The sequence below is a fragment of the Hyla sarda genome, chromosome 1 (genome assembly GCF_029499605.1).
Source record: "Hyla sarda isolate aHylSar1 chromosome 1, aHylSar1.hap1, whole genome shotgun sequence".
Classification (NCBI taxonomy): Eukaryota; Metazoa; Chordata; class Amphibia; order Anura; family Hylidae; genus Hyla; species Hyla sarda.
The window spans coordinates 459,282,397-459,343,344 of NC_079189.1; the positions used below are offsets into that span (position 1 = coordinate 459,282,397).

Sequence of the window (60,948 nt, forward strand, 5' to 3'; positions counted from 1 at the left end):
TGTACCCAGAGTTCACTGGGTTCATAACTTACAGGTTTGCTGACCCCTGAGCTTAGTCCAGCCCCTGATTATATAAAGGGCTGTAGTCAATCAATTCACTCTCTTGTTCCTGCACTGCAAAGCAAGCACATCTCATCATCTCATCAGCATCAAGCTAGACCCAAAGCCTAAGAACCTGCAGCCACTAAAATTTGAGTTATTGTTACGCCGAGCGCTCCGAGCCCCGCTCCTCCCCGGAGCGCTCGCAGCATCCTCTCATTCGCAGCGCCCCGGTCAGACCTGCTGACCGGGTGTGCTGCAATATGACTCCCAGCCGGGATGCGATTTGCAACGCGGGAGGCGCCTGCTCGCGATGCGCGTCCCGGCTCCCGTACCTGACCCGTTCCCCGTCTGTCTTGTCCCGGCGCGCAGGCCTAATCAGTGTTATCACCTGTGCACTCCCTACTTATACCTCACTTCCCCTGCACTCCCTCGCCGGATCTTGTTGCCATTGTGCCAGTGAAAGCGTTCCCTTGTGTGTTCCTAGCCTGTGTTCCAGACCTCCTGCCGTTGCCCCTGACTACGATCCTTGCTGCCTGCCCTGACCTTCTGCTACGTCCGACCTTGCTCTTGTCTACTCCCTTGTACCGCGCCTATCTTCAGCAGTCAGAGAGGTTGAGCCATTGCTGGTGGATACGACCTGGTTGCTACCGCCGCTGCAAGACCATCCCGCTTTGCGGCGGGCTCTGGTGAATACCAGTAGCAACTTAGAACCGGTCCACCAACATGGTCCACGCCAATCCCTCTCTGGCACAGAGGATCCACCTCCAGCCAGCCGAATCGTGACAGTAGGTCCGGCCATGGATCCCGCTGAAGTCCCGCTGCCAGTTGTCGCCGACCTCACCACGGTGGTCGCCCAGCAGTCGCAACAGATAGCGCAACAAGGCCACCAGCTATCTCAACTGACCGTGATGCTACAGCAGATATTACCACAGCTCCAGCAATCTTCTCCTCCGCCAGCTCCTGCACCTCCTCCACAGCGAGTGGCCGCTTCCAGCCTTCGATTATCCTTGCCGGATAAATTTGATGGGGACTCTAAGTTTTGCCGTGGTTTCCTTTCGCAATGTTCCCTGCACTTGGAGATGATGTCGGACCAGTTTCCTACTGAAAGGTCTAAGGTGGCTTTCGTAGTCAGCCTTCTGTCTGGGAAAGCTCTGTCATGGGCCACACCGCTCTGGGACCGCAATGACCCTGTCACTGCCTCTGTACACTCCTTCTTCACAGAGATTCGAAGTGTCTTTGAGGAACCTGCCCGAGCCTCTTCTGCTGAGTCTGCCTTGCTGAACCTGGTCCAGGGTAATTCTTCTGTTGGCGAGTACGCCATCCAATTCCGTACTCTTGCCTCCGAGTTATCCTGGAATAACGAGGCCCTCTGCGCGACCTTTAAAAAAGGCCTATCCAGTAACATTAAAGATGTGCTGGCCGCACAAGAAATTCCTGCTAACCTGCATGAACTTATTCATCTTGCCACCCGCATTGACATGCGTTTTTCCGAAAGGCGTCAGGAGCTCGGCCAGGATATGGACTTTGTTCGCACGAGGCGGTTTCTCTCCCCGGCTCCTCTCTCCTCTGGTCCTCTGCAATCCGTTCCTGTGCCTCCCGCCGTGGAGGCTATGCAAGTTGACCGGTCTCGCTTGACACCTCAAGAGAGGACACAACGCCGCATGGAGAATCTTTGCCTGTACTGTGCCGGTACCGAACATTTCTTGAAGGATTGTCCCATCTGTCCTCCCCGCCAGGAAAGACGTACGCTGACTCCGCACGAAGTTGAGACAGCTCTTGATGTGAACTCTGCTTCTCCACGCCTTACTGTGCCTGTGCGGTTATCTTCTTCTACCTTCTCCTTCTCTGCTATGGCCTTCTTGGATTCCGGATCTGCAGGAAATTTTATTTTGGCCTCTCTCATCAACAGGTTCAACATCCCGGTGACCAGTCTCGCCAGACCCCTCTACATCAATTCTGTTAACAATGAAAGATTGGACTGTACCGTGCGTTACCGCACGGAACCTCTCCTAATGTGCATCGGACCGCATCACGAAAAAATTTAATTTTTGGTCCTCTCTAACTGCACTTCAGAAATTCTTCTTGGATTACCGTGGCTTCATCGCCATTCCCCAACCCTTGATTGGTCCACAGGAGAAATCAAGAACTGGGGTACTTCTTGTCACAAGGACTGTCTTAAACCGGTTCCCAGTACTCACAGTCGTGACCCTGTGGTTCCCCCGGTATCTGGTCTTCCTAAGGCCTATCTGGATTATGCTGATGTTTTTTGCAAAAAACAAGCAGAGACTTTGCCTCCTCACAGGCCTTATGACTGTCCTATTGACCTCCTCCCGGGTACTACTCCACCCCGGGGCAGAATCTATCCTCTGTCTGCTCCAGAAACCCAAGCCATGTCGGAGTACATCCAGGAGAATTTAAAAAAGGGGTTTATCCGCAAGTCCTCCTCTCCTGCCGGAGCTGGATTTTTTTTTTTGTGTCCAAAAAAGATGGCTCCCTACGCCCTTGCATTGATTACCGCGGACTTAATAAAATCACGGTAAAAAACCGCTACCCCTTACCTCTTATCTCGGAACTCTTTGATCGCCTACAAGGCGCCCACATCTTTACCAAGCTGGACTTAAGAGGTGCTTATAATCTCATCCGCATCAGGGAGGGGGACGAATGGAAGACTGCATTTAACACCAGAGATGGACACTTTGAGTATCTGGTCATGCCCTGTGGCCTGTGCAACGCCCCTGCCGTCTTCCAAGACTTTGTTAATGAAATTTTTCGTGATCTCCTATATACCTGTGTTGTGGTTTACCTGGACGATATTCAGATTTTTTCTGCCAATTTAGAAGAACACCGCCAGCATGTCCGCATGGCTCTTCAGAGACTTCGGGACAATCAACTTTATGCCAAAATGGAAAAATGTCTCTTTGAATGTCAATCGCTTCCTTTCCTAGGATACTTGGTCTCTGGCCAGGGACTACAAATGGACCCAGATAAACTATCTGCCGTGTTAGATTGGCCAGGCCCCTCCGGACTTCGTGCTATCCAACGTTTTTTGGGGTTCGCCAATTATTACAGACAATTCATTCCACACTTCTCAACTATTGTGGCCCCTATCGTGGCTCTAACCAAGAAAAATGCCAATCCTAAGTCCTCCTGGTCTCCCCATGCGGAAGACGCATTTAAACATCTCAAGTCTGCCTTTTCTTCTGCTCCCGTGCTCTCCAGACCTGACCCATCTAAACCCTTCCTATTGGAGGTAGATGCCTCCTCAGTGGGAGCTGGAGCAGTTCTTCTACAAAAAAATTCTTCCGGGCATGCTGTTACTTGTGGGGGTTTTTCTAGGACCTTCTCTCCGGCGGAGAAAAACTATTCCATTGGTGATCGAGAACTACTGGCCATTAAATTGGCGCTTGAGGAATGGAGGCACCTGTTGTAGGGATCAAAATATCCAGTTATTATATACACTGATCACAAGAATCTCTCCTATCTCCAGTCTGCCCAACGACTGAACCCTCGCCAGGCTAGGTGGTCGTTGTTCTTTGCCCGTTTTAACTTTGAAATCCATTTTCACCCTGCTGACAAGAACATTAGGGCCGATGCCCTCTCTCGTTCTTCTGATGCCTCTGAAGTAGAGGCCTCTCCGCAACACATCATTCCTCCGGACTGTCTGATCTCCACTTCTCCAGCTTCCATCAGGCAAACTCCTCCAGGGAAGACCTTCGTTTCTCCACGCCAGCGTCTCGGGATTCTCAAGTGGGGACACTCCTCCCACCTTGCAGGCCATGCGGGCATCAAAAAATCCTTTCAACTCATCTCTCGATTTTATTGGTGGCCGACTCTGGAGACTGATGTTGTTGATTTCGTGCGGGCCTGTACTGTCTGTGCCCGGGATAAGACTCCTCGCCAGAAGCCTGCTGGTCTCCTTCATCCTCTGCCTGTTCCTGAACAGCCTTGGTCACAGATTGGTATGGACTTTATTACGGACTTGCCCTCATCCCGTGGCAACACAGTTGTTTGGGTGGTTGTTGATCGATTTTCCAAGATGGCACATTTTATCCCTCTTCCTAGCCTTCCTTCAGCGCCTCAGTTGGCAAAGCAATTTTTTATTCACATTTTTCGCCTTCACGGTTTGCCCACGCATATCGTCTCGGATAGAGGCGTCCAATTCGTGTCTAAATTCTGGATGGCCCTCTGTAAACAGCTCAAGATCAAATTAAACTTCTCTTCTTCTTATCATCCCCAATCCAATGGGCAAGTAGAAAGAATTAATCAGGTCCTGGGTGACTATTTACGGCATTTTGTTTCCTCCCGCCAGGATGACTGGGCAGATCTTCTACCATGGGCTGAATTCTCATACAACTTCAGAGTCTCCGAATCTTCTGCTAAATCCCCATTTTTCGTGGTGTACGGCCGTCACCCTCTTCCTCCCCTCCCTACTCCCTTGCCCTCTGGTTTGCCCGCTGTGGATGAAGTGACTTGTGATCTTTCCACCATATGGAAAGAGACCCAAAATTCTCTTTTACAGGCTTCATCCCGGATGAAAAAATTTGCTGATAAAAAAAGAAGAACTCCCCCCATTTTTGCTCCCGGAGACAAGGTATGGCTCTCCGCTAAGTATGTCCGCTTTCGTGTCCCCAGTTACAAACTGGGACCACGCTATCTAGGTCCTTTCAAAATCTTGTGCCAGATTAACCCTGTCTCTTACAAACTCCTTCTTCCTCCTTCTCTCCATATTCCCAATGCCTTCCATGTCTCTCTCCTTAAACCACTCATCCTTAACCGCTTCTCTCCCAAAGTTGTTTCTCCTACTCCTGTTTCCGGTTCGTCTGACGTCTTCTCTGTGAAGGAGATTCTAGCCTCCAAGATTGTCAGAGGTAAAAAAAAAAATTTGGGTGGATTGGGAGAACTGTGGCCCAGAGGAGAGATCTTGGGAACCTGAGGACAACATCCTAGACAAAAGTCTTATCCTCAGGTTCTCAGGCTCTAAGAAGAGGGGGAGACCCAAGGGGGGGGGGGTACTGTTACGCCGAGCGCTCCGGGTCCCCGCTCCTCCCCGGAGCGCTCGCAACATCCTCTCATTCGCAGCGCCCCGGTCAGACCTGCTGACCGGGTGCGCTGCAATATCACTCCCAGCCAGGATGCGATTCGCGACGCGGGAGGCGCCCGCTCGCGATGCGCGTCCCGGCTCCCGTACCTGACCCGTTCCCCGTCTGTCTTGTCCCGGCGCGCGCGGCCCCGCTCCATAGGGCGCGCGCGCGCCGGGTCTCTGCCATTTAAAGGGCCACTGCGCCACTGATTGGCGCAGCAGGCCTAATCAGTGTTATCACCTGTGCACTCCCTACTTATACCTCACTTCCCCTGCACTCCCTCGCCGGATCTTGTTGCCATTGTGCCAGTGAAAGCGTTCCCTTGTGTGTTCCTAGCCTGTGTTCCAGACCTCCTGCCGTTGCCCCAGACTACGATCCTTGCTGCCTGCCCTGACCTTCTGCTACGTCCGACCTTGCTCTTGTCTACTCCCTTGTACCGCGCCTATCTTCAGCAGTCAGAGAGGTTGAGCCGTTGCTGGTGGATACGACCTGGTTGCTACCGCCGCTGCAAGACCATCCCGCTTTGCGGCGGGCTCTGGTGAATACCAGTAGCAACTTAGAACCGGTCCACCAACACGGTCCACGCCAATCCCTCTCTGGCACAGAGGATCCACCTCCAGCCAGCCGAATCGTGACAGTTATTCAAAGCTCAAACTACTGAATCCTGTGTGAATGCTATCAGCTCATATACTCTAAAATAGTAGCACAGTGGCTAGCATCAAAAGCTCATTGCTTCCAAGTCCCAGCAAACCTGTGAGGAACCTGTATCCCGGTTCATTCTTGAAAAGACTGTTATGTTCAATACCGTTGCATAAAAGCTGCAAGTAAAGTTTCTTCAGTTTACTTCATAAAATCTGCTGTGGACATTCCGTTATTTCTCCCTGCCGTTTGTGGGACGGTTGGCGGTAGGAACATTACTATTGAGGAAACCTCACCCTGGCGTCACGACATTCAAAGGTTAATACCACCAGACCCTACACTATTACCGCAACACCCTAGACACAATCACCCTCCCGGCACCACAATTCTGTTATAGATTGTCTACAATATATGTCTGGCATCCCCACTTGTGGCTTAGTATCTGAAAGACTTCATACCTTCTGCATGTGTTCACAGGTTCTCCTTTTTTTCAGCTACTATAGCTACTGACATCTTACTCCCTGACATAGTTACAATGTATTGTGTGACCGGCCATACCTGTACTGCAGGTCTTACATAACACTGAGAATGCTGTGTATAGGACCAACACTGAACACAAAGGTGACATTGAAACTGGCTAACAATACCAATAGAATATTTCCTGGTCTGCACAATCATGCTTTAAAGAGGTACTTTGCTCAGTAGAGCGCTGTGTTTCCCAAACTATTTGCTGCAGCCACCAGTACACCAGGGCCAGATGGCTGGCTCGGCTGTGCCTAAGGGCCCTATATTAGCAGTGCTGCCTGCCCAAAGTAAAAACATAGGTTTCAACCTTATAAATTATGGAACTATGGCTAAAGCAGCTCACCTTATTCACATAAGCACCAACATTCAGAGGCCTCTACCCCAGAGGAAGTGGATGCCATACAGATAGGGCAACGCTGCAATGATGTTCCAACGACATACATTCCTTGTCAGTTGCCGGCGGGCTGAAGCTACTGAGCCAGGAGGTAATGTCATCTGTACTAGTACTACCCCATTATACTAAACTAGTGCTGTGTCTTACTACTACTACCAATCCCATCATACTACACCAGTGCTATGTGTGTTATACTACTACTACCACCCCAATTTTACTATACCAGTGCTATGTTTGTCATACTACTACTACTCCCATTATATTATATCAGTGCTATGTGTATCATACTACTACTATCACTCCCATTATACTATATGGTGCTATATGTGTCATTGGTGAGCTGTGCTGGTGGATTCGGGATGCTAATCGAGTCATAACCTGAAAAAGTTTAGGAAACACTTGAGGGTAAAGTAAGCCATACTCATAAGATTGGGCTAGAATGCGACCAATCAATCATATATAGAATTGTTCACATGAATGATGTGAACATCAAGATTGCAGACTAAACTGGCAGATCAAGGACATATATAAAACAAACAAAAAAAAGCATAACGTGCTTGTACAAACCAGTGAACGATCATCAGCAATCGGTCAGACTGTGACACATCCCTCCCACCCCCCACCCCGACACCGATACCTGACTGCGATAACTGACATCTTACTTTGTTGTCTGACTGTCACCCAACTTCGACATTTGACTCTGATTAGGCAGGAGGGTGACCAAGATATTTAAGGGTATAACAGGATTACTGTACCAAGTGATAAGATAAAGACAACGTGAAACAGCTGGACCAAATTAAAAAGAAATTATTATTAATTAATTAGGCAAGATTACAATGAAACATGCATATACATAGCATCTCCCACATATCCTACCGACATATGCAATTTGATCAGATAACAGCACTGTCTTTTATAGTGTAAATTGTCCATTGTCTACGTAGTCTGGTCTTCTTATCTTCATTCCATATGGTTCTGGCAAGGCAATATGACATGGGCGTATTACACTCATAAGCAAAACTTAGAAGGAGTACATTTTGTAAGAAAAACTAAAATCCTCATGACAAAGCAAAGTGTAATTGTTTCATTGTCTTTTAAGAATCAATTTGATATTAAACTCAGGAAAGGTGGTAGAAATTAATTGATTTCTTTAACACAAGACATGACTAGGGGATATCCTACTGCTATGCCTTTTACTTACCAACAACCTCCCCCTTACAAATAATGACACACACACTGTTGCTGGTACAAAGGCCACAGCAGTCCACTTTTATTAACAAAAAACTATTGAAAACATTGTTAGAATAAACCCCCTTTCAGTATGATCAGTATGATCATACACCATAACTTAACATGTGCTTTAACCTTTTAAACATGGCAGGAGAAGGACTTGAAGGCACCGCAACTACTTAGGCCTCCTATTTTACCCCTAGCCGTCTGTCTCCAGGCCCAGGAGCACCAATTTCGGAGAGCCCCATCCCCCCTTAGGGCCCCCATGCCCACAGGGAATTCACCACCTGGCTGGGTACCATCCCCAGCCTACCTCACCAACACCTTCTCCACAGTTATAAATGTGCCCTTGTGCCTCCAAATCCCTCCCCTGCTACCTCCACAACGGAGGCGTGTGACCCCCCTTACACACCCCGTTCCACCACAACAACAGAGCCCTTCCAACTGCCTCCTTAAGATTCAAAATCCAAAGGTCCATCCCCATCTCATTTAAGTGAATCCCATCATCCGCCATAAAGGCCAGATCCCCAGCCTCCAGCTCCTGATGCCTCACTGCCAAACCCCCAATACGAGCCACAAAGCTCATCACCACCTTAATCACCTTCGCGCGAGCCCTATTTAGACCGGCCACCGATCTCCCATGCCTCCAAGTTCGCCGAGCCACCATGTCCGACCAAACCAGAACAATGCCCAGGAACGGCGACTGCAACCGTAAAAAATCAATCTTAATATCCCTCATTAAGTCACGGGACCTCCTCACTCCCAAGTCGTTCCCCCCAGCATGTATGACTAGAATATCAGGAGCCCTGTCAACCCGCACATACTTCTGCTGATGTCCTAACAACTCCGGCCAAGTCAAACCCCCTTTTCCCAACCACCTAACCACTACCTCTGACCTGTCAAACCCCAGTTGCCGACCAGCCGGCCGCACACCTGCCCGGACCCTCCCCCGAGCCACGTAGGAATGTCCAGCAATCCACACCAGACATGGACCCGTACCTGCAAGAAAAGAAAGAAAAAACTGAAAAACATACAAGCAAAGCAACCCAGTAATATACACATCACAACATCTGAGGCCTAACATAAATCCTATACCTGACTGATTCCCACCTGCCAATGCGTCGGATCACCTCCGCCTGCAACCCCCACCGAGCCGCCTCCGTGGCGGCACCTATACGAAAAGAGTGCGAGCTATACAGCCACGCCTCAACCCCAGCCTCAGCAAGGCATTTACGAAAAAACCCCGTAAATTGAAATCGAGACAGAAAGCTCCCATCCATGTGAACAAGCAGAGGACCCCCCACCCCGGCCTCATACCCAAAAATTCTGTATAACACGAAACTGGACACATGCCCGAACCATCCAACCGCGTGAGGCGAACCAACACACCCTTGCCCAATTGATCCGTCTTGGACCTCCGAACCCAACATTCTAACATCCCCTCCCGCAGCCGCACATCAGCCACCATCAGACCCCCCCAAAACCGTTCTACTGGGAGCAATCAACTCCGAAATCCGAAAAGCCCCAAAAAACGCAAGGGAAAACGCCAGGCAAAATAAAGTAATCTCATAACCGGAAAAACAGACCCCCCCCCCCCCCCCCAGCAGCTCACTCAACCGCCCCAACAACTGAAAAGAGACCGGCCGCCTACCATCGCGCACTTTAGCCCCTTTCCGAAACCCCCGCACCGCCTGACGAACCAAAAAGGATTTTGTGACATCCACCAAACCCTTAGCTTTGAACCAGAATGCCAAAGCCGCCAGACGCCGACTAATACATATATACGGACACAGAAACTCCCTCCCCAAAAGCCCTGCCCACATAATACAAGAGCGCCGCCTCCCAATCCCCCACCGTGAAAAGTCCCCCCAAACGGCCAGTCAAAACCTCCCAGTCAGCCCACCAGCGACTGTAGGCCATCCACGTAGCCGCACACACAGACCGGCGCACTAAACCCAGGGCCATTCTCATAACAGACTCCACAAGCTCACCGGACAAGGGATCACCCGTGCCTCTGCCTCCGGCGCCAGTTCGGGAATCGCGCCCACTGGAAACGAGAAATTGCGTCAGCAATAGTATTCTCAACCCCAGGCACATGAGCCGCTACAAAATATGCATTAAGTTCCAATCCTTTCAAAACCAAATGGCTCAACAACTTAACCACCAGCGGTGAATGGGCCGTCTGGTTATTGATGGCCTGTACCACACCCCAAAACCGCACCCGCCAGCAGCGTCCGTGTACAAATCCAACGCCGCACTCGACACCTGCGTGACCGGCACCAGCGAGCGCCCATTGTACCTAACCAAAAATGACCGCCACAAGTCCTTCCGCAAATCCGCCGACAAGCGGACAAAATGATGAGGCCGTCGGGCACCGGCCGTTGCAGCCGCCAGGCGCCGACAAAAAACACGCCCCATAGGCATAATGCGACATGCAAAATTAAGATGGCCCAACAACGATTGAACCTCCCGTAGTCGCATCTTCCCAGACCTACACGCCCGCTCCACCGCTCCACGCAACTCCTCGAGCTTTTCATCGGGCAGGCGACACTCCATCGCCACAGTATCAATGATGATACCCAAGAACTTCACCGAGGTGGCCGGCCCCTCCGTTTTGTCCGGCGCCAAAGGAACCCCGAACCACTCCGCCACCCTCTGCATTACCTGTAACAAAATTGCGCAAACATAAGCACCCGCCGGGCCCACGAACAAAAAATCGTCCAGGTAATGCAGCACCGAATCAACCTGAGATTCCTGCCGCACTACCCACTCCAAAAACGTGCTGAAACTTTCAAAGTAAGCGCAGCTGATGGAGCAACCCATCGGCAAGCAGAGGTCAACGAAAAACTTCCCCCCAACACAACACCCTGACAAGCGAAAACTATCTGGATGGACGGGCAGCAAGCGAAACGCCGCTTCAATGTCCGTTTTTGCCAGTAACGCCCCGGGCCCATACTTCCGAACCCACTCCAATGCCGCGTCAAAAGACATATACGACACTGCACACAGAGACGGATCAATACTGTCATTCACCGAATCCCCCTCAGGATGAGAGAGATGGTGAATCAGGTGGAAATTGTTGGGCTCCTTCTTCGGCAACCCCAAGGGGGGCACGCGCAATCCCTCCAACGGCGGAAAATCAAATGGCCCCGCCATCCTACCTAGTGCCACCTCCTTTATCAGCTTTTCCTCCACTAGACCCGGCCGCGCCAAGGCCAACACCAAATTGCGCACAACCCCACCCCTGACCCCGCCGCCGTACTCCTAAAACCGTCCGCAAAACCGTCCTGCAACAAACACGCCGCCTCCCGTGCCACTGACCTGGTGTGTCCTCACTTCCCCCTTTTATGCCCTCCTGACCCCTCCCCTTGATTTCCCTCCGTGACCCACACTTGACCCCTTGGCCTGCATGTATCCCCCTGTCATGTGCCCCTCCACTCCAATTCTTTCCATTCCAGGGCTTCCTGGTTATCAAGCTTGGGGTCATTTAGTTTGGAGAAGAGACGTCTTAGGGGCCATTTGATAACAATGTACAAATATATGAGTGGACAGTACAGAGATCTTTCTAGTGAACCAAGACAAGGGGGAATCATCAACATCAAGAGGATAGAAGACTCTTAGGCTATGATCACACGTCAGAATGTCCGCAGAAAGTGGTGTCCGCAGAAAGAATGAACGTGTTAATTCTTTCTGCAGACACGGAAATCGGAATTTCTGTGCCAGAAACATCAGGCATGGAAATTCTGCCATGTACACAGTGCAGCAGAATCCTGTTGAATTAAATGAGACTCTGCTGCAGTGGAATCTATTACAAGTTATGGATACGTTGGAGCGTTGACCCAGGGACTTATTCTGATTGCCATATTGGAGTCGGGAAGGCATTTCCTTCTGTCATGGGGCGATTGGCATCAACCTCAAGGGGGGTTTCCCTTCCTCTGGATCAACACAGCAGAGTTATCGCTTGAACTTGATGGACTCTTGTTTTTTATTCAACCTTACAAAATATGTCACTACGAGCAGAGTACCCGACGTTGCACGGTTTTACCAACCTAATCCTTGTGGGAGAGGAAAAGCAATATAGGAGGAAGCACTTGTCCTCGTATCCAGTCCTCATATCCCAACCTTATATTCTGTTCTCATATCCCGTCCTCATACCTAGTCCCCAGGTGGGGCTAAGTTGTGATGAAGTAGGGAGTGGCTTTGTGGGAGTGGGCATGACTTGCAAGTTGGACCAACGCACAAAAAGGGTCAAAAATAAAAAGGGTATGGCTTTGTAGAAGGGGGCATGGCTTTGTGAGAGGTGCCTGACTTGCAAGCGGCACTTACCCAGAGATGCAGAGTGCAGCTTGTGGAATTAGGTACCGGAAGGCCTGTGGACTTGCATGGGTGCTTTAGACACAAAAAAAAACACCCTCATGTAAGTGAGTGGGTGAGGATTAATTTAAAGGAAATCTGTCATCAGTGTCACCTGCACTAACCTGTCAGTACAGACAGGTAGTGCAGGGGACACTGATGACAACGACACTTACCTGGTCCTGTTCTGTGCTGTGGTTCTCCCGCTATCTGGTGTCTTCCACTCCGGGCTTGACTTGGAGCTAGGGCGGAGCTTAATGATGTCACCGATGCTGATCTCTGCTGGTATCCCGCTGCTTGCAAACAGCGGTGACGCCACTAAGCTCCTCCAATGCTCCAGGTCGGGCTTGGAGGTAAAGATACGGTGGAAGATTGTGGAAGAGCCACAGCATGGAACTACCTTTCTGTACTGACAGGTTATTGCAGGTGACACTGAGGACAGATTTTCTTTAACTATCCTGTAATTTTATTTTACATAGAAGTTACGTGTACCAAGTATTCTCAAAATATCTCCAGCCATTTGGAAGTTATGCTGGAACATACATTTCCCATAGACTTGCATGGAACTTTAACCTCTTAAGGAGGCAGGGCGTACCTGTTTGCCCTACGCCCGGTCCCGGTATATACCGGGTCGGTCCCGGCGGCTAATGAAAGCCGGGACCCTGGGCTGATAGCGTGCGGCACCGATCATTGTGCCGTGCACTATTAACCCTTTAGACGCGGCGATCAAAGTTGATCGCCGCATCTAAAATTAAACTGAAAGCTTCCCGGCAGCTCAGTCAGGCTGATCGGGACCATCGCGGTGAAATCGCGGGGGCTATAACACTGGAAAAAAAAAGATGTGGAAAAAAAGTTAATAAAGATAATTTAACCCCTTCCCTAATAAAAGTTAGAATCACCCCCCCTTTCCCATCTCCCAGAAATGTCCGAACTATAAAAATATATTGTTAATTAAACCGCTCGGTCAATGGCGTACGCGCAAAAAAATTCCAAAATCCAAAATAGTGTATTGTTGGTCACTTTTTATATCATGAAAATATGAATAAAAAGGTTCTATCAATATAAAAATGGTACTGATAAAAAGTTCAGATCACGGCACAAAAAATGAGCCCTCATACCGCCCCGTACGCGGAAAAATAAAATAGTTATATGGGTCAGAAGATGACAATTTTAAACATAAACATTTTCCTGCACGTAGTTATGATTTTTTTTTAGAAGTAATACAAAATCAAACCTATATAAGTAGGGTATCATTTTAATCGTATGGACCTACAGAATAAAGATAAGATGTCATTTTAACCGAAAAATGCACTGTGTAGAAACGGAAGCCCCCAAAAGTTACAAAATTTAATTTTTTCTTAAATTTTGTCGCACAATGAATTTTTTTCCACTTCGCCGTGGATATTTTGGTAAAATTACTAATGTTAATGCAAAGTAGAATTGGTGGTGAAAAAATAAGCCAAAATATGGAATTTTAGGTGCAAAATTGAAAGTGTTATGATTTTTAGAAGGTGATGAGGAAAAAATGAAAATGCAAAAACGGAAAAACCCTGCGTCCTTATTTTTAGTTGACATCTAAATATATATATACGGTTTGTTTTTATTTTTTTGTCCGAAAGTAGCCCACGCAGTTCTAGCTGTGGGCATGAAAAAATCCTGATATTTGTGGAATCATCCTTAGGCTAAGTTTTTTTCTGGCAGTTTTTGGATATCTGCCAGTGCAGTTTTTGAGCCAAAGTCCGTAGTGGATCCATAAGGGAGGAAAAGTGTAAGTTCTTCCTCTATACAGTAACCCCCCGACCTGCGATGGCCCCGACATATGATAAAATCGACATACGATGCTTTTATATGTCGGGGCCATCGCATTAACTGCTATCCGACAGTGCAAAATGCTTAAGCTTCTGTCGGATAGCAGTTTTAGCATCCCGGGCAGGTTCACTTACCTATTCCCGCTGCTCTGGGTCCACTTCGCGATCCTCCGGCGTCTTCTGCATCTTCTCCAGGGTCCGGGCCTCGCTTTCTGGCGTCGTTATGACGTCACTACGCACGCCGTGCCGGCGCAGCAGCGTAATAACGTCACCAGAAAGCGAGGCCCGGACCCTGCAGAAGATGCGGAAGAAGCCGGAGGATCCCGAAGACGACACCGGAGCAGCGGGACAGCATCGGGAGCCCCTGGGACAGCATCGGGAGCGGTGAGGACCTGGTCCGGAGCGACGGGGACAGGTGAGTACAGCTTCCTATACTTTACATTACACGGATCCCTCAACATACTATGGATTCGACAAACGATGGGTCGTTTGGAACAAATTACCATCGTATGTTGAGGGACCACTGTATGTCCTATTCCTTTTGAATCCACTTCTGGCTTTGGCTTAAAAACTGCAGTGGCAGTATTCCAAAAACTGTCAGAAACAAAACCAAGTGGAAACCTAGCCTTATGGGGTGCAGCATGAGCCGGGTGCACAGCACAACACTCTGGTGCTACACTTTACTATTAGTACAGTATTTCCTAACCAGGGTGCCTCCAGCTGTTGCAAAACTACAACTCCCAGCATGCTCGGACAGACAAAGTGTGTCCGGGTTTGCTGGGAGTTGTAGTTTGCAACAACTGGAGGCACCCTGGTTGGAAACACTGCTATAGTACGTTGTCCTGACTAGACAGCCCCAAGCGGCCATAGGCGTTACTGCAGCGCTCGGCCTCTTCCTGTGTGACCTCGTTTCTATGGTGACCGCTCTGCACCTGATCCGCAGCCACCGCCGCAGCGACTCCGCAAATTGAGGATACACCAAAGCGACCACACTGCACGTCACCGGGGCGGCCTGGGCGGCTGAATAGCTACGGACGAGTGTGTGGGGCTTCTCCGGGACGCCTCCCGTCATGCACTGCTTTATTGTGGCCGGTAGCTCAGGGAGATAGGAGGGAGAAGGCGGCTGGACAGAGGAGCAGGCCGGTGGACATGAGCCAGTAATCGCCTCAGCCGGTATGTATACATCTGCACGGTGCATGTATGATGCCCCATGTCATGTATACCGTGTTATGTCTGATGATGACGATTAGAGATTGTCTTGGCTGTTATGACGTCATAGTGAAGTCTGATCATTTGGTGTATTGGGGTCTGCCATCTGGCATTGTAGTGGGCACCTCTTGTGTGTGACACTGCTGGTGCCATCCTGTCAGCCCCAGTGATGGGTGAGGAGAGGGGTATTGTCTGCATTTAGTGCTGGGCGCTTTGACCAAAAGTGTATATCGCTGTATTTTCCCAAATTATGGCTGTTTCACGGAATTTAACTGTTTTTTTTTATGGGAATTTTTTAATTCCTTTTTATTTATTTATTTGACTTTTATTGGAGGAAGGGTTAAATGATCTTCATTAGCTTATTTTTTTTCACTCTTATATATTTTTTGCAGTGTTATAGCTCCCATAGGGGCCTATATAACACTGCACACACTGATCTTTTACATTGATCATTGTTATCCCATAGGATAACATTGATCAATGATTCTGCCGCTTGACTTCTCATCCCTGGATCTCAGACACTGAGCAGTCATTCGGCAATTGGACACACAGGAGGAAGGTAGGGGGACCCTCCTCGTGTCCTCCAGCTGTTCGGGATGCCGCGATGTCGCCGTGGCGGTCCCAAAGAGCCCACTGAGCTAATGGGCACTGATACTGACACGGCGGTCAAAAGTATATGAAAAATTCATATCATAAAAAAAAAAAAAAAAAAAATCGGTATTTGGTATGAACTGGTATACCGCCTAGCACTATCTGCATTGTTTAGGCAAAGCTGGGAGTGGAGCTACAAGGTGTATAGGGCTGCAATCACACAGGCAGGTTTTTGTCAGAGCCACAAGTGGATCTGAGAAGATTGAATGTTCCTATCTAAGGGTATTGTGAAAAAAAAAATCCTCATCAAAGTAGTGCTGGGCGATATGACCAAAAATGAGTATCAGGGTATTTTTCTAAAGTATCACGGTATTTTTCTAAAGTATCACGGTATTTCACGGTATTTTTTCTTTTTTACATTGAGACTTGCATTGAGGTGGCGTAGCGGAACTAAATGATCTGAACACTGGGGCAGTGGAGTACCCTTTTAAATAGATGTAACAAACAACCCTACAGCCTCCAGCTGTTGCAAAACTACTACTCCCAGCATGTTGGACTATATAGTAGTATATAGTATAGGTCACTGTTTCCCAACCAGGGTGCCTCCAGCTGTTGCAAAACTACAACTCCCAGCATGTTGGACTATATAGTAGTGTATAGAATAGGTCAGTGTTTCCCAACTAGGGGTGCCTCCAGCTGTTGCAAAACTACTACTCCCAGCATGCCCGGACAGCCGTTGACTGTCCGGGCATGCTGAAAGTTGTAGTTTTGCAACAGCTGGAGGGCCTACTGTAGGTGTAGTATATTATACAGACCCCTGTCCATCCCAGAACCCTGACTCACCTTCCCAGTTGCTGCAGGGACCGTCCGGGGAGAGTGGTTCGGGCCATCCATCCATTCTTCCTGTAGTGTCCGGCGGCATTCCGGGTGGAGGGTGAACCGGTCCGGGCTGTCCTCCTTCTCCGGGGGTCCTCTTCTCCACTCCGGGCAGGCTCCGGCCTAGTACGCTGCATAGACCCGCTGCGCAGTGACGCACCTGACATCACGGACGTAGCGGCGTCTATGCAGCGTACTAGGCCGGAGCCTGCCCGGAGTGGAGAAGAGGACCCCCGGAGAAGGACAGCCCGGACCGATTCACCCTCCACCCAGAATGCCGCCGGACACTACAGGAAGGATGGATGGCCCGGACCACCCCCATTACGGGTAAGTTGAATTTTTTTTTTATTGACTCGGAGGGTAGGGGAGGGGCCCGACCGACCGGTATAGCGGTATGGGCAAAAATCCATACCGTGGGAGAAAAAAAGACGGTATCCGGTTCATACCGGTATACTGCCCAGCACTACATCAAAGATCAGAGATAAACTATAATGTGCGGCCGGTGACACAAATCCACACTGAATCATCATAAGTGTGCTTGCCCGTCGTCAACACGTCACACTGCCGCTCAGCCTATCGCCGGCCAAGGTGGAACATCGATGAAGCTGGTGATTTTCTGATCAGCAGTGTTACGTGTCGATCACAGGCAAGCAGGAAGAAAGCGCAAGTGGATGACTGGAGTGACGATACCGGGGCACCGAAGGGTGAACCTAGTTTGTTGTTTTAGGTGCTGGCAGCCTGGGCACAATGGTACAAAAACTTCTGGATGGGACTTCTCCTTTAATGTATTAGGTAAATATATCCATATGTTATATATCCAATATATGAGGCAAAGAGAGTGTCAAATTGGCCTCCATTAGGCTAAGTTTTCACTTGTTTTTTTATTTATTTTTTTTATACCTAGAAAAACGCCAGCAAAAACGTTTAAAAAAAACTGTCACAGCTTTTCCTGCATTTTGGCAGTTTTTCCTGGTGTGTGGAAACAGCCAAATTTGTCCCCTGTGGCAGTTTTCTCACTGTCTTCAGGGTACCACTCTGTGGGTCGGATGCTGAGCGCCCGGTCCACAGGCCGTATAGTACACAGGAGTGCATAGTGTACCCATGTATACTATACAGGAGCCGGGAATCACCTCATCAGACTGACAGGACTCCCTTCTCCTATAGCCCCTTTGGGCGATATACAGTATATACAGCTATCTCCACCCCTAGTGATGATGTTATTAGGGGGCGGAGCTACAGACAGGAGGCAGAGTGGTAAGTATGAGGCTCTGTTCACATTGTACATTTTGTATAATGTGAACAGACCCTTCTGGCAGTGTCCTCCCAGACAGGGAGACTCCAGCTGTTGCTAAACTACAACTCCCAGCATTCCTAGACAGCCAAATTCTGTCTGGGCATGGTGGGAGTTGTAGTTTTGCAACAATTGGAGGCTCTCTGTTTGGGAAAACATTGCACTGTGGGTGCTCTCCCTAGCGGAGAGTGCCAAAAATGTTCTAACCCATTTTTTTGTGTTACTTCTAATTGCTGCTTGGTTGGTATCTGTCTGACAATAAAATACGAGGAACCCTATGCATTTTGTTTTAATTAATTTATTTATAAAAAAAAAAAAAAAAAACCTAGGGTTCTCCATATTTTTAGTCTCAGCCAGATACACACCAAGCAGCAACAGCATGACCTTACCAGGGTGGGCGAGGACCATTGTTACTGGCCCTCCCCAGCCTAAATAACGCCAGCCTATTACCACCTAGGCCCAGGAGCACCATTTTTGATGCTCCAGGCCTGTTGGTACTGGTTCTTCCCGGCACCCCCATGGCGGGTACTGGGGTAATAATTGGGGGTTAGTGCTAGCTGTTTTTGGGGCTAATGCTAAGCCCTGGCTTAGTAATGGATTCCGTCTATTAGACAGCCTCTACTACTAATGCTGGGAGTTGTAGTTTAGCAACAGCTGGAGTCTCCTTGTCTGGGAAGACACTGGCAGAAGGGTCTGTTCACATTATAAAAAACGGACAATGTGAAAAGAGCCTCGCACTTACCACTCTGCCTCCTGTCTGTAGCTCCGCCCCTAATGACATCATCACTAGGGGCGGGGCTACACAGACTCGGCGGTGAAAGGAGCATAGGAGGTAATTAGACCTTGTGTTCTGTATACACTATACACAGCTATCTATAGATAGCTGTATATTCTGTATACCGCCCAAAGGGTTAACCTATACTGTCCAGCAGTGTAAGTTAACTCTTTCCTTGCTGGGCTGGCACATAGCGCACAGCTCAGCAAAGGGTTAAGTGAGCCAGCAATGAGTATACTGTATACACATTGCAGGCTCACTGTAAGTTCTTGCTGAGCGGTAGATATACGATGTATATCTACTGCTTAGCATTAGCTGTTCTCCCGGCTCTGTAGCGGCACAGCTGAAGTCCCGATCTATGCAGGGACATTTTCCAGCGCAGCATGCTGCACTGGGAAATGTTGTATGGCTGTGGAGGGAAGTAGGGATGCTATGCATCACTCCTTCTCTCCGAGGATTATGAAACTATGGTGTTTTTTCTTAAAAACGCCAGAGTCTCAGCATTGTTGCAATTTGGAAAAACTGCCAGATCGCAGAAAAACATCAGGGTCGGGAAAAAACGCCGAACCCAATAATGCAAAGTGGAAACTTAGCCTTAGAGTGCTATGTCAGGGCGTGCTGTATGCAATAGCGCACATGTTTTCATTGTTCCATTAAGCTGGATCCTGTAAAAAAATAAAATATATACGGTCAGGACATCAACACGATTTCTCACATTTTTGGCTTTATACACCACCACAATAGATTTGAAATGAAACAAACAAGATGTTCTTTAACTCCAGACTGTCAGCTTTAATTTGAGGGTATTTACATCCAAATCAGATGAACAGTGTAGTAATTACAACAGTTTACATATGTGCCTCCCACTTGTTAAGGGACCGAAAGTAATGGGACAGAATAATAATCATAAATCAAACTTTCACTTTTTAATACTTGGTTGCAAATCCTTTGCAGTTAATTACAGCCTGAAGTCTGGAACGCATAGACATCACCAGACATTGCTGGGTTTCATCCCTGGTGATGCTTTTCCAGGCCTCTACTGCAATTGTCTTCAGTTCCTGCTTGTTCTTGGGGCATTTTACCCTCAGTTTTGTCTTCAGAAAATGAAATGCATGCTCAATCGGATTCAGGTCAGGTCAGGTAAGGACTCAGCCCATTTTCACCTTTAGGGTATGTTCACACTGATGAATTGGAGAGGAATTTCCACGAGTAATCTGCTCGCTTTTTCCTCTCCAATTCATTCAGCAGTGAAAATCCCCATAGAGCTGTGCAGAATTTCTGCCCCTCAGTTCACACTGAGGAATTTCCTCAAGCAGAATTCTGACGGGGAAGTCTGTACCGCTTGGAGAAAGAACATGTTCTTTCTTTCAGGTGGAATCAGCGTCGTTCTCCCATAGAGATCAATGTTATATATATATTTTTTTTTTCAGTCAGAAGCATTTCCATGCGGAATTCGTGCGGAATTTCCGCATGAAAAAAAAAGAGTATTTATGAATAAAAAATTACATATATTACGCCCACTCTCCACCCACTTTTTATTCAGCAGCCATTTTGAGATTCTCATTTCTGATTCTGTGACTGTATTCAGCGTCTGTGAATAATCTCTCTCTGAGAAAACACAAAATTTTCACCAAAAATGAGTGGAAACGCCCCTGAAAATCAGCCTGTAGAAATGGCCGCTGGAACTCCTCCCACTCTTCCTCCCACTCTTGATACTCCTCCTCTTCTCCTCCTCCGCATGAAACCTGCATTTCCGCACGGAATTCCGCACGATTTCCGCGCAAATTCTGCGCAAAATCGCTGCTAATTCTGAGCTGAAAAGAAACTGTATTTTGGGGTGGAAATCTTCAGCGTGATTTCCGCCCAGATTCCTCAGTGTAAACATACCCTAAGGACGCAGGCCTTTTTTGCAAATCTGACCACTGTCATTTTAAGCATTAATAACTCTGGAATGCTTTTAATTTTCATTCTGATTCCGAGATAGTTTTTTCATGACATATTCTACTTTATGTTAGTGGTAAAATTTTGTCGATACTTGCATCATTTCTTGGTGAAAAATTCCCAAATTTTATGAAAAATTTTGAAATTTAGCATTTTTTATTTTATTTGAAGCTCTCTGCTTATAAGGAAAATGGACATTCCAAATAAATTATATATTGATTCACACATACAATATGTCTACTTTATATTCATAAAGTTGACACGTTTTTACTTTTGGAAGACATCAGAGGGCTTCAAAGTTCAGCAGCAATTTTCCAATTTTTCACAACATTTTTAAAATCTGAATTTTTCAGGGACCAGTTCAGTTTTGAAGTGGATTTGAAGGGCTTTCATATTAGAAATACCCCACAAATTACTCCATTATAAAAACTGCACCCCTCAAAGTTTTCAAAATGACATTCAGTGTGTTAACCCTCAAGGTGTTTCACAGGAATAGCAGCAAAGTGAAGGAGAAAATTCAAAATCTTCATATTTTACACTCACATGTTCTTGTAGACCCAGTTTTTGAATTTTTACAAGGGGTAAAAGGAGAAAAATCTTCCTAAAATTTGTAACCCGATTCCTCTTGAATAAGAAAATACCTCATATGTGAATGTAAAGTATTCGGTGGGCGCAGTAGAGGGCACAGAAGGGAGGGAGTGACAATGGGATTTTGGAGAGTGAGTTTTTCTGAAATGTTTTTTGGGGGGCATGTCACATTTAGGAAGCCCCTATGGTGTCAGAACAGCAAGAAAAAACCCACATGGCATACTATTTTGGAAACTACACCCCTCAGGGAACATAACAAGGGGTCCAGTGAGCTTTAACACCCCACAGGTGTTTGACGACTTTTTGTTAAAGTTGGACATGTAAATGAATAGTTTTTTCACTAAGGGTGCATTCACACCACGTATTTGCAATACAGTTCCCGTATACGTTTTCTATGTGAAAACCATATGGAACAGTATTGGAAAACGTATGCATTGACTCTCCATTGAAAACCATATGCCAAAAGATGCATCAGGTTGTGTCCGTTTTGCATCCTGTACGGTTTTGTCAGGTTTTTTTCCTGTACCCAAAACCGTAGTCTACCACGGTTTTAGGTCCGGTTGAAAAACTGTATTAAACTTTTTTTTTTAACATGGGAGTCAATGGGAACCGTACAGAACTATATGTGCATACAGTTCCATCCGGTTTTCACCATACGGTTTTTGACTTTGCACAGTTTTCTTGGAATTTCAATCAAACAAGTAAAACTTTATTCAAAATGGAGTGAAAAGTTAAAAACGTATACGTTTTTTTCTTAAAGAACGGATGCAACCGGATGTCATTTTTCAAACCGTATACGGTTTTTAACTGTATACGGGTGAAAATTTGTACACACGTTTTGATACAGTTTAGACAGGTTTTAAGGAATCCGTTTTTACTCAAAAACCTAATACAGGAACTGTATTGCAAAAACGGGGTGTGAATGTACCCTTAAATGCAGTTTTTTCCCACCAAATTTAACATTTTTACGAGGAGTAATAGGAGAAAATGTCCCCAAAATTTGTAACCCCATTTCTTCTGAGTATGGAAATACCCCATGTATGGAAGTCAAGTGCTCTGCTGACGCACTACAATGCTCAGAAGAGAAGGAGCGCCATTGAGCTTATGGAGTGAGAATTTGGTTGGAATAGAAGTTGGGGGCCTTGTGCATTTACAAAGCCCCCCGTGGTGCTAGAACAGTGGACCCCCCCCCCCCCCACATGTGACCCCATTTTGGAAACTACGCCCCCCCCCCCCCCCACAGAATGTAATAAGGGGTGCAGTGAGTATTTACACCCCACTGGCGTTTGACAGATCTTTGGAACAGTGGTCTGAGCAAATGAAAAATTAAATTTTTCATTTTCCCATCCAACTTTAACCAAAATTCGTCAAACACCGGTGGGTTGTTCAGGCTCACTATACCCCTTGTTACGTTCCGTGAGGGGTGCAGTTTCCAAAATGGGGTCATATGTGGGTATTTATTTTTTTGCATTTATGTCAGAACCGCTTTAAAATCAGCCACCCCTGTGCAAATCACCAATTTAGGCCTCAAATGTACATTGTGTGCACTCACTCCTGAGCCTTGTTGTGCGCCCGCAGAACATTTTACGTCCACATATGGGGTATTTCCGTACTCAGGAGAAATTTACAAATTTTGGGGGTCTTTTTTTCCTTTTACCTCATGTTAAAATAAAAAGTATGGGCAACACCAGCATGTTAGTGTAAAAAATAATTTTTATTTTTTTTTACACTAACCGGCTGATGTAGACCCCAACTTTTCCTGTTCATAAGGGGTAAAAGGAGAAAAAGCCCCCTGAAATTTGTAACTCAATTTCTCCCAAGTACGGAAATATTCCATATGTGGCCCTAAACTGTTTCCTTGAAATACGACAGGGCTCCGAAGTGAGAGAGCGGCATGCACATTTGAGGACTAAATTAGGGATTACATAGGGGTGGACATAGGGGTATTCTACGCCAGTGATTCCCGAACAGGGTGCCTCCAGCTGTTGATAAACTCCTAGCATGCCTGGACAGTCAGTGGCTGTCCAGAAACGCTGGGAGTTGTTGTTTTGCAACAGCTGGAGTCTCTGTTTTGAAAACACTGCCGTACGATATGTCTTTTATATTTATTGGGGTGGACAGTGTAAGGGGGTGTATATGTAGTGTTTTACCCTTTATTATGTGTTAGTGTAGTGTTTTTAGGGTACATTTGCACTGATGGGTTTATATTGAGTTTCCCGCTAGGAGTTTGCGCCGCGGCTGAAAATTTTCCGCAGCTCAAATTTGAAGCAGGAAACTTACTGTAAACCTGCCCGTGTGAATGTACCCTTACATTCACATGGGGGGGCAAACCTCCAGCTGTTGCAAAGCTAATTTTGCAACAGCTGGAGGCACACTGGTTGGAAAACCTTCAGTTAGGTTTTGTTACCTAACTCAGTATTTTCCAACCAGGGTGCCTCCAGTTGTTGCAAAACTACAACTCCCAGCATGTACTGATCGCCAAAGGGCATGCTGGGAGATGCAGTTATGCAACAGCTGGAGGTACGCAACTACAACTCCCAGCATGCCGAGACAGCTGTTTGGGCATGCTGGGATTTGCAGTTTTGCAACATCTGGAGGGCTACAGTTTAGAGACCACTGCACTGTGATCTCCAAACTGTGGCCCTCCAGATGTTGCAAAACTACAAATCCCAGCATGCCCAGACAGCAAACTGCTGTCTGGGCATGCTAGGAGTTGTAGTTTTGCAAGATCTGGAGGGCCACAGTTTAGAGACCACTGCACAGTGATATCCAAACTGTAGCCCTCTAAATCTTGCAAAACTACAAATCCCAGCATGCCCAAACGGCTGTCTGGGCATGCTGGGAGTTGTAGTTTTGCAACACCTGGAGGGCTACAGTTTAGAGACCAGTGTATAGCAGTCTCCAAACTTTAGCCCCCCAGATGTTGCTAGGCAACTACTCACCGGCTTCCGTAGTCTTCACCAGGGAGCCGCACGAGGGAGCCGCACGTCATCGCCGCCACTGGTCAGGTAAGGGTCCCCCGTTGGTCACGTTACAGTTCCCCCGTTCTGCCCGAATTACCGTCGGGCAGAACGGGGGAACCGAAGTTTAACACCCCCCCCCCCCCCCCGCCCCCGATCTGCTATTGGTCGTCGCTTCTTGATGACCAATAGCAGGGATAGGAGGGGTGGCACCCCTGCCACTTAACTGTGGTCTTAGACACCCCCCGATCCCCCTGATTTTCCGGGTCACCTGACACCAGTATGACCCGGATCCGCCGAAAATCGCCGGTCTGAATTGACCGGCGATTTCCAGCGATCGCCGCATTGGGGGAGGGGTTGGTCTCAGGAACCCCCTGGGCATATGCTGATAGATATCAGCAGTCATCCCGGTCCGGTCCCCAACCAGCTAGTGGCGGGGACCGGAATTCCCACGGGCGTATCCATACGTCCTTAAAGACTCAGGATGCAGGGCGTATGCATACGCCCTGCGTCCTGAAGAGGTTAATAGACTCTTTGGTTGCTTTTGCAGTTTGCTTTGGGTCATTGTCCATCTGCACTGTGAAGCGCTGTCCAATGAGTTCTGAAGCATTTTGCAGAATATGAGCAGATAATATTGCCCGAAACACTTCAGAATTCATCCTGCTGCTTTTGTCAGCAGTCACATCATGAATAAATACAAGAGAAGCAGTTCCATTGGCAGCCAAACATGCCCACTATGCCATGACACTACCACCACCACACTTCACTGATGAGGTTGTATGCTTATGATCATGTTCCTTTCCTTCTCCATACTCTTCTCTTCCCATCACTCTGGTACAAGTTGATCTTGGTCTCATCTGTCCATAGGATGTTGTTCCAGAACTGTGAAGACTTTTTTAGTTGTCGTTTGGCAAACTCTAATCTGGCCTTCCAGTTTTTGAGGCTCACCAATGGTTTACATCTTGTGGTGAACCCTCTGTATTCTCTCTGGTGAAGTCTTCTCTTGATTATTGATTTTGACACACATACACCTACCTCCTGGAGAGCGTTCTTGATCTAGCCAACTGTTGTGAAGGGGTTTTCTTCACCAGGGAAAGAATTCTTCCCTCATCCACCACAGTTGTTTTCTTGTTCCTTGTTTTTTTGGTGTTACCGAGCTCACCGGTGCATTCCTTCTTTTTAAGAATGTTCCAAACAGTTGTTTTGGCCTCCCCTAATGTTTTGGCTCTCCCTCTGATGGGTTTGTTTAGTTTTTTCAGCCTAATGATGGCTTGCTTCACTGATAGTGACAGCTCTTTGGATCTCATCTTGAGAGTTGACAGCAACAGATTCCAAATACAAATAGCACACTTTAAATGAACTCTGGACCTTTTATCTGCTCATTGTAATTGGGATAATGAGGGAATAACACACACCTGGCCATGGAACGGCAGAGAAGCCAATTGTTCCATTACTTTTGGTCCCTTAACAAGTGGGAGGCACACATGCAAACTGTTGTAATTCCTACACCGTTCACCTGATTTGGATGTAAATACCAGTTAAAGCACATCTTGTTTTTCTTTCATTTCAAATCCATTGTGGTGGTGTATAGAGCCAAACATGTTAGAATTGTGTCGATGTCCCAATATTTATGGACCTTACTGTATAGAGAGAGATTGCATTACATGCATAGTCATAAATATGCTCCAAGTTTTCCCCCTAAAAACCATTGATGAACACTGCAAGGGGTTGTCTTATAAAGATAACTTCTAGGACAATATTAAAGTGGTAGATGAGACCCCCTCTTTGGACCACCCTCTAAGCTCCAATGAAGAGCCACTCTGGTAGACTCAGCCCATCTGTACATTACATGGCCAGGCTTTCATGTGAATTGCCTCCTTGTAATGCTATATGCCCTCTAAAGCAGCTACTGCCCAGCAGACATTAGGCCACCTGATCCCTGGGGGTTACTGAAACTAGACTAGACCTCTTCAACAAGGGGTTTTTCCTCGTAAGTCAGCTAACATTCTGTGTGACTTTTCAGGATAAGCTGCACTGTATGTGTACATAAATTCTGGCTTATATAGCTTGTACATGGTATTTTTCACCAGATTTCTGCTGTAAGTTCCAGCTGTTACTTATCTAGTGGGTGGAGCTAAACGTCTATGATGACTCCAATACACTGCACACAGCAGAGGGGATCCTGCTCTGCTATAACTTTATGGCACACCCTAAGAAGCAGAAGCAGCATGGGGAACATTATACAGCAGTACAGAATAGTGTAAGGCTCCACTTAAATCTATAAAGTAGCTTAGGATATAAATCGGCTTACTGGCAGAATGGTATGCCAGCATGTACTGCAGCATTGCTGTGTCAGGTCCATAGATTTCAATGAACCAAACATAATTTAGTAGCCAGTACATTTGGCCGATTTTTATGCTTATGCAAGTTTTTTGGTTTTTATTCCAAAGCACAGATGGCTATGCTTTTGAGTCCTACAAAAAGAAACTTTAGCTAGGACTGCACATGCTGCATTACCATGCCACATATTTTCCCAGGCTTAATATTGCAGTCGTCATAAACTGGTTGTTTCCTGAAGAAACAAACCCCTAATAGGGCATATGGACATAATAGAGGTAAGTGCCCTGCTTGGCATTCCCCTCTGAATGGAGAGTGACTCCTGTTGTGGTAATCATTGTACTACAAGAATACCTAATATGAATGGCTGCCATGTAATACTGCATTTCCCCTGCAGCAAAAAGTGGTTGTTGGAATGCCGAAACAAGACCCAAAGGCTCAGCTGATCTTTCAGGGGGCTAATAGGGAAGCCCCTGTAAGGGGGAGGCCACACGTGGTATATACGCTGTAGATCCAACGTGTTTATAGTAGCAGCAATGTGAATAAAGGATGTATGTAGTCTGCATGGCAATTGACCTTGCAACCCATTTTTATTTTTATTGTTTTTGTTTTTGTTTTGTTTAAGAAATATTTTTAGTATTTTTTGGATATTTCTGTATGGAAATGTGAGTGTGGCAGAAGAACCAGGGGACCTTCTCTTTAGGATCATGCTTTGACCTTTGGGTGCAGATTTGCAGTGACCCGTAGTGATCACTCATGCATTTTATATTTGTATAGGAGACGCTGACAGGTTTCTATGGCCCCAGCCAGACTTTCACAATTTTTGCTCAGTCCTTCCATTCTTGACAATCTGTCCCAACCACTAGTATATAATAACAAGCAAACTGGGAACAATGTATTATTATAATGTACAAAACCTCTACCACACCATTGACTCCCCATTAGACTGTGTTTCCCTGCTTAAGCCAGTACATGTCCAGGCCCATTTGAAGTTTGCTAGAGAGCATTTGGATGATCCAGAAGAAGATTGGAAGAATGTCATATGGTCAGATAAAACCAAAGTCGAACTTTTTGGTAAAAACTCAACTCGTCGTGTTTGGAGGAGAAAGAATGCTGAGTTGCATCCAAAGAACGCCATACCTACTGTGAAGCATGGGAGTGGAAACATCATTCTTTGGGGCTGTTTTTCTGCAAAGGGACCAGGACGACTGATCAGTGTAAAGGAAAGAATGAATGGGGCCATGTATCGTGAGATTTTGAGTGAAAACCTCCTTCCATCAGCAAGGGCATTGAAGATGAAACATGGCTGGGACTTTCAGCATGACAATGATCCAAAATGCACCACCCGAAGGAGTGGCTTCGTAAGAAGCATTTCAAGGTCTTGGAGTGGCCTAGCCAGTCTCCAGATCTCAACCCCATAGAAAACCTTTGGAGGGAGTTGAAAATCTGTGTTGCCCAGCAACAGCCCCAAAACATCACTGCTCTAGAGGAGATCTGCATGGAGGTATCAGCCTAAATACCAGCAACAGTGTGTGAAAACCTAAAGACTTACAGAAAACGTTTGACCTCTCTCATTGCCAACAAAGGGTATATAACAAAGTATTGAGATGAACTTTTGTTATTGACAAATACTTATTTTCCACCATAATTTGCAAATAAATTCTTTAAAAATCAGACAATATGATTGTATGTATTTTTTTTCTCATTATGTCTCTCCATAGTTGAGGTATACCTATGATGAATATTACAGGCCTCTCTCATCTTTTTAAGTGGGAGAGCTTGCACAATTAGTGGCTGACTAAATACTTTTTTGCCCCACTGTATAGTTCACTGAACACTTGTTATAGATGTGTGGATAGGGCTGGGCGGTATGAGCAAATGTGGGTATCTTGGCATTTTTGTAACTTTAGGCGGTTGCACGGTATATAACGGTATTTCCTCCTCTCCCCCCCCCCCCCCCCCAAATTAATTATCAGCCCAGCGCTGCCCCCATCGGGGTAAATACACACGTCACCCACTGCCCTCCTCGTGCTGTTTGTTTTGGCCGCTGGCGCTGACACAAGGTAAACAAAATAAACTAACAGCATGTTCCGACATCGGCCATACGCTGGGGAAGGGAACGTCGGACAGCCGTCAACCTATCACCGGCCGCAGCGATGTTCCGCCTCGGCCGCTGATAGGCTGAGCCCACTGTCATGTAAGGAGCTCTGGCCGGCGGCCGAGGCGGAAGATCGCTGTGGCCGGTGATAGGCTGACGGCTGTCCGACATTCCATTCACTAGGAAGCAGATGGGGCCGGTGCCTGACCAACGGGAGGTAAGATAAAGTTTATTTTGTTTGTTTTTTGTTTATTTTTTGCAGCCGGGGCATAGGGATACCGCACAGTATAGAGCAGTGGTCTTCAACCTGCCGACCTCCAGATGTTGCAAAACTACAAGTTTTGCAACATCTGGAGGTCCGCAGGTTGAAGACCACTGGTATAGAGTGTCAGCGCCGGCGGCCGCAACAAACAGGACGAGGAGGGCAGCGCTTGCTTGTGACATGTGAGTATTTACCCCGATGGGGACAGCCCTGGGCTGATAATTCATTGGGGGGCAGAACAGCGCTCGCGGGTCACATAAGATTAGTTCCCCGATGTGGGGACAGCGCAGCGCTGGGCTAATTCATTCATTCTTTCCCGAGGGGGAGGGGCCAAACCGGTATTGCGGTATGGGTTAAAATTCATATCGTGCAGCACAAAAATGTTGGTATTCGGTATGAACCAGTATATCGCCCAGCCCTATGTGTGGATACCTAATATGTTGGATTTTTTTAATTCTATGGTCTGTATTATTATTATTTTTTAAACTGTTGTAAAGAGAGTCCTATTTTACCTTTTTATACCTGATCCTACTTGCTAAGACATGATGATCTGCACACACTTAGTGCGCCCTACCAGCAGGCTTCCTGAACAGACAGCCCTTGGTCTTCTCACACTCCCCAGGACTGGTGGAGGGGTTCCCCAATCTTTGGTTGGGTGAATGGTAGTACTGGTTTCACAGTTAAACAGTTGGGGTTGGAGCTTTCTCCCCTATTGGCCATAGTTAGGAGACAGAAGCTTATAGTAAGATCTGGTTGTTGGAAAAAATGGGGGGAGTGTGCATAAAATATAACTTTTAATAACCACCTCTAAAATATTATATTAATAGTGATGAATAATAATCAGCCATTTGACCCGGATAGGGGCCTCTTAGCAATAGTACGCCAAAGCTATGCTGCTAAAATATAGACCAGGGGATAAAATCCCAAGTATATATAACAAGATATCACATCCAGGATACAATCTGCCCAGAGGGACTAGATGTATCCCATGACACAACGGGCCGTTGTGTCATGGGATACATCTAGTCCCTCTGGGCAGATTGTATCCTGGATGTGATATCTTGTTATATATACTTGGGATTTTATCCCCTGGTCTATATTTTAGCTGCATAGCTTTGGCGTACTATTGCTAAGAGGCCCCTATCCGGGTCAAATGGCTGATTATTATTCATCACTATTAATATAATATTTTAGAGGTGGTTATTAAAAGTTATATTTTATGCACACTCCCCCCATTTTTTCCAATTTAATTTTTGGGAGCTGATTAATTACACTGGTCCGTAGATACCACATCATCTACCTGTATATCAAGATCTGGTTGTTGGAGCAGATGTGGACAGTGAGATGCTCACTCCCCTCTGCTGCAGGATGGCAAAGGACATGACTGCAGACTTAGGACCTGCACTGCCTGCTGTCAGAACACAGTGGGCAGTGGTGTAGGGGTTAATGAACATCACCCATAAATTACCTTCCATAGGACCTAGCTCTATAATGGAATGTGGCATACCTTTATTTATACTTATTATAATTTATTATTTTTAATTGTTAGAAGGCCCATTGGGCATCATCTGGCACAGCACCATGCTGTTAATGTAATGTAATTTCTAGAAAACCAGTTGTCCCGTGCAACATCATCCCTGCATTAACTCAGAGTTGTGCTGTACATGGTCTGGACTGCACTGTCTGTAGATGCAGTCTTGAGGCAGGTTGTATTTTTAGCTTTGGGTAGCAATACATTTGATCTACTTCTCATGTGAGGGAGGGGCGCAGCTCTTCTTCCCAGCCTCCCACCTCTCGTCATCAGTATGCGGGCATAACCTGGGAATAAACCATCCATATTATGCCCCCGGGATGTGAAGGGCGTTTTCCTCCCCTGATCACTAGAGGACAAGGGGCTTGGAGCATCCTCTGGCTGTTCTCTCTGTATGACAGGGTGGGGACACGTTGCAGTCTGTATCTGCATACATACAGTGCCTTTCATCATTCCTTGGTGTGTGAACAGCAGCGCTGCACTTCCTCATGAGCTGACCCTTCTACACGTGGTGCTGAAATCTACAGGAGGCCAGGATATTCCCCACAGAGGTAATGGCATGGATTTCTGATAATGGAATGTACATTTCCTTGTTCCAGGTTACAGAAGGAATGTCAGTGGAGATCAGATGTTCCGCATTGCAGATGGAAAACTATGTGTCCAGGCTGGTACCAGTGAGATTTATTTATTTTGATGTTAGCTGATACCCTCAGTCACTTTCTGTAACATAATGGTGTTTTCTACATCCCTGCTGCACCACCAGTGTACAAAAATGATTCATTGCCTTCTAAATATATCCTCCCCCCAGAGCTCCAGTATCAGTCATGTCTAGTATTCCTTCTCCAGTACCTGATCATGTCTAGTGTTCCTTCTCTAGTACTTGATAATGTCTAGCACCTCTTCTCCAATATGTGATCCTGTGTAGCACCCCTTCTCCAAGATGTTACCATGTGTAGCACCCCTTCTCCAATATGTGATCCTGCGTAGCACCCCTTCTCCAATATGTGATCCTGTGTAACACCCCTTCTCCAATATGTGATCCTGTGTAACACCCCTTCTCCAATATGTGATCCTGCGTAGCACCCCTTCTCCAATGTGATGCTGCGTAGCACCCCTTCTCCAATATGTGATCCTGTGTAGCACCCCATCTCCAATATGTGATCCTGCGTAGCACCCCTTCTCCAATATGTGATCCTGTGTAGCACCCCTTCTCCAATATGTGATCCTGCGTAGCACCCCTTCTCCAATATGTGATCCTGCGTAGCACCCCTTCTCCAATATGTGATCCTGTGTAGCACCCCTTCTCCAATATGTGATCCTGCGTAGCACCCCTTCTCCAATATGTGATCCTGCGTAGCACCCCTTCTCCAATATGTGATCCTGTGTAGCACCCCTTCTCCAATATGTGATCCTGCGTAGCACCCCTTCTCCAATATGTGATCCTGCGTAGCACCCCTTCTCCAATATGTGATCCTGTGTAGCACCCCTTCTCCAATATGTGATCCTGTGTAGCACCCCATCTCCAATATGTGATCCTGCGTAGCACCCCTTCTCCAATATGTGATCCTGTGTAACACCCCTTCTCCAATATGTGATCCTGCGTAGCACCCCTTCTCCAATATGTGATCCTGCGTAGCACCCCTTCTCCAATATGTGATCCTGTGTAGCACCCCTTCTCCAATATGTGATCCTGCGTAGCACCCCTTCTCCAATATGTGATCCTGCGTAGCACCCCTTCTCCAATATGTGATCCTGTGTAGCACCCCTTCTCCAATATGTGATCCTGCGTAGCACCCCTTCTCCAATATGTGATCCTGCGTAGCACCCCTTCTCCAATATGCGATCCTGTGTAGCTCCCCTTCTCCAATATGCGATCCTGCGTAGCACCCCTTCTCCAATATATGATCCTGTGTAGCACCCCTTCTCCAATATATGATCCTGTGTAGCACCCCTTCTCCAATATATGATCCTGTGTAGCACCCCTTCTCCAATATATGATCCTGTGTAGCACCCCTTCTCCAATATGTGATCCTGTGTAGCACCCCTTCTCCAATATGTGATCCTGTGTAGCACCCCTTCTCCAATATATGATCCTGTGTAGCACCCCTTCTCCAATATGTGATCCTGTGTAGCACCCCTTCTCCAATATATGATCCTGTGTAGCACCCCTTCTCCAATATGCAATCCTGTGTAGCAATCCTGTGTAGCACCCCTTCTCCAATATGCGATCCTGCGTAGCACCCCTTCTCCAATATGCGATCCTGCGTAGCACCCCTTCTCCAATATGTGATCCTGTGTAGCACCCCTTCTCCAATATGTGATCCTGTGTAGCACCCCTTCTCCAATATGTGATCCTGTGTAGCACCCCTTCTCCAATTTGTGGACATGCTTCTCCAGCACCTTATTCCGGGTTAGCATCCCTTCTTCAGTAGCTTCTCTACTACCCTGCATACACAGTGTATGTGGCTTTGTTAGGAAACGCTCACATGTCCTAAGTAACACTGCCAGGCATCCTGTTGTATAGACATCCCATCAGAGGAATGGCTGCACTTGGAGGAACTGGGTCATCTTTTATATCTGCAACTGCTAATGGAACTTGTTACTAGAGAAAACAAAGGGTGTAAAGATGTGTCCGTATCATCTGCCCTGGGAGGAGGTGGTGAGAACCTGTATGTTATCTGCAATGTATTCACCCAGAGTTAACTCAACATTATCTGTAAGCAGCAGAAAGGGGAATGTTTTACTCCACAACACAAGTTATTCCAGATTCTATTAGGGCATGGAAACCCTTTAAAGGGGTTATCCAGGAATAGAAAAATAGATCAGATTTTTTCTGAAAACAGCACCTCATCTACCGTCAGGTTATCTGTGGTATTGTAGCTCAGTTCCACGGAAATGAATGGAGCCAAACTGTAATACCACACATAACCTGAGGACATGGGGAGCTTTTGTTTTCAGAAGAAATCAGCTGTGTTTTTGGATTCCTGGATAACCCCTGTAGGATAACTGGGTTCACAGCTCAGGCCATTGCTTCATCTTGCAGCTGTAACTACATTATGATTCTGGACACCAGCAAATGTCATTTCCACAATTAACCCTTTCTTTGTCACATGAGTGCACAATACATCAATTTACAATGTACACATTAGTTTATACTTTCCTTTATTTGCACTGCAGCATCATGTGCCATAATGCAGTCATTTTCTGATCTTTAGGAACAGTATATTAGTTACTATTTGAGATAGTTTGTCTTCTGCGATGGTACAGTTGGTCCTGCTGTGGTGGGTGAATTAATTGTATCCTTAGACTGTCTGCAGTGCTTCTTGTGGTCAGAAGGATAATGAAATTAGCTGATGACCTATAGAGAAGTGGACCTTCAATATACAGTCTGCCGGGAAGTATTATGTTAGCTGTCAGTTTACCATTGTTCTGAGACACACCCTTACCCAGAGCCCAGGTCTCATGATCTCCTCCAGTCTCCTCCTTTACCAGTAGAGTACTCGCCCCTGTGTCCAGTACACAATGTGAGAACAATACATGGTTGTACAGTATCCATAGAGATGATGGCCAGGATTTGTGCAGAACACGCATAGTGATATCATTGCTATGGATAAGCTGTGCATAGTGGAGATAACATTATTCCAGCTATAGAGCACTGTTGAAACTTGCCTACTTCACTTGTGGTTTGCATTCTAACATCACCTGACACATTTATTAATGCCATTATTGTATATACTAAGCTCTAAAGACCAAGTCAGCTTTATAATCTACAAGAAAATCACTTTTTCTATCTCAAAGTAACCAATCAGAGCTTAGCTTTCTTCTTAAAGGGGTATTCTTTTTATATAATTAGGGCCGACAAGCTGCAGTTAAAGAGTGGCTATCTCTGTGGTTGACCCTTGCTTGCTGATCCTTCAGAAGAGTCAATCAATCATGTGGCCGGGCCGCATAAATAATCACTGGATTCTTCATGCTGCCCTTTAAATTCATCATTATCGGCCGCACATCCCCTGTTTATACAGAGTGATGTGCTGGCGATAACAATTATTAGCTGCACAAAAGATGCAAAACATTTTTGGCTGATCTTGGCCCTTTTATACAAGTTCCTAGGAATGCTCATTTACCCAATAATCGGCCCATGTAAAAAAAGGGCCTTAAGACTTGACAACCTTATACTTATACTAGAAAACAACCTTATACTCTCCTTTCCTATTCCCCACCACAGCCTTTCTCGTATAGCCCGATCATGCTGCACAAGTAATTGCCTGCTCAGCCAAGCAGTGGCCGCAGCAATGTCCTGCCTCAGCAAGGGATTGGCTGAACGGGTAATTCCTCGTGACAGCACCGAGCCTAGGAAGTGCTGTGAGAACGGCAGTGGTGGGGGAGTTGGGAAGGTAAGTATAGGATTTTATTTTATATTTTGCATCAGCCTGAAGTATAATTATTTAGAAAGAATTCTGCAATATCCATTTCAACTGCTTTGGTAAAATGAAAGCTGCACTGTGATAGGTTACTCTGAAAAGCAGCTTTGTGAAAACTGTCTAAAACTAAGGCTGTTAAACCTAAAGAGGATCTGTTGCCAACCCCCAAAAATGAGATTGCATTATCATTAAATATCTAAGGAAGTCCTGATCATACACCTTTTTTACACACCCCTGTATGTACAACATTCACACCCCCAGACTGTATAATTTGCCCATCGCCTGATATTCAGTCCCATTATTAAAATAAGTCCCGTCCTTCTGACTGATTCCTAAATTGTCAGACAAACTATAAACCCTTTTATCCCAGGAACGGGAGGACGTATCAAGAAACTGTAAAAAGATGTGTGATCAGTGCATCCAAACTAAATTTTTGACAGTAAAATCTCTATTTATTTGGGTTGGGAAGGTTTACATTTAAAGTAGTTTGTCATGCAACGTATAATTCTTCACCTGGAAAAAAAAATGCTTCTTTGTCTAGATATTGCTGTTACCTACTTGTTCTGGCGCCCCCTTGGCGTCACAGTGGACCTGGTCTACTGGACCTTCCAAGAGGGAATAAAAAGAACAGCAGGGGGCAGTACACTGGTCCCTCAACATACCATATTAATTGGTTCCAGGAGGACCACTGTATATTGAAACCATTGTATGTTGAGTACATATGTCTATGGAAAACTGGTAATCAAATGAAGAACCTCGGACCTGGACTGAAACAGAGGTAAGCCCTCCAGCTACCTCCGCAGTGAATCGCCCCCCAGCATCCCACCCCCACCCGGATAGCCATTTTAGCGACGACTCCAAACACACATGCTGCCTTCAACATACGATTGGCTCTGAGAGGCCATCGTATGTTGAAACTGTCATATGACAGGGCCATCGTGTGTCAGGGGACCACTGTATAACATGTCTGTAAATCATTCCTGTTGAAACACTGTTGTGTTTTACCTGATGTGAAAGAGAAAATGCCAAACCAATGAAGCTAAATGGCTAAAGCTACTTATAAAGCAGAGATGCGTAAGTGGCAGGAAACTCCAAACAAATTGTCATGTTTATGTTCTATGTCATAGCCATTTCTCTGCATACTAAAAAAAAACATGTACTGTGCAGTCACAGTAGACATATTAGGAAAGTTGTATACCAAAAATGGAAGTGTATATTATGTCTGGATTACTCTTCTAAGGGCCCTCGACAGAGTCAGCTATGATGTTCATTTTTAATTTTAATTTTTTTTTTAGATATAACTGAGTACCCGGCATTGCCCGGTTTTTCCTTCCTAATCCTTGTTGTAGAGGAAAATCAACAGAGGAAGCTTTTGACTTCATATTCCGTCCTCCTATATTGTTGTCCTATCCCGACCTCCTATCCTAACCTCCTATCTTGTCCTCCTATCCCGACCTCCTATCCCGACCCGTAATATGTGTACCAGGTATTGAAATATCTCCAGCCGTACGGAAGTTATGTGGGAACCTACATTTCCCATTGATTTGCATGGGACTTTAAACAAAAACCCCGACCCTCACAAATGGAGGTAGTTAAGGGTTAAATTAACTATCCTATATTTTAAGTGGACATATAAGTAACATGTGACCAAGTATTATCAAAATATCTCCAGCCGTTAGGAAGTTATGCAGTAACATATATTTCCCATAGACTTGTATGGGACTTTAAACAAAAACCCCGACCCTGGCAAATGGGGGTGAGTAAGGGTTAAATCACCTATCCTATGTTTGTTGTTGACATATAAGTAACATGTGTGCCAAGTTTCATGTTAATATCTTTAGCCGTTTGGACGTGATGCTGGAACATACACACATACATACACACACACATACATACATACATACACACACACACACATTGGGGGAGATTTATCAAAACCTGTGCAGAGGAAGAGTGGTGGAGAGCTCCACTGCTGAAATTCCGAAGAGTGCTGCGGCTTCAGCATCATGGTGGCAGCTGCGAGGATGGTTTTTAGAGACTGGGAGACTCCAACGTCATCTTTTTATACTATTTGGAATAATACGAAGGGGTTGTCTATTTAACATGTGAAGTATAGATTAAAATGGGCAGAGCCCATGGGCAGGTAGGTAGCTGTAGTATGTACAGTGTTATAAGGTTTAATGCAGCTGCAATTTCCTCAATCTATACGTATAAATCATGACTTATACTTATGAATTATTAGGACTCAGATCAGCTAAATAAAGTGTAATAGACAGCGCTTACAGAGTGGGTGAACTATGGAACAGACAGCTCAGTAGAAGCATACAAATGTGGGTAGATGGTTAGAAGGGGAATAATCTTGTATTCAGGATTGAATGCACTCAGGAGCCATGTTCCTAAAATGTATTGATGCTTTGCTTTTTGGTTTATTGATTTCTATAAGGGTTCTCTTTGCTTGGCTATAAACATGTTTATTTGGTTGTTGTCATTGGTTCCTCAAGTATAATACTAGTACTATATCTGTTATAATGCATTTTACAAGTAACAGGCATCAGTGTACAGTATATGTATACAGATAGATTTCACATAAAGCGGATAAGTACTACCTAATGCAGTGTTTCCCAACCAGGGTGCCTCCAGCTGTTGCAAAACTACAACTCCCAGCATGCCCGGACAGCCTTCGGCTGTCCGGGCATGCTGGGAGTTGTAGTTTTGCAACAGCTGGAGGCACCCTGGTTGGGAAACACTGACCTAATGGCTGAAAAAAACATCCAGTGTTCCTAATGTGGGCAACATATGACAGATTCCACATGTCTCTTGCATCTGTTCTTTAAAGTTCTTGTTTCTTGCTCTTCTGCAGGCTGACACTTTCTGCTCTCCTTAAAAGCAACTAAGATGGCCACATCTAACCTGGAAAATCAGTTAGTGAGTGCCCAAAAGAACCTGTTGTTTCTCCAACAGGAACATGCCAATACACTCAAAGGGTTACACGCTGAAATCCGTCGGCTACAGCAACATTGCACAGGTAAGAATGGATAACATGATGTCTGACATGTCTGATCACCCAGTATTAGGACGCACCATGCCCAGCAAATACATAAAGTCTGAGGTCAACGTGGAAATGAAATCCCTTGTTCAGAGCCACAACTCTCCTTCATTCTTGTGATCAGTGGGGGTCCCAATGGTCAGACCCCCACCAATCAGCTTGCTAGCCTAGAGAAAATTGGTATATTGGCACCAAACCCCTGTGAATCCTGCTTACACCTTTAGCTCCGAACCTGTAGGCTTGGCCACAGCTGAAGAATTAATGGAAGAGCATCCTGTCCAACAAGTGAAAAAAAAATAAAATCATGGCTTAAAACACTATATAACAGACATGCTTAAAGGGGTTGTGCGCTGCCCTGCAGTTCAGAGCTCCGCTCACAGCGTCCGGAAGTTCATTACTCCGAACGCTGTGTGCGGGCTTCCATGTTCGCGGCCGCCGGGCATGACGTCACGCCCGGCCCCTTCGTAACGTCTCGCCCGCCCCCTCGACAGCGGCCCCTTCCCATAGACTTTTGTTGAGGGGGCGGGCGAGACGTCACGAGGGGGCAGGCGAGACGTCACGAAGGGGCCGGGCGTGCCGCGAACACGGAAGCCCGCACACAGCGTTCAGAGTAATGAACTTCCGGACGCTGTGAGCGGAGCTCACAACTGAAGGGCAGCGCACAACCCCTTTAAATGCTAGTAGGTGAAGTGACATCACATATGTGGGGAGATTTATCAAAACCTGGCCAGAGGAAAAGTTGCCCATAGCAACCAATCAGATCGCCTTTCATTTTTAACAAGGCCTCTGCAAAAAAAAAGAAGCAATGTGATTGGTTGCTATGGGCAACTCAGCAGCTTTTCCTCTGGACAGGTTTTGATAAATCTCCCCCATTGTCCTTCAACAAAAATGCACACACATGAATGTAATTAAAAAAAAAACACCAAAACCTATAAAAAAAAAATGAACATGCCTTTTTTGGTGTTTTTAATTACATTAATGTGTGTGCATTTTGAACGAAAAGCGATGCTGCGGCTCCTTTGCATGTTTTTCCTATATACCTATACTCCCGAACACCCAGTGTACAAGGATCTACAACGCAGCACTTTTTACCAGGTGTCTGGGAGCTCCACTGTGCAGAAAATAAGCCAAATGGACCAAGGGCTATCAGTCCTCTTGATCACCAGGGGCCCCACCCTTGCTAGAATAGTATATCCCATTGATATGCCATAGCATTATAAGATATCAGTGAATGTTAAAAATCATTGCATACCTAAAATTTCTATCCATCTTCTGTTTTCAATTTCCACAGATCTGACCTATGAATTGACGCTTAAAACTTCAGAACAGACAGGTAAAAATCTGCAAAGTTCATTATATAATGTTTCATTTTTTGGTGTTAATTAAATGTTAATTATATTTCCTTTATTACTATGGTTCAATATTCCCTTGTGTTTAACATGGGGGGATTATACAAGGCAGCCTATCTTATCTAATCCACTATGTTCCTTCCAAGTTAATATCATATACCAGTAAATCTATGAGAGGTTGTGTACATTGAATGCCTATGGGGATTGTCCCAGTGTATATTCCACATCTCTCACACTGTGGTCTTTGTAGTTATTGGCCATGATTTACTATTGGAAACCCAACCTGTTTTGTCGGTCGCGCGCCAGTATATGAAAAAAAAAAAACAACCAACTCTCCATTTTACTTAGAAAACTTGAAAAAGGGGCATGACTGCCAGGGAAAGGGGTCATGGCTGCCGAAAATGGGGCCATGTCCCCAACATTTTAGAAATATATCCCAACATATTTACTAAGGTTTCCACAGAAAATGTGGTGGATTTGAGCTGAAGAAAAGCATTTCCTGTAGTTGGTTTTAGTCTGTTGAACTCTCAGACAACAATAAGGGCTCATTCACATCACATTTTGGGCGGACCCGTGCTGCACCCCATTCATTTGAATGACCCAGATGGCATCAGCTTGTGACTCTAGTTGGCTCCTTTTTGGACCGTATCCGGTTTTGTTTCCAGACCGAAACCACAGCAGACCAACATTTTCAGTCCAACAACAAAACCAGATACGGAGTCACTAGCTAAATGGGGTGGGGCACGGGTCCAGCCAAATGGGGATGTGAATGAGCCTTTTGTTGTCTCAGACGAAAACCAACTACTGGAAATGTTACAAAATGTGGAAACAAATCCCTGCCACTTTAGCAGTTATGCTTTGCTGGCCTCAGGTGGCCTTTAGTTTTGTACATCCATATGACGTCTACTGCCAGCCAATGACCTCAGTAGAAATAGTAGCATGTATGGCATGAAACCAGTAAGCCCAGTGATTGTGGAGGAGATTTATGAAAACCTGTGTAGAGCAGTTGCCCATAGCAACCAGATCACTTCTTTCATTTTCAAAGAGGCCTGTGAAAAATGAAAGAAGTGATCTGATTGGTTGCTATAGGCTGCACCCATTTTCCTCTACACAGGTATTGATAAATCTTCCCCAAGGAGCATTGGAACTGGAGAGTCAGGGAGTAGAGATGAGCGAACTTACAGTAAATTCGATTCGTCACGAACTTCTCGGCTCGGCAGTTGATGACTTATCCTGCATAAATTAGTTCAGCTTTCCGGTGCTCCGGTGGGCTGGAAAAAGTGGATACAGTCCTAGGATACTCTTTCCTAGGACTGTATCCACCTTTTCCAGCCCACCGAAGCACCTGAAAGCTGAACTAATTTATGCAGGATAAGTCATCAACTGCCGAGCCGAGAAGTTTGTGACTAATCGAATTTTCTGTAAGTTCGCTCATCTCTATCAGGGAGGCCTAAACAAGTGAGTTTTTTTTATTTATTATGTAACCTTTTACTGCAATCATTTTCATTTCTTAAAGGGGTTATCGTGGAAAAAACTTTTTTTTATATATCGACTGACGCCAGAAAGTTTCAACAGATTTGTAAATTACTTCTATTAAAAAAATAAATCTTAATGCTTTCAGTACTTATGAGCCACTGAAGTTGAGTTGTTCTTTTCTGTCTAAGTGCTCTCTGATGACACCTGTCTCAGGAACTGTCCAGAGTAGAAGCAAATCCCCATAGCAAAGCTATTTTGCTCTGTGCAGTTCCCGAGACAAGCAGAGAGCACTGTTGCCAGACAGAAAAGAACAACACAACTTCAGCAGCTGATAATTATTGGAAGGATTAAGATTTTTTTAATAGAAGTAATTTACAAATCTGTTTAACTTTCTGGAGCCAGTTGATATATAAAAAAAAGTTTTTTTCCTGGAAGAATACCCCTTTAGTGTCCTAGCAATAGGAAAAATAATACTTATACCACTTGTTTTAAGCTACAAAAACTATTGGGACACATTTCTAGGACCTCTACAGGTCAGGATTTACACAGGGTTGGTAATATATTGGAGATATGCCACCCTTTTGCATTTTGAGTGCTTCCAGGACAGTGTGGCAAGGTTTAGCAATGGCCTGAACAAATACTAGGAGAATATTTCCTTCTTCATTTCGAAAATATGGTCGATTAGAAGTACTATGGGCACACAGAATGGGTCCCTGGACTATGCTGCTTGTGGCAAATTCATTCACTGACATACCAGATGCAGAACTGGCTTCTCCAGAATGTATAAGCCAGTGTTTCCCAACCAGGGTGCCTCCAGCTGTTGCAAAACTACAACTCCCAGCATGCCCGGACAGCCAACGGCTGTCCGGGCATGCTGGGAGTTGTAGTTTTGCAACAGCTGGAGGCACCCTGGTTGGGTAACACTGGTATAAGCAGTTCTCTGAATCACTGAGCATGCCAGGATGTCACTGGGCATTGTAGTAATTCTAGTGCTTTTGTTTGTGTTCCGTAATCTGCAGTATTATTTTTCAGCAGCAATCTTTATATACTCTTAGGCTATGTTCACGTTTGCATCAGCGGCTCCATTCAGGACCTGCAGTGCCGATTTTCTTAAAGTAACTGGACAAAAAAAAACGCTGCATACAGTATATTTTGGTTCAGTTATAACCCAGTAAAATGACAGATCCCAGATAGACCCTCAATAAAGTCAATGGCGTCTCTTGGGATATATTGGTCTCCATCGTGCAGCAGACCATCCAGCTTCATATACTGGCCTTGAATAGAAATTGCCATGCCTCTGGAGTAGGGATCGACTGATTATCAGTTTGGCCGATATTCACGATTTTGGACGTTATCAGTATCGGCAGTTACCTTTCCGATAATCCGATAATGCCCTGCCCCCCGCAACGCACCCCCCCCCACCGCACCACCCCGGTCAGAGACCGCAACCGCCACTGCCCCATTGCCTCCCCCATCCCCGGATTTATAATTACCTGTTCCCGGGGTCCGCACTACTTCTGGCTCATGCGGCGTCCTGCGTTACGATGTGTGCTGCGCAATGACGAGTGATGTCCTCAATGCGCCGTCACCGTCAGTGCACACAGTGACAGCTCAGGACTCCGCCGGAGCCAGAAGTAGCATGGACCATGGGCCCCGGGAACAGGTAATTATAAAACCGGGGATGGGGGAGTTAATGGGGCAGCGGCGGTGGTTGGACTAAGGACGGGCTGGGGAGAGAAGCGAGCGGCAGTCTCTGGCCAAAGGATAGGCGGGGGGGGGGGGGGGGGGGCAGGGGGCAGTGGTTGGACTCAGGAGGACCCCAGGACAGACAGGTAGAGAGAGGCGGGTGGCGGCGGCGGTGCTGAAATAGCCGATAACTTATACAGGAATATCGGTATAAGTTATCGGCTATTGGCCTTAAAGTCCACAGATTATCTGTATCGGCCCTAAAAATCGATATCGGTCGATCCCTACTCTGAAGCAGATGTCAGCGCAGCCTTTACATGTATTATATTTATAAGGTTCTTACACAGAACTGGTAGATACTGGAAATACTTTTATTTTTTATCCCTTTGACAACCTCTTCAATGAGATGTATTATAGATCATTACTGTATTACCCATCAGCTCTAACAGAGCAATAAACCAAGAATTCCTGCTGTTTTCTGGAGACATTAAGCCCATGCTATCACTTTAAGTGTCACTAAGCAGCTGATCCACTTCTCTCAGCTGCCTCTGTGCCATACAAGCAGAGTGTTCCCTGTGGGGTTCAGAAGACAGATTTACAGTAGGTATAAATATTTCATGTCATCTTGTTACAGCCGGCATCGATGGGTCAGACTTAAATACGAAAAACTGGACCCTTGAACACGGAACGACCTCTCCTTATTGATTTAGTGGCCATTAGTGTCCTTGAGCACATGCACTCACCCATGTTCTGCTCTGCTGGCAGACTGAAATCTGAGCTTGGAAAGGGATACAAATACTGCAGCTTCATAAATGTTTTATTATTTCTTATGGTGCATGGACTAAACCATGTTGTACGGTGAAAGGGTTAGATCTATGCTTCATATCAGCAAACATGGTTGTATTTCATTTTATAGAGTTTTTAGTGGCCTTTTGGCTAAGTTTCCACTTTGTGGCCCAAAAAAAATGCCAGAAAAAATGCCACAGCATATTCCTGTGTTTGGCGTTTTTTGCCTTTGAGTGGGAATTGCATTTTTGGCCCCTTTTTGAGTTTTTTTCAAAATTTGTTGGGTACCAAAAAAATAACAAATGCAGTGGTGATGGCAAAAAATCTATTTAACAAAATTTATATTTTTTTTATAATGAAATTAAAATTTTTAAACAGGGATCAATTTATATGTGCAGGCAAAGCACTAAAAATGTAGCAGACAATTATAAAAATGTAGTGTGTGTGTGTGTGCTTTTCATTTTTTTTTCTTTAAGTAGTTGATGGGAGTCGTAGTTCCTGTACTAATAGACAGATCGCCCCAGGTGTCACTCCTGACACCCGCTGTGATCCTCCTGTATAATGTATAGATGCAGGCGGCCGCTCTTCTATGGTCCGCTGCACTGACGTGTATATATACACATATTCCTATTTCCCACAGAGTTGTGATTGGCTGGAACCATCTGGCCAATCACAACTCTCTGCGGGAAATATGAATATGTGTATATATACGTCAGTGCAGGGGACCATAGAAGAGCGGCCGCAGCATCTAAACATTATACAGGAGGATCACAGCGGGTGTCAGAAGTGACACCCCAGGCGATCTGTCTATTAGTACAGGAACTACTACTCCCATCATGGAACAATATGTTCCATGCTGGGAGTCGTAGTTCTAACAAAAAAATGTAAAAAATAAAGAAGAAAAAAGTGAAAAACACACACACACACACTCTACATTTTTATTATTGTCGGCTACATTTGTAGTGCCCTGCCCGCCCACATAAATTGATCCCTGTTTAAAAATTTATAAAAAATGTTGTTATAAAAAAGATAAATTTCATTGATTTACAGCTAACATCTAGCTGCAGTGGTTTTTACAATGAAAAAAAAATGCCATGGAGGCCGTTTTGGTGTTTCTTTGGGGAAAAAACACACAACGTAGCCTTTCAATTAACTCTTTCAAAATAATTAGCAAATTCATGAAAATATTTGTAATGTTGAAATATTTTGTATAAGGGATGTATGAAGGAAAATGTTTCTGTATTATAGGAGTTCTTCAACCTGTGGTAGGAAAAAATGACCTCCATTAAATGATGATGTACCCCTTTTTTTACCATCAGTTAAAATTGGACTTTTTCTTAAAAGGAACCTGTAACTTTTCCCACAAATGTATATATTAATCTGCCTTGCTCCACCTGCTCTATAACATAATACCTACAGACTTGGACAGGTTCCCTTTAAGGGTAGGGTCACACGTGCCGTATTTTGCTGCACATTTTCCTACCTATTCACTTCAATGGGTTGGAAAATGTGCAGTAAAATAGGGCACATGTGACCCTACCCTGCTTAGACAGCAGAGGAAGGCTACCGCCAGAACGTGTCCTGTTTGATGTGAAGCATATGCAATAAGACTGCTTATTCCTGAATATACTTGGTAAGTGCTGGGACTTTATTTACATCGTTTCTGGACCTGATCCACAACAAGCACCACCTCCAGTGGAAGTGCTGACCAACTTCTATACCTACCCTAAAGGGAACTTCTTAACAATTAGGTGCTAGTGCTGTCACTCAGAGCCGTGTCCTGAAGCTAAAGGACTTTTTAGTCATTCAATATAACTATATCATGGCTTTGTAAAGGTTCCGAGCAGTAATACAGAGCACATACCACTTTGTAGGCCAGTATTTCCCAACCATGATGCCTCCAGGTGTTGCAAAACTACAACTCCCAGCATGCCCGGACAGCCAAAGGCTGTCCAGGCATGCTGGGAGTTGTAGTTTTTCAACATCTGGAGCCACCCTGGTTGGGAAACACTGCTGTAGGCCTATACTGTATGTTTTTATTTTATATAGCTCCCAAAAACAATGAATTTTGACAGTTATATCACTTATTATAGAGATACTATACTTAAAGGGGTACTCCGCTGTTCAGCGTTTGGAACAAACTGTTCTGAACGCTGGAGCCGGAGCTCGTGACATCATAGCCCCGCCCCTTGTGATGTCACGCCCGCCCCTTCAATGCAAGTCTATGGGAGGGGGCGTAACGGCTGTCACACCCCTTCTCATAGAATTGCATTTAGGAGGCGGAGCGGCATGAGGGGGCGGAGCTATGACGTCACAGGCTACCGGCTCCAGCTTTTAGTTTGTTCCAAACGCTGAGCAGTGGAGTACCCCTTTTAAGGTGTTACTACCATGAACAGAAAAAACTTTGACATGTTATGCAGACATGTGAAACGTTTTGATCTGTCAAGGTCTCAGTGCTGAGACTCCCATAGACCGCTAGATATAGCTGAACGCATGCAGCAGCGCAGTTCAATCCCCAGCTTGGCACTCATAGCAGGAGACTGGTTCCATCATAGACTTTCACATGTCTACGTGATGTTTAATGGTTCCTATTGTCATGGAAAAAAAAATTTCATGACCGTAACACCTTAAAGGGAACCTGTCACAGTGAAAATGCTATCTAATCTATCAGCATCATTTTATAGAGCAGGAAGATCTGAGCAGATTGATATATAGCTCCAGTATCACTTATTGATTGATATCCCTGGACAGTGTCACTCAGGATCACCCACTGGACTACTAAGAATGGAAAGTTCAGAGATTTCAATGAATAAATGACAAGTAAAACTGAATGCGTTCCCACACACCTATATCTGCTCAGCTCCTGACATGATGCTGATAGATTAGATGGCATTTTCATGGTGACAGGTTCCCTTTAGGTATGCTAAGAAGGTACCATGTAATTGTCAAGAAAGTTTAAATATTTGTTTTCCCATCTCCCCACATACAGGCAGATTTGTAATTTATTTTTTATTTTATATATTTATTTTTTCATCTACAGGGGATAGTTTTACGAGAAGTGATGAGCTCAGGAGAAAATGTGAAGAACTGGAAGCTCAACTAAAAGACAAAGAAACAGAAAACAATGAGCTAATAAAGGAGCTGGAGCAGAAAAATGCTATGATAATGGTGCTGGAAAATACCATAAAGGAAAGAGAGAAGAAATATTTAGAAGAACTGAAAGTTAAAAGCCATAAGCTGAACATGTTGTCCAGCGAGCTGGAGCAGAGAGCTAGCACTATTGCATACCTTACATCACAGCTGCACGCAACAAAGAAAAAGTTGCTCAGTACAAGTGGCACTCCTGAAGCTGCTCCTCCAGGGAGCCCAGTAATGTCCGCCTACAAGCCATCTCCTCCAAAAGACAAGTTACCTGAGACGCCAAGAAGAAGGATGAAGAAGAGCTTATCCACACCCCTTAATGCTGACTTTGCAGAAGTCTATAGACTTGGGGCAGATGGTCGTAAGATAATGTTGCGTGAACCTGTGGATGCAATGCCTGATCCCACCCCATTTTTATTGGCAAGACAGACGGTGGACACACAGATCATCAAAGAACGCCCGCTTGTTATTCCTCCCATACGCTCTGACTCTAGTAGTCCAGCTAAAGAGAAGAAGCAGAAGGCACATGTTGGGGTCGCTCACAGGATCCCACATGCACCCTCTGTCCAGAGTCAGCTCGTCCCACAACCAGAAGTTGAGACGCTAGCAGTGGACCAGGTCAATGCAAGCAAAGTTGTTAGGAAGCACTCAGGAACGGACAGAACTATTTAGACTTATTTCTCCCAATCCACTAGTGAAACACTACTGATGATGACGCTTTTTATGCACTATGGTACATATCCAGTAAATACAAAGAGTAGATTTGATTTCCTTTTTATTATTACAATTACTTGATCTCCCTGCATGCCAAATATAACAGAAACTTTATTGATACCTGATACACAGCCCTGAACTCCATGGATACCTGATATCAGCCTGTGGAAAGCTTGCTCCAGACCCTCCAACAGTAACCAACTATGCTGACAAAAGCACAGCACTACTAACACCGCAATACCAGTGTGGTCACACATACTGCTCTATACTGTACACTGTATAACACACTGTATAACAATGCCTTTACTCTACTGGCTGAACGTGATATCACACAGATCAATGTATATGTCTGATCAATTTAATAAGACACCTTACTTAAAGCCAGTGGTGGTGTTTAGAGATTTCATTTACCCACAATGCCACATGCTTTTATCCAATTATTTATCCTCTATGATTTTCTGTTTTTAGCGTGATATGATTTCCAAAAAATGTTTACAGGTAGATCTCATTTCATGGTATCTGTATACAGTTCTCTTTACTGAAGGCATAGAGAATAGAACACCCTGGATCATTATGCGTTGTAGTAATCCCTTATGTGTAAAGCTACATATCGGAAAGTATAAAATGTTGAACTTAAGCTGACCAAACACTGATCCCCAGCTAATGTGTATGGCAGCCTACTAACTCCCCCAACAGCCTGATTCTTTTGTCTAAGGTCCGGTCCACACTACATTTGTAGTGTTCGGGTGCCGGATCCGGTTGGGAGGAGCGAAAACCAGCCACTCCCGTACCCCAGCCGGAACCCCATTCATTTCAATGATCCGGCCGGAGTCAAACGCTAACTGTGGTTGGCTTATTATTGCCCTGTATACGGTTCTCTAACCGGCGTTGGACTCCGGCCGGCTCATTGAAATGATTGGGGTTCTGGCCAGATCCAGCTGGGGTACGGCCGGTTTTCACTCCTCCCTACCGGATTTGGCCCCCCGTACACTAAAAACGTAGTGTGAACCCAGAGGGAGATAAGCTGCAGCTAGAGGATTCCGCTGCTTCCTGCTCTCAACCTCCCACCCTCTCTTCCCTTTTACAGACACAGACATTAAATAAGGAACCTTTATTTCAGATGAAGGTGGCTTCCTGAGTATTGAAGCAAATCATGTTGCCATTATAAAGTTAATATATAGATCTTGTTCTTATAAGCCCCTTTTATGCTCCCTGTGATCAGCGCTCATTTACAGAACCCTTAGATGGCTCGTGCGGTCATTTACTGTAAATGATTCTAACTATTTTATTGGCTATCAGGAACAAGAATTCCTAGGAACACTCATACACCTGATAATCTGCCTTTTGTAAAAGGGTCTTTAGAATCAAGAAAATATCAAAAGTTTTAGCCACGCTTCAATTTAAAGTTAAGACATATCTAAGCAGTGAGAAGGTTGGTGCACACAGCTCTGCATTTAGTGATTGTAAAAATCTCTCAATACTCTGATAGACGGCTACTTTGGCAGCTGCAATATTACAGGTAGCAAAAGAGCATTCAAGGAGTGCACATATAGTAACTTTGTTACATGCTCCACTCTTTTGGCTGAAACTTAGCTTTCCAGGAGACTAAGGGTTCGTTCACAGATGCATATTTTTGCTGCAGATTTGCAGCTGTAGATTTTGCTGCCCATTGACTTCAGTGGGCAGAAAAATCTACTTACTCAGATCTGCAGCAGAAAATACACACGTGTGAACGAGCTCTAAGGGTGCATATTTTCTGCTGTAAATCTGTTGCAGGTTTGCTTTAGCAGATTTTGCAGCCCATTGAAGTCAATGGGCAGCAAAATCTGCAGCAGCAAAAATACGCACATGTAAACACACCCTTAGAGTACGTTCACACGGACAGATTACCTGCAGAAATTCCAGTGTATTTGCTGCAGAAAATACACAGCGGATTTTGCTACCATTGACTTCAAAGGGTCAGCAGAAAATCTACAATGGAGGCAGATTTGCTGATTTTCCTTCAGACCCATTGAAGTCAATGGTAGCAAATACGTTGCAGAAATTCTGCAGGTAATCTGCCTGTGTGAACGTACCCTTAGGCTGTATTCACACTCTTGATGCGCAGGATTTGAAGCTGCAAATTTTAAGGGGTTTTCCAGTCAGAATAGGCAATCGATATTCGATCAGCCCCCATAAATTAGCTATTTGCCCGAGCTGTGGCTCTGGGATAGATATACAGTGAATGGAGCTGAAGGGAAAAGGCTCCATTCATTGCTTAGTGGCTGTGCTATGATACTTTATCTCAGCTCCAATTAAAATAAATCTTCAGCAAGCCAGCATGGCTACTACACAAAGAATGAAGCTATTTCCATCTCTCTCAGCTTGGGCAAACAGCTGATCAGCAGGATACCATGTGCTGGCACCCCACCAATAGGCCATCAGTATCCAGTGACTGGGCAACCCCTTTTAAAGATAAAATGTGCCCAAGACCATTATCCTCTTATGCTAGAAAAAGACAGTTTGTGAGAAAAAACTTTTTCCTTCTAAAAATGTTATCTATGGATCATTATGCATAAGGTAGAAATATAGAATTGAAACATTTTTAATCCTTTTCGTTCTGTATTTCACTGTATTATACAGACAGTTATTGGTGAATGTTCTGTGGGTAGCTATTATGAATTTTACCTTCACAAGTCACCAGCAGACATAAGATCATGTCAGGACAAAGCAGGGAATACATGGGTGTATTTCAGCTCAGATGACCAGAACCAACATGTGTCAGTTTGGGTCAGAAGAACAGTGGTCAGGCCAAAATACACGTGTAAGACCCCTTTAGCTAATAAAAAGCGGTGATCTCTACTGATAATGGAATGGGCTGTGCTGCTGAATCCAATTGGTTTTGTACAAGTGAAATCTGTTTAGGTGACCTCCAAAAGAAGAGTAATTACATACCTCTTTACATATTGATAGTCGCAATAGAATGACTCAAAAAGCATGTAACGCTACTCTTCAGCTGACGTTCTATTGACCCGGTGCATGGTCCAGGGTAATACTGTCATTCTTTGGAGGTTTTGTGGCTACAAGGGAAAATGAGTGATTTCTATTTACACACACATCCCCACACTACTTTATTCTATAGATTTAGGGGGAGATTTATCAAAACCTGTCCAGAGGAAAAGTTGCTGTGTTGCCCATAGCAACCAATCAGATTGCCTCTTTCAGTTTTTAGAGGCCATGTTAAAAATGAAAGAAGCGATTTGATTGGTTGCTATGGGCAACACAGCAACTTTTCCTCTGGACAGGTTTTGATAAATCTCCCCCTTACTGTTATGGTGCCTGCTCAGTCAGAATACTCAGCCTTTCATTAAAAAAAAAAAGAAAAAGTCACCTGAATCAACAGATGATGGCGGCATAGAGGATGGGGCAGATTGGACTCCAACTGCCTGGAGGACTCTGGCAGCGGATTACCCCTACTCTCCCCATTCAGAACACGTGAACACTTGACCAAGTCATACGTTCATGTGTATGGAGGAATTGGGAGAAATATGTGTGTTAATGCATGTCCTACAGTTTTGTAGACGTTTTTTGGTTTTGTTATTTTACTACAAGTACCAGTTACATCTGTTAAAAGAGCAGGTCTATTGCGAGAAATATCTCTGTTCAAATAGGGCCTCCTATTTGTACAGCTGTTAGGCCCCAGTCACATCACGTTTTGGGTTTACACTGCTGGTATAAGTAGGGATACTGTCAAAAGGGCATTTCCGATGTATGTCCACAACACAACTATAAGTTTTATCAAATGTAGTCTACTAGTGACTGCGTTTGGTCTCTTTCATGCTCCTGTATTGGCCTGGTAGACTGCACTTTTGTAACTGCAAATAATATATATTTATACTTGCCTGAAGCAGACTGGACATATTCATTTGGAAATTTCAATTTTCTCGGTCGCTCTTCATTGGGTGACACCTATACTGATGGGTATATGCTCTTGCCACTAGGAGGCGCTGACACTAGGAAAAAAAGTTGGCTCCTCCCTAGCAGGATATACCCGCCCACCTTCAGTGAAGTAATCAGTTTTAGCTAGTGTCAGCAGGAGCTCCCTCCCCAGACCTGGTCTTTTTTAAATTATTTTCAAGCAAGGGCTGTTTAGTTAGATTCTTTACTTCCTTTTGTTTCCTTTTTTTTTTTTTCCAGGTGGGGGTTCAGGAGCATGGTGCTACCTGTTCCCCCATATGCAGCTTAGGGACATGAGTCATAAAAAGTTTTTGTTTGTTTTTTAAGTCACTGTCCATTTGGTGTACTTTGGCACCCCTTGTGGCCAATACTTGTATTGCACTCTAACGTCTATTGCAGTGTAGGGCCCTTTCCTATGGTCTGTATTAGGGGCTGAGCTGCCGCTATATTTATTTATTTATTTATTTATTTTTTTCAGTCACCCTAGAGGGTGACCTGCTGTATATTAAATACATGAGCGGCTTAGGGTATCCCTCTGGTGTCCCTATTTCAGCATTGTTGCTCTCTGTCCTGGAGCACATGCGAACCGCCGTGGAGGTTTGTTCCTGGGGATTCACGGTCCCTTGGGAACTAACAGGGATATATTCTGGCAATCTGTTCTCCGCTACCACTGAGGGCCATACCATGTGCAAGCTCTTTGCATTCCTAGCAGACACTCAGGTCTCTTTTGAGGTTCCTCATCTGTCATGTCTGCCGGCCACCCATCGTGGGGTGTTCTTGGCATGTCATACTCTGATTCTCTTCTCCACAGGCTACCGCATCTAGTGGATCTTCTCATATAACGCTAGGCCTCCAGGGTAATATCCATGCGTGAGCATGGTTTGGACCTGATGTCACTATGCCAAACAGTGGTTTCGCTTGTCACTCATCTCACGACTGCCGCATCCGCGGGTGGCACTCCGGTACCTCACTACTGTGTGAGGCGTCCGATGGAGTATCCTGTTGTCTGCTATGGACCCATACCAGTAAGCCAGACAGTGGTTTGCATGGTTACCTACACCGCCTGTCATACCTCAAACGGCTGATGTATCTGCGGCTGGAGTTCTGGTACCTCACTACTGTGAGAGATGTCCGACTGAGTGTCCCGTTGTCTACTATGGACCCATACCAGTAAGCCAGACAGTGGTCTGCATGGTCTCCTCTGCCGCCTGTCACGCGGCTAATGTGTCTGGAGTTCCGATACCCCACTGCTAGGTGCGGTATACGTTGAACTTACCCAGTGTGTCCTATGGACCCTATGCCTATATGTCTACTACGGACCCAGACAGTGGTCTGCATGGTTTCCTCTGCTGCTTGTCACACGGCTGATGTATCTATTGCTGGAGTTCCGATACCCTACTGCTGGGTGCGGTATACGAAGAACTGACCCAGTGTGTCCTTCGGACCCTATGTCTCGTTGTCTACTACGGGCCCATACCAGTGAGCCGGACAGGGGTCTGCATGGTTACCTACACCGCCTGTCATACATCAAACGAATGATGTATCTGCGGCTGGAGTTCTGGTACCTCACTATACTGTGTGAGGTGTCTGATGGAGTGTCCCGTTGTCTACTGAGGACCCATACCAGTAAGCCAGACAGTGGTCTGCATAGTCTCCTCTGCCGCCTGTCATGCGGCTATTGTGTCTGTGGCTGGAGTTCCGATACCCCACTGCTGGGTGCGGTATACGTTGAACTGACCCAGTGTGTTCTTCGGACCCTATGTCTCCTTGTCTACTACGGGCCCATACCAGTAAGCCAGACAGGGGTCTGCATGGTTGCCTACGCCGCCTGTCATACATCAAACGGCGGATGTATCTGCGGCTGGAGCTCCGATGCCTCACTACTGGGCGGGTGCCGACAAAATGACTAGTTGTCTTCTCTGAGCTCATACCAGTAAGCCAGAAAGTGGCCTGCATGGTGTCCTATGCCACCTGCCACACATCCCTGGCTCGTGTGTCTGTGACTGGACTTCCGGTACCTCACTTCTGTGCTAGGTTTCTGACGGAATAACTCTCTGTCCATTATGGATCCATCCCACACACATCTCAGGGCTTTTGTATCGGCGGCTGGACCCCACTGTTGTGCGCGGTATACGTAGAACTGACCCAGCGTATCCCACAGACACTATGCGGGATGTCAGGGATGCATTCCACGGCTCCTCTGCCTCCCTCTATCTTCCAGGGGGCGGGGTTTCTCAGCCTCCCCGTCCTCCCACCTATGCCGAAGGGGCATAGTTATTGCCTGTCTGACTGTTCCCTTTTCGCCAAACGCCTGGGGGTGTTATTGTTCAGCCAGATTGTTGTCTACACTGTTTCCGCCGCCATCGGTCTCTGACCTCTGGGCTGCCGCGGACATAGCCAGGTTTCCCGTACCCCATGGCTGGGTGAGGGATCTGCAGTAAGGTCCCTACAGGTATACGGGATTGCTACCAGTCGGACAACCCTTCGTCTGTTGGGTTTTCTACACCACCAGGTCGCCTGTTGGATGGGCCGCACTCTAGTACCACGGTTTCTGTGGGAGGTTGAATGGAGTGACACTGGGTGCTCAGGAATCCTTTACCTGCTGGCCAGATGGTTTACCGCATGGCTTACTACTACTTCTGGTCACCTACCATACACTTTCACCCCGTGGATTGTAGTTCAGGTGACTCACTGCCATGATGTAGTTTTCAAGTGAGTCACCCCATGTTGCCCTATGGGCCTTATACACTGCACCACATACTGGTTTAAAGGGTTACCTATTTGGCCAGGTCCTTCAATGCATGCCTGCTTCTCTGTCTGCAGGCTGGTATCTCATTCCACTGTGTGTTTCCTTATGTAGGACCCAGCGTGGCCTCGGTCCCTTTGCCGCATAGCCAGACTGTGTCTGCATGGTGTTCTAATCCACCTAGTTACCTCTCCCATTTCTGCCACTGCCACAGCTGCAGTCCGGTGTCTCTCTTCCCGGTGTTGTTCTGCAGAGTGTGTACCTGTGGGTTCTTGGGACCTTTTCTTCCGGTTGGTCACAGTGTGTCTGCATTTTCCAGCTCCACATTCATTCTTCATCTCCTGAGTCTGTGTCTGCAGCCTTGGTGTCTGGCACCATAGGACATGGGGTGTGGTTTTTTTTTTCTGCAGGTCACAGGGACTTTCTCAGTAACAGCAGCATCACTCTGTTCTCCTTTCTTAGGTTGCACTGTTGGTCTGCTAGAGGCATACCTCCCTTCCTGCTGGTCCCTTGGACGTCTGCGATTTATTTCGTGTTAACAGTCTTAGTACCCCACTGCTATTGTAGGGTTCCCATGTCTGGGTTCCTTCATATGCTAGGACCACCCTGTAGGTGTGGAGCCCCCACTTTCCTTTTTGTTCAGTGGGGTGTGCCTCGGGGCTTCCTGTGATTTTGTTTCTGCAGTTCTGCGGCGGTTGCGCACTTCTGTTCTGACATGGGGCCTGCTGGGGCGACTCAGTTCAGCTCAGTTCAGATCCTCCCTATGCCTCCAGGGGTGTTTCCCGTGGTTTTCGATCTGGGGTGGCTCAGGCACCTACTCTTCACTGTCTGGAATGGCTCTCAACGCATCTTGTAGTTTTTGCCCAGCTCCAGTGTACAGGATTCCGATCCCTCTTGGAATACAAGGTGGCTCCTCCAGACAGAGTTGGGTTGCCATTGGGGCCTGGGGGCTCCCTCCTCCCAGTACTTGTTCCGTGGCTGTGGGGCAGCATTTCCCTGCTCCTCCTGCGCCTGTCTCGCTTTGCCATTTCCCTTCCACAGGGGGTATGGGGATCTGGGTGCTTGGCATGGGTCTGTACCACCCTTGTTTTCCCTCCTCTGGAGGGACTATTTTGTTGATTTTATTCTGCCGCCAATATGTTGTCATCTCACTGTTCCCACTGTATAGGTGGTGTATCTGGTGGGCCCTTTTTTTTTGCTGCAAGCATTCAACAGAACTTTTTTCCTGTCTAGGCTTGTGGGCTTACTGTCCACTATCACAGCCTGGCTCTCTCCCTGTTTTTTTTTTTTTGGTTATCTACTGCTGCTCACGGAGCTTTGGCTCTCTCCTCTGTTGGAGAAGGTTGTACAATCTCCCTGGAAGGGGTATGTTCTTCCTTTCCTTTGTCTGTGTCAGTTGTACTGCACTGGCACCAAAGTCTTCTGGAGTCACCCTTCTGTGCCCAGACCCTGAGAATTCCAGCTGGGTTCTCATTTGTTTCTCCCTCTGTTCCCATTCTGGTGGGAGGTTTCTTTAGTGTGCTCTGGTCTGCTCGGACCACCGGGGTCTAGGACTGGTTGGTCTCCTTGCTTGAGACTCTGTCCTAAGAGGCTGTGTCGTGCCTTCTTTTTAGGCGGCTCTTCTGGTTCCTTGGGCCTGGGTGATGGTTCAGGTCTTGGCATGTGTAGTGATCTGGCCAAGACTCCGCGATCCCTTTAGTCGGGACAGTCTTTCTGTTCTGCACTCCTTCACTTCTTCGTGGAAGTTTGTCGCCCGGAGAGTTTTCGCAGACATCTGTTTTCCTTACTCTTCAGGGGTTTGTCTTCCAGTTTACTTGTCGCTCCTTTCTTCCTCGGGGTCCATGTCCTCCCGAGTTGGAGGGTGTTCAAGTTATCCGCATACACCAGTATAGCTCTCTAACCTTCTGGGTGATCAGGGTGGGCCCCTGGGACAGCAGTTTTTGGGTCTGCAGCTCTTCAAGTCTTTGCGCTCATGCACCAGACGTCTCCAGTGCAGAATTCCATCTTTCCTTTTTTTTCCCCTGTGGTTTCTTGTTTCTCTATGTGACCCGGGTGCCTTGTGTCTCTATAGAGGACGGCCCTTTCCTTGGCATCCTAGTCCATCTCCTTGGATGGGAGATCTGCCGGGGGTTCAATTTCTGGGCCTAGTGTGTCTCCGCCCGGGGGAGCTAGTCCGTAAGCCTTGTGGAGTTCAGTCTCAGGACTGATTTATTTTCTCTGGTGGTTGTTTTTCCCACTCTAGGCGACTGCCTTGGTACGTCCCATCAGTAAGGTGTCCCCCAATGAAGAGCGACCGAGAAAAGGAGATTTTTTTTGTACCCAACGTAAAATCTCATTCTCGTAGCTTCCATTGGGGGACACCGCACCCACGCACTTCATCTTTTTTCCAGACTATTCTTTCCGGTTTTTGGGCTGTTTATTCGGGATTCCTTTCTGGGGTCCTTCGGGCGTATGTCTTTGTTGACTTCTCCTACTGCTTTGTGACAAAACTGATTACTTCACTGCAGGTGGGTGGGTATATCCTGCCAGGGAGGAGCCAACTTTTTTTCCTAGTGTCAGTGCCTCCTAGTGGCAAGAGCATATACCCATCAGTAAGGTGTCCCCCAATGAAAGCTACGAGAAAAGGAGATTTTTTAACACTTACCGTAAAATCTCTTTCTCGAAGGATCCATTGGGGGACACAGACCGTGGGTGTATGCTGCTGTCTCTAGGAGGTGACACTATGGCAACAAGAAAGACGGCTCCTCCCAGCAGAATATACCCGCCTCCAGGCCCTGAGGTAATCAGTTTAAGTACTAGAGCAATAGGAGAGGACCGACAGGTCAAGGAAAAAAAAACACGAAATGTCCGAGAACAGAAGAAAAGATATAACTGAACACACCCTTGGACAGAGAACCAAAGAGAAACCCAAAAGGGCGGGAGCTGTGTCCCCCAATGGATCCTTCGAGAAAGATTTTACGGTAAGTGTTAAAAAAATCTCCTTTTCTCTATCGGCTCCATTGGGGGACACAGACCGTGGGACGTACCAAAGCCGTCCCCTGGGTGGGCAGATAATCAGTCAGGCAGACGGCTGTTCCACTGCCGCCTGCAGCAGTTTACGGCCCAGACAAGCATCAGCCGATGCGAAGGTATGAACCCGGTAGAACCTCGAGAAAGTGAGAAAAGATGACCAAGTAGCCGCCTTGCAATCTGCGAGGCAGAGGCTTGTTCTGGAGAGCCCAGGATGCCCCAACAGAAACAGGTAGAATGAGCCACAACCCTGAAGGGAGGAGTCTTCCCCCAACAGCGATAGGCTTCCGAAATGGCAGACCGGATCCACAGAGAAGTGGTGGCCTTGGAAGCAGGTTGTCCCTTACGACGACCTTCCGTAAGGACGAAAAAGGAATCGCACTGACCAGACGAAGAAGAGATAGAGAGGTAATACCTAACAGCCAGAACCACATCCAGTTTGTGGAGTAAATGCTCCCTAGAATGGGGAGCGGGACAAAAGGACAGAAGAACAATGTCCTCATTGAGATGAAAGGCCGAGACCACCTTAGGCAAAAAGGAAGGATCTGGCCGGAAGACAACCTTGTCCTGGTGAAGCACAAGAAACGGAGAACGGCAGGATAGAGCTGCCAATTCAGACACTCTTCGAATGGAGGTGATAACAACAAGAAAACGCCACTTTCCAAGAAAGGAGGCGCAGGGACACCTCCAAGGAGTTCAAAAGGTTCACCTTGGAGTACCCCAGAACCAGATTCAAGTCCCAAGGGGGAGAAGGTGACCGATAAGGAGAGGCAGCATGCACCACTCCTTGAAGGAAGGTCCGGACATGAGAATTAGAAGCTAGAGGACGCTGTAAAGAATAGAAAGGGTCGAAACCTGACCCTTAAGGGAACTGAGAGACAACCCCAGTTCCAATCCCGACTGCAAGAAAGAGAGAAGACGGGAAACCGAAAAGGTAACAGGACACAAGACCTGAGCTTCACACCAACTAAAATAAGACCGCCAGGAACGGTGGTAAATTTTTGCCGAGGAGGACTAACGAGCCCTGAGCATGGTGCGAATGACTTGAGAAGAGAAACCGCGGCTCTCAAAACCGCGATCTCGACAGCCATGGCCTCAAAGCAGAGATGGTAATAGGGGTGGCACAGGAGACCTGAGATAGGAGGTCTAGACGATAGGGAAGGCGCAACGTTAAGTCGTTCATGAGCCTGACCATGGAGACTTACAACGCCCGCCAGGCCCAGGCTGGGCCACTAGAATGGCTGAAACGTCCTACTGAGAGTTTCCTCAGGACCCCGAAAGGAGAAGAAAGGGAGGAAACAGATAAGGTAGGGCAAAGCCCGACCACCAAATAGACAAGGTAGGGCAAGGCTCGACCAAGAGAGAGGAATGCTTCGGTTGTGGCGGGACAAGCAGAGATCCACGCCTGGAGCACCCCAGGTGTTGCAGATCACAGCAAACACTCCTGGATGTAGTAGTCTTGGACGACTGAGGACCGGCCTAGAAATCACATCCCAGGGACAGCCAGACTGAAAATAACTGAGATGTCCAGAAACCTGAGTTCCGCCCAGGAGGGAAATTCCCAAGAAGCAAGCAAAGAAAGAATTGCCCTAGGCCCCAAAATGTTGAAGGGGAAAAAGTTTCTCAGGGGACCAAGACCCCAGACCGGGCGGTCCCTGAAAACACCTCCCCAGCCTGACAGACAGGCAGGGATGGACAGGAAGGGACACCCCCGAAAAAAAGATTAGGGGGGAAAACGAAGCCACCATAGAAGGGACCAACAAGACTGACGAGAGAGAACAATCTTGCGGCCGAGAGACAATGGAGACCTGTCACACCGGAAGAAAATCACCAGTTGAAGAGGTCGGTGATGGAACTGGGCAAATGGCACGGCCTCCACGGCCGCCGCCAATCGACCCAGGACATCCATGCAAAAGCAAATGGAAACTGGAGCAGGGAGACGAAGGCATCAGACTCTTGAAGAGTAGGCAGAGTCGAAAGCGGGCAGAGGCCGCATCGAACTGGAGCCCCAGGAGAGCAGTTGGGCTTGTCCCAAATGACCATCCAACCGAAGTGAGACAAGGTCTGGAAGTTGAGACTAAGTCTCTCCAGGATCTGGGTCCTGCTGGAGCTCAGATCAGGAGGTAGTACAAATAAGGAATCACGGAAACAACTGTTGTCCGTAAAAAAGGCTATCACAGGCGCCAGGACTTTGATAAAGGTCCGCGGAGAAGTGGCCAGACCAAAATGGATAGCCACAATAGAAAATGACCGTCCGGAACTGCAGAGCGGAGGTACAGCTGATGACCGGGAAACAATAAGATGTGGAGACAGGCATCCTGATGTCCACCGAGGATCGAAAACTCCCCTTGAACCATGGACACCAGTACCGAACGGAGAGACTCCATTCGGGATGGGAACGCAAGATGCTGGCTGAGATACTCGAGAACCAAGACTGGGCGAACAGAAACGCCTTTCTTGGAGACCACAGAGAGGTTGGAATAAATCTCGAAAACGTTCCCCTGAAACTGCATGTCCAGGCATCCCGGCAGTTAGAGGCGACCAACCACCAGGAGAGAGGTCGACGGGTGGGGGGGACCCTTCAGGCCGAGGAAGGCCTACGGGTGCCTGATGGGGCCGCCAAACCGCCGGAACGGATAGCCGACCTCCGGGAGGAATGGGACCGGAAAGAGGAACCCTCTTCCCATGAAGGCGCCTGGCTGGACCCTTTGTTGGTACCAAAGGTCCGCAGAACCGGAAGAAGGACTTACGACGGAAGTGGTTCTGTGAGTCTTATCAGAGGTAATAAAGAACTCTTTTTTCACCCATCGCCTCACTTCTTGAAGGTGGCATCCGCATTCCAGGCTTAAAGCCACATGCAGGGACTGTGGCTACCAGGTAGCTTGTGGTAAAGGCAGCACAGTGGCTGCACATGGAAGCAGAAGACAGAAAAAAAATCTCCGGCTGCGGAGCATCGGAGGGCTAGATTAAATAAATCCTCTGGAGGGATCTTGAAGACTACCCTGGCAGAGTTGGAAGACCATACTAAAAGGGCTGTTGACACCCAGGCAGAAGCAAAAGCAGGAAGAACCTGCTGCCTCAAGGGCAGAGATTGCCAAAGTATCCACCTACATGTCCACTGGATCCTTGAAGGCCGCCGCATCAGCCAAAGGCCGGGTAGGCGCCTTAGAGAGGCGGGAGACCGGCGGATCCACAGTTGGAGAGGAGGTCCACCAAGCAATGAGGTCCTTGGCGAAGGAATACCGCGCTTGAACCTTCTTCGTTTCCTGAAACTTCTTGTCAGGATGACTTCAGGCGGATACCAGCAGGGCGTAAAATTCAGCGTGAGAGCTGAAAGTCTTGAGTGCCGGTCGGGCACAAAGAAAGGAGACTTCTGGAGCCACGTCCGAAGTTCCTGGGTCCTTAAGATAGAAGGGGTCTCCACACCACATCAGGTATATCTGTGCAGTCCTCTGAGTCAGATGCTGAATCGGAAACCTCATTCACAAGTTCTCCAGGTGAGTGGGAACGAGTGGAGGCAGCCCTGGAGGGGGGGGGGGGGGGTGCCGATCAGGTACGTGGTTCTGGAAAGCCAGAGCGGCGACCACGGAAGCGTCCTCTGAGGGAGCAACGCTTGTACAAGTGGAGCAACGGGTGAGTCCTATGAGGGGAGCACCCGTGCCTATCAGGAGACCCAGGGAATGAGTCAGAGAATACATCCCTATCAGGCTTGTGAGAGCGGTGATATAGAGAGAAGGGAAGCGTTGCTCCCTCAGAGGACGCTATCGTCTTGGCTTAGGTCTCCGCCTGGGAGAGGTCCGCCCTACACCGGCCCTCTCCCAGGCGGAGACCTAAGCCAAGATGGATATAGACTGGGCTCAGGATAGATATAGCAGGGGAAGCAGTGGTGCTGGTGGAACAAGAACCAAGCATTTTAAGAATTGCGGCCCCTGCAAAAAAAACAATAGGATCCCTGCGGCCGTGAGTGGCCGTGGCTAAAGCCAGACAAGGGCCCACGGCCAGTGAAATAATGCTATAATAGATAAGGTGACTTAAACAGGACTTAAGCCTGTAACTTATGACTGTGTTAGAATAAGGTTGAAGAGCGCTGCAGCACAGAAGCAGGGC

The 60,948-nt window shown here is 46.4% G+C and overlaps 1 protein-coding gene across 2 annotated transcripts; it reads left to right on the forward strand.

The window, feature by feature from the left end:
* Nucleotides 1-14,936: 14,936 nt before the first annotated feature.
* CCDC92 (coiled-coil domain containing 92) lies at nucleotides 14,937-47,429 on the forward strand. 2 transcript variants are annotated; one of them, XM_056534219.1, is made up of 4 exons: nucleotides 14,937-15,245; nucleotides 37,813-37,977; nucleotides 39,290-39,331; nucleotides 46,336-47,429. In XM_056534219.1, exons 2-4 carry the CDS (start codon nucleotides 37,848-37,850, stop codon nucleotides 47,106-47,108), a joined length of 945 nt encoding a protein of 314 aa, XP_056390194.1. In that variant the 5' UTR covers nucleotides 14,937-15,245; nucleotides 37,813-37,847; the 3' UTR covers nucleotides 47,109-47,429. The 2 variants fall into 2 exon arrangements, with proteins under 2 accessions (XP_056390194.1, XP_056390204.1); XM_056534229.1 differs by lacking the exon at nucleotides 14,937-15,245 and adding an exon at nucleotides 30,795-31,082.
* Nucleotides 47,430-60,948: the final 13,519 nt, after the last annotated feature.

What these genes read in the sequence shown, in the direction of transcription:
- CCDC92 (XM_056534219.1), top strand. Translation starts at nt 37,848, where the DNA reads ATGGCCACATCTAACCTGGAAAATCAGTTAGTGAGTGCCCAAAAGAAC. An exon ending in GCTACAGCAACATTGCACAG is followed by an intron (nt 37,978 to 39,289) that starts GTAAGAATGGAT and finishes CAATTTCCACAG; the next exon opens with ATCTGACCTATGAATTGACG. An exon ending in TAAAACTTCAGAACAGACAG is followed by an intron (nt 39,332 to 46,335) that starts GTAAAAATCTGC and finishes TTTCATCTACAG; the next exon opens with GGGATAGTTTTACGAGAAGT.